Below are 72,089 nucleotides of genomic sequence, written 5' to 3' on the forward strand. Positions count from 1 at the left end.
AGCTACGTCCTCCAAGGGTTTTCACAAGCTCCTCTTGTTACTCTGCCCTTCACTACGACTGCTACGCACAAAGCTACACTCAACCAGGGTTTTTCGCTCTCTCTAGTTACTCCGCCCTGTTTCTACACTCAGTAGAGAATATTACAAAGAAATAAAATTTCTCTCTCACTCAGACTTGAATTTTATTCTATGAAGCTCTGTTTCCCCCTTTTTCGGCTAATAAAAAATATAGCTTGTATCTTTTGCTTGTATGTTTTAGCCGTTGTTCAAGATGTTGAACTGCTCAATCTCTTGGGGTTTTTCTTGCTTAACTGCTCTCTTCTTCTCTTCTCTTCTTGTCTTCAAGTCTACTTGGACAATTTATAGCTAGTGAAAGCTATTTGCCCGTTGATCAACTTTCGATCTCAATCGTCCATTTTGAATTGTAGTTGATCAAAAGATATTGTCAACTTGATCTGAAATATTAGGTAGATGTCTTTTCTCCTTTTGTCAGATGATTTGAATAATTTGCCCGTTGTTGTGTCTTGAATTTTGTAGCCTCCAAAATTTTAATAAGTTCGGCGCGGCAATCTTTGACATTTCTGGTCCTTCATAAATACTCTGACATGTCAAGTTGATCAAATAATTTATCTGCTGATTCTTGCTTGAGTATAAAATAATTTCTCCGCGAATCAGCCTTCTTCGAACGTCTCTGGTTCCACCGTAAAAACTTGATGTTCAGATGAAAATATATTAGATATTTTCTCCTTCATGATCCTTGTAAAATAATATATTGGAACCTCTGTAAAAACTTCACAGTTGTTCATGGTGAGATGCTCTGTTTCGAATTTAAGGCTGGGTTCACCATACTTGGTGTGTTTTTCCATATAGTGCATGGCTTTTGTGAGACTTGTGCATTTTACTTAGTCTCCATATTGGAGAGTTTCCATTCCAAGCTAGTCTCTCATACGGTTTGGTATACTTTGAGCTAGTCTCCCATACGGTATACGGTCCAATATACTTTGAGCTAGTCTCCCATACGGTATACGGTCCAATATACTTGACCTTGAGCTAGTCTCCCATACTGTCCAAGCTAGTCTCCCATACGGTTATACGGTCCAAGCTAGTCTCCCATACGGTCCAAGCTAGTCTCCCAAGCTTAAAAATGCTTCACTTGAGATTCAAACTTAAGATCATTTGGCATAGCTCACACGCATTTCTTCCAACTCCTCTAGCATGGTTCTTGGTGACTTATCCGTAACATAATTGTGTTAAGCTATAATCCCGCTTAACTTCTTCAAATAAATCATGATCTTCCAGACTTGTACATGGGTTGAATGATATGGGTGCACCATACTCCGTAGACTCTAACTGACTCAAATAGAATAAAAATGGGGACTACTTGATTTTTCAAAAATACATTCTGCTCATCAAAATTTACAATATATTCCTAACAACATTTAATGGAGAAACAATGCATATTAAGTAGTATTATGACGCATTCAAATGTGTGGATTCATTTCATAACCATAACCACCTGTAATTCAATATAAATACACATTTAAACAAATACCAAGATATAATAATAATAATAATAATAATAATAATAATAATAATAATAATAATAATAATAATAATAATAATAATAATAATAATAATAATAATAATAACAATAATAATAATAATAACAATAATAGTAATAATAATAATAAAAACAATAATAATGTGCATTGGTTTCCACATAATACATCTATTGCCCATTTTTCCAGCCGTCCTCCTTCTCATAGCCACTGTCTTCACCTTCTTTTTCACCACCAACACAGGATACATGGTTGCCTCTGAAAATATTTCTTCTAGTTAAGCCTTCATTAAAGGCTTATGTTGCTACACGTGGTTGAAGGACGGACGGCCTATCCCGAGGTTTATTCCTTCAGAACAGGCCCTTTTTGCCAAATATTATCAACCAATGCACCAAGAAGCAAAAAGCATGCCAAATGCCTCTTTGCCATTGGTTTGACAATATTTGGCAATTGCAGTTGACGAGGACAAAGCATTTGGAAACGGTTTAAGAGTTCATCAGAGGGAAAAAACCGTCACCTGGGCTTCTTTGTCTAGGTCAATTGTTTCAGGTTTAGAATGTGTTGCTTTAGTAATTAATTATGTTGAAAACAAGAAGGAAGATGGGGAATATGAGCAGGATAAAGATTTTGAAGAATAAGAAGGAGATGAAGAAATGATGAGGGATCTAGCGTGGGTGTGAAAATGTCACCTGACGCCATTTTTTTTATCCATATATTGCAAAGAAAGCAAGAACGAGTAATAAAATGTGATGTTCAATTGTTGCATGTTCCCTCCCTTTTATAGGCGAATAACATGGTCCGGGGGGTGTGTGTGGGGGGAGGGAGGGCATTTACTTTCTTGTTTGTAAATCATCTCTTAATATGCCTTTACTTAGTTGCTTATGCGCGTTTCTAAGTAATACAGTGTGCGTTGTTTAAGCGTTTTATGACAATTGTTTGATAAAGTTATGACAACGAATTGGACATGTCAAAAATAAGTGACCAGTCTATGTCGCTGTCAACAATTTATCTATTTCCCATAAAGGAAACTTGTCAACTTTGATGGTCATTCAGTGCTTTAAAAAACGCACCCATCAAAGTAAATCTTGAAAAATCTAACGCATTTGACACTCATGCAATTTTAAGATAAAAGGCCTATATTTTTTTTACATCTCATTGATTTTAGAAAATGACGCACATTAAGAATTAACTGTACGCATACTATTGTATGCATAAGCCGATATTAAGTAATAATTAAACGCATGTTCGTAAAAATATGTGTACAACATACATTGAAATATTATATATCTATATATATATATATATATATATATATATATATATATATATATATATATATATATATATATATTGAATTCATCCTTTGGGCATATTAAGTTATAAGCAGACGCACATTGTACTGTTAATAACTAAGCGTACACCTAACACGTATAATTATCAAATTAATATCCGTAATTAATAAGGAGATTAATATTATTTGAATTGCTTTTTATATTTATGTTTTATTAACATGTAGTTTTGATTGTTTAAGGCATTTGGATTGGACATAAGATTAAGCTATCATTAAAATATTCATCGAAGCACATTGAAGTATTCATATACGCATGTTAAAGTATTTGATCACGCACGTTAAATGTGGACATAAGGTTAGTTAGATATAGACTTGTTTTGTACTTACAAATCCACCACCACCACACACCCATACGCTGGGGTTGTGTGGGTAAGTGACAAGACTAATCGTTGTCAGTAATTTATCTATTTCCCATAAAGGAAATCTTTCAACATTGAACTGTCATTCAAAACTATTAACTACGCATGTGTAGTTGGGGAAACAGACAGTATTTTAGTGGTCGTTCACTGCTTTAAAAAATGCACCCATTAAGGAAATCTTGAAAAAATCTAACGCGTTTGCTATTCTCCCTCATTATAAATTGTCAACCATCTCTCCCTATAGTAGATACACACGCACATTGTAATGTTTTATTGCGCACATTACAGAGGGAACTAAAGCACATTAAACTGTCATTCAAAGTGATCACCCAACGACTAAAAAAACGTACCTCTTTTTCGTTTGTTTTGTTTTTTTTTGTAATAAAATAACGTATCTATTATATTAAGTCTTGATAAATCTAAGGCATTTGTCATTTACGCACACTGTACTAGTATTTCGCGCACGTTATATATCAATCCAAAGCACATTAAACGTGTGAACCCAATTTCATTTCAAAGTTTATGAAACGTCAACATTAAATTTCTCAAATCACCAAGTATTTCGCCTATAAAAAGGAAGGAACACCCAACGATCGAGTATCAAGGGTTTTCTTGGTATTATATGTTGAAATGGCATCAATTGAGTTATCCACTCCATCTCAGCAACAAACATCATTTCTTCCTCGTCGTGTTCTTCATGTTCTTCATCTTCATTCTCGCCCCCTTCTTCTGGTTGTCATTGTAATTAATTACAATAACAACACATTCTAAACCTGAAAATAAACATCCCCTTCATCAAATACAACACCACAATACTTCTGTCCTTCCCCCCTTCTTTCCCCACCTCCATCCTGAGCGGGAAGTCGCCATGCTAAGAGGGGCAAAGGAGATAGGACCCGAGTGGTTACTGCTATGCTACGAGGGGCAAATGAGCTATGAGCAAAGCCGACATCCTTTGAGTAGAGCTTGGTTGATAGCCATAGGTGGATCTTGTGGTTCTCAACTAAGACGGCGTAGTCTAAACCTGAGAAGGTCTTCTTCTATGGATCTAAACCGTAACTAATCCTGATGTGTTAGATTGCCCAATGTGTTGTTTTGTAAGTTGCATATAATAGATGTGGCAATTTAACACTTCTGGATTAGTTAGGGTTTACATTCATTGAATTTAATCTTCTCAGGTTTAGAATGTGTTGTTTTAGCCTAGACATATGGCAGGATCCTCTACTCCTTGTGGAGATATATCCTTTGGTACCTTAATGCAGGCTTAACCAAAAGAAATATCTCCAAAAGGTGTAGACATATCCTTTCGTTTGCCTGGGGTTTTTAATTAAAAAAATAAGCTCTTATGTGCGCTTGCTTGAATTGTTGTGTTGGTTGGTGTTGATTTAGATCATTAGTGGGATGATCTTTATTATTATTTTTATTATATTAGTAGTAGTAGCAGTTCAACGTATAAATTAGTTCATTGTAAATAATAAATCTTTTTTTGGCAATTATATATATATATTTTTTATTTACTTGATAATCATTAAATAAACAAACAAAGACCAAACGCGCATTATTATTGTTATATTATTATTATTATCAACACAGTAGGACTAATACCTTTTTAATGTGAGTGGTGTAAAATCTATAAGATGCGTTGATTTGGTCTTTTAAATGTGTGCAATAAGAATACAATTTGCATGAATGTTTACTTTATAGTACTTATGAATTTATAGTTTCAAACAAAATAAAAATAAAAATGTCCAAGATATGTCAGCCAGTGAGTCAAGGCTGAGCAAGAAGATGATGAGAAAGGAGAAAATAAAATGTATTGTTTATCCTTTGTGTTAAATTGTGTTTGTCATCACGAGTACGCTTTTGGTCATTTGAATTGAATAAGGATTGTTATACGTAGTAGTTTTATATGTAAGTTAAACGTTAAAATATTACTGTTCGCATATTAAAGAGTAATCTCACGCATATTCGTTAAAATATTACACTCGCACAGTGAAGCATTCATACACACATGTTAAAGTGTTTGGAGACGCACGTTAAGTGTGTCTCTAACACACCTAAAGACCACAATGTGTGTTACATACACACTTTTTAAATTTGTGATCAGTTAGAAGGTTACATATCTTTTGGTATACAATAAATGAATGGTTGAGCCCACTGGTGAAATGGTAGAAGTCTTTGTACATATCAAATCCCCCCCCCCCCCCCCCCCCCCCTTCCCCCCTCAAGACTTAAATTTTTTTATTCGAATAAAGAACGGCAGAGTATTAACCAACACCGCAATATCTCCACACTTTCAAGGTGCAAGTCATACTCAATCTCGCCCATAATACCACGAGCCACATGGATCCCAAGATTCTGTTCGAAACGGCGAGCTATTGTAAAAGCCTTTTTGCACTCAGCAGTCAAAGAATCTAGAATAATACTATTGTCCATGGTATTGTCTTTTAACTGTGAATTATAATACAAGTAAGAATTATTATTTTAAAAAGTAAATTATTTAATATTTTAAAATAGAAATATTATCAGTATACATACCGCATTAGCTTCAGTACATAACTCTACCAGGTTCTTTGGCCAAACGATAAAGTGTTGAATTGCATCACTTACAAGCTTAACCTCACCAGTGGGGAATGGTACATGTGCAGTTGGATCACCAACTTCAATTACACTCACTTTCACATTGTTTACATCCAGTACAACCCCATGAACTTGTCCACCACTGTAAGCTGTCTCATATGCCACTGGACGTCTAATTGGATCTTCTAAAAACAATTGACATCGTGCCCCTAACTACAATAATTTTTAATTAAAAATCATATAAAGCTGTATTGATAAATAATAATAAGATAACTATAAACGAATACTTACAGCCGGTAAATTACTAAAAGGGTCTGGGGAACTAGCTTTGTCACTGGGAGGTGGTGGCACAACATCCACACATACGGCTGCCACTTGATTTGGCTGTAAAGGAGTCTGCATAGCACTAAATTGCAACATCATACTAGCTATTCTTGCCTCAAATTGCTCGGTTATACGTTGACCAAATTCCTCCCGCTCAGAAAGATTTTCCTGCTTTTGTTTTTCTAACGCTTCTGCAACGGCAGCACCAACAGCAGCATCAACCAGTTGTTGAACATCTTCAGGAGTCTTTTGGCGACGTTTTGCATGGCCAAACACACTTTTGATGCCATGTCCTCTTCCCATGGCTCTAACAAGTCCACAATGCTCATCGGTACCCAACGCAACAGTCAATGAATCCTTTCTTCCATCCTCAACAAATTCTCCTTGAGAAATTTGCAACTCAAGAGCATCCTAACATATATAAAAATTATTCAATAATAATAATTACTATTACTGTAGTAAATGACAAGATATGTACTTACAATTTTTTCCGCCACCACTCTAGTTGAATCAGTGCGATAATTTCCTGACTTGTCCATTCTTGGTTTCTTCCATTTTTCGGCTCTACGTATGGGACTTGGAGGACTCATTGTATACGACGGATTTGCATCAGCACATGCTTGTTGTTCTTTTAACTTCTCGTCCATCATCATCTTCTCTAACCTTTTATAACCTCCTCGAGCTAAAAGATGTGGATGAATATTCTTAGCTTGTATGTCTTGATATTTTTTCCTTGTTGCCTACATACATACCAAATATTAATCATATGATAAATTTCATATCCCTTGTTCAAAATATTAATAGAATAATAATGATACCTCATATGATTCACCCGTATGCGACTGATAAAACTCATTCCATGTCTCTTGTTCAATGAAGTCGTATGTTTGACAAGGGTTCTGACCTGCATAGCAACCGTATATATACTAGTAAGAAAACAAGATTATTTATTAGTAATAAATGTAATTATAAGTACAAGGGTTCTGACCTGCATAAATACCATATATATACTTGTTCACCAATTTTGTTTTAAAATCTCTCAACCTATCACTCACATAGCTTAACCAATGTCTCTTCATATCAATGGTGTCGAGAATATCAAAAGTACTCTATAAAACAAGATTATTTATTAGTAAGAAATGTAATTATATTAACTTTTTAAATAAATCAAAATCTAGCTTACCAGGATTTCTTTCCAAATAGTAGCTTTAGTATCTTCTGGGACATCTGACCATTCTTTTATTGTTATAGGAGTATTGATTCCTGCCACTGATCCAACATAACTTTTAAATTCATTGCCAGCTCTCCCGTAGACAGGCTCGAATCCATCAAGCACAACTTGTAGTTTCCCAAAAGCATTATGTTGCCTAATGATTTTTTGCATACGAGTGGCACCCCTCTTCTTAGTAGTTTGAGTACTACTTTGAGTATTATGAGTACCTTCTGTAGTACCACCATCATCTGTGGAATCTATACGCCTATTTAGAAAGAAAAATTATTAGAATATATATAGAAATATTAGAATAAGAAAATATAAAAACAAAATAAATACCTAATTAAAGAATTACATATATAATAAATCAATTCTCCCATATCCCTTCACGATGATCATCTCGTGATGCATGCACTTCATCTATCTCATTATCAATAACGGGAGGCAATACACTTGACAAAAATGGTGGTATTTCCTCAATATCAAAACTAACAACTTCATTCTCATCTACAACAATTTGTCTCTTTCCATGAAGAACAATGGACCATTTTTTGTCACAAGGATCACTAATATAAAAGACTTGTTTTGCTTGGGATGCCATTATAAACTGCTCATTTTTGTGTCCTTCCCGATTAAAATCTACAAGGGTAAATCCTAACTCATCAACTTTTACACCATGTTTATTATCTACCCATCTACATCGAAACACCGGGACCCTAAACGAAACATAATCAACTTCCCATATTTCTTCAATCACACCATAATATGACAACTCTGCAAACACGGGATTTGGATCTTTCAAACTACTGAAATGCATTGAATTTGCAACCAAAGTAACTCCACTGTTTTGCATAGTGCTCTTTTCATCTTGAGCTTTTGTATAAAAAGAAAACCCATTAATGTCATATCCATTATGACATAAAACATCCAAACCAGGACCATGTGCTAACCATGAAACAGTTTCAGAAACATTATTCTCTTTAAGAACTTTATTTTTGAACCAACTAATAAAAGTTCGATTATGTTCGCCCACAATCCACATGTCTGTCCTTCTTGGATTTTGCTCCCTAATCAACGCCTTTTGTTCATCTAAATACGGTTCGACTTCACTTGTATTATGCAAGATGTACAAGTGTGCCTGCTCAACATCTTCACGAGGCATAACATTCACTTTGACTCCTCGAGTACCCTTTCCAGTAATTCTTCCTTCATGCCGATTTTTAGAAACTCCAATAGACTCAACTCCTGCCAAATATTCAGTACAAAACTCAGTGACCTCCTCAGCAACATAGCTTTCAACAATAGATGCTTCCGGCCTATATCGGTTCCTAACATAACCTTTTAATACTTTCATGTACCGTTCAAATGGGTACATCCACCTCAAATAAGCTGGACCGCAATGTTTGATCTCTCTAACCAAATGCACAAGCAAATGAACCATGATATCAAAAAATGAAGGTGGAAAGTGCATCTCTAGCTGACACAGTGTAACAATAATTTCATTTTGCAATTCATCTAATTTGTCTGGATCAATAACTTTTCCACAAATTGCATTGAAAAAGAAACAAAGTCTTATGATGGTGTATCTCAACTTTTTAGGCAATATGTCTCTAACAGCCACTGGCAATAGTTGCATTAAGACATGACAATCATGAGACTTCAACCCCACCAACTTTAAATCTTGCATATTAACAAGTCTACTGATATTTGATGAATACCACTGTGGTACCTTTACTCCACGTAAACACTCACAAAAACTTATTTTCTCCTTTCTTGATAAAGTATGAGCAGCGGGAGGCAAATATGTTTTCTTACCCTCGGAACGTGGTGCTAATGTAGGTCGTATACACATTTCAACCAAATCCAATCTAGCATTGAGTCCATCTTTAGACTTACCTTTTATGTCTAAAAGAGTTCCAACCAGACTATCACATACATTTTTCTCCACATGCATCACATCAATACTATGTCTCACATCTAGTGTTTTCCAATATGGAAGATCAAAGAATATAGATTTCTTTTTCCACAGACTCTTCTCATTTGTAGATTTTGACCTCTTTCCTCTTTGAGATTTAAGCTTCTGAGTCTTACCAAAAGTAACATTGATGCATTCAACTCATTCATATACTTGATTCCCAGTCAATGGTTGTGGAGCATCTGTATAGTCTTGCACCCCATTGAATGCCTTTTTTAATTTTCGATAAGGGTGAAATTTATCAAGAAATCTCTGATGCCCCATATATACCGTCTTTCTACCATGAACAAGTTGATGATAACATGTATTATCTTCACATATGGGGCATGCCTTATGACCTTTGACACTATATCCAGACAGATTTCCGTACGCTGGAAAGTCATTGATTGTGCAAAAAAGCATTGCATGCACCTTAAAAGTCTCCTTTTGGTATGCGTCAAACACTAACACACCTTCATCCCATAATTGCTTCAAGTCATCAATTAAAGGCGCCAAATAAACACCTATATCATGACCTGGTTGTTTTGGCCCAGAAATCATCAAACATAATAATATGTATTTTCGTTTCATACACAACCAAGGGGGTAGATTATAAATTATCAACATAACTGGCCACGAGCTATGCATGCTACTTAGATTCCCGTGGGGGTTAATACCATCAGTACAAAGTCCATGTCTAAGATTTCTCGCCTCGTGACCAAATTCAGGAAATGCATTATCAAATGTTATCCATTGAGAAGAATCAGCCGGGTGTCGAAGCTTGCCATCAGAAATCCTTTGATCTGCATGCCATGTTAAGTTCTTCGTATCACTTGGATTTGCAAACAGACGCTTAAATCTTGGAAGAATTGGGAGATACCACAAAACTTTAGCCGGTGGCCTTTTCAAACGTACTTTACCAGCAACATTCTCGCTTGTTTTATAACGAGATGCCCCACATATTGGACATGCATGCAAGTCTTTGTAATCATTCCTAAACAATATGCAATCGTTAGGGCAAGCATGAATCTTTGTATATCCCATACCCATTGGACACAAAATCTTTTTGGCATCATACGTACTATTGGGAAGTTCATTACCATCTGGAAGCATGTCCTTTACTATTTCAAGTAACGCAGTAAAGCTCTTGTCGCTCCACCCATTCCCAGCTTTCAAGTTGAATAATTTTAATATAGTAGATAATCGGGAATATTTACTACACCCCGGCCATAACGGTTGTTTTGAATCATTCAATAATTCATCTAACTCATTTAACCGATTGGTAAACTCTTCTCCAACATCGCGAAACATTTCATCCAACCGATCTTCAGACTCATTATCTTCATTGTCAACATACACATTAGATGTCGTAGACACATCGCGTTCACCGTGCCAAATCCATTGTGTATAATATGGATTAATCCTATTAACGATTAGATCATCATATATGTCCTCTTCACCTAACTTTTTCTGATTACAACATTTCTTACAAGCACACAACCACCTGTTATTACTATTCGGAAGGTTACTCTTTGCAAAGTCTAAAAATTTTCTAACTCCATCTTCGTATTCCATACTAAGTCGATTAGTTATCATCCAACTTTTATCCATCGCGTACAAGCCAATCTAGATAATAATAACTCTAATTAAACATTTGTTAACACTATTTTAACAAATTTTGATAATAATAACTACTACAACAACTACAATAATTTTAGCATTTACATAGTGCAAACAAGTAGCATTTAATGAACGCAAACAAGGAGCATTTATTCATCACGTACAAGCCAATCTAAGTAAAATAATAATAACCATTTGTCAATTCTAGATGCTTTCTTATGCATCCTAACTAACCATAGAACATGTCAAACACAATGTGAATTGAATCTTGCTAAACACAATAGACAAATTGCGTACCCGAGACCGGCGGAGAACAGTGGAGGAGGAGCACAACAAGGACTAAACTTAGTCAAACCCGATTGACGCCTGACAAAAAATAAACCAATCAAATATTTTCACCTAAAAAAGTGAAATCAAACGAGAAATAGAACATTTACTCGTTAATATATTATCATAAAAACATACTCTAGTGTACTAAAATGTTGTAATATATTATCATAAAAAATCATAAAAACTAAAGCTAATATTATTAATATATATATTATTAATTAATTTATTATATTACTTGCATTATTTATCCATAAACTAATGGTCACAAATAAATATATTTACACCAGTTTGATGCTTGAACTAAAAACTTTTACTATAAAATAGCGAAGTACAATAATCTAAAATTAGTCATTTATGTTGGTTAACTAACCCAAATTAAAATTAAACTATACGAAGTAACAATTAGAAAAGGAAATAACAAATTATAAACAGATTGCTTACTATAATGGAAAAACACTCACATATGGGAGCATTTGAGTTGTCAACATCACAAAAAAGGGGATTTAATATAGGACTGTGGTCGATGGCAGTAATACGTACACTGGACTGGCCTTGTGGAATAGGTTTGGTGTATTAAGGTCAGAATAAATGGGTGCAAAGGGTACAAGTGGTCCTAGCACAGAATAATGGTTTTAGCTTAGCTGGTTGGTACACCAAATTCCTCTAATAATATCAATTCTTATCATCAATCTTATGCGATTTGTATTAGTCATCATATTATTTATGCTTTAGTTTTATCTATGAATATATCTATGATGGAAATAATTAAAATGGTTTCTATATTAATTAGTCCCAGATGAAATTAAAGAATAAGAACAAGATAATGCTAAACTGTAATATCTTAATAATTTATTATTATACTTATAATAAAAGAGATTTTTGCAAACCCATTCTGATTAGTTGAAACGAAGGGTTGTGAAAATTTTGAAATTATTTTAAATTTTAATAAATTATTCTCCCTTTAAATTCTTTAATTGAGGGGTAATTAGCAAATAAAATAATATACTATATAGTTGAATCTGACCTTAATAGCAAATAGCAATTAAATTGAATCTAGTTTTAATAAATTAAAAAACAAATTTTTAGTGACTCTACTAATGCAAGTAATATAATAAATTAATGGACAAATAATGCAAGTAATATAATAAATTAATTAACAATATATATATTATAATATAGGGTATATAAATTAAAAAAATTATTATATATATATTATAATAATATAGGGTATATTATAATATAGGATGGCGACGGCGGATAGCGACGACGGTGTACCTGCCGTGTATGCGTCGATCGACGACGTCCGGCGTCGTCCGGCGGCGTGGCAGCGCGGGCGAGCGGCAAGCAGCGAGGCAACGACCGGCGAGGGGCAAGCGGCGAGGCAGCGAACGGCGAGGCGGCGAGTGGCGAGCGGCGAGCGGTGAACGTCGAGAGACCTGATCTGTCTACGGTGGCGGTGGTGAAGCTGAATTTACGGTGGCTGCGGTGGAGATAAGTATACGGTGGCGGTGGTGGAGGGTTTTGGCGGTGGCGGTGAGGCGATGAGATGATGAGAAGATGAGGGTCGTTGATCTGAACTAATTTGATGTGTCTTCGATTTTGTGTATTAAATGAAATGAGTATACGGCGTCGGCTATATACGTAGCCAACGCCGTATACTATATTAATTATTATTATTATTTTTTTATTTCAGATACGGCGTCGGCTATATACGTAGCCGACGCCGTATACTATATATATATATATATATATATATATATTAATTCGAGTATACGGCGTCGGATTTATACTCGCCGATGCCGTATACTATATTTTTTTTTTTATTGGATATACGGCGTCGGCTTTATAAATAGCCAACGCCGTATAATATATTTATTATTATTTTTTTTATATTATAGATACGGCGTCAGCTGTTTAAAAAAGCCGACGTTGTATGTGTTTTTTAAAAAATAAAAATTAAATTTAAATATTTAACGATGGTTTTTCAAAAAACCGACGTTATAATGGCGACGTTAAATCCTTTTTCTGTAGTAGTGCCACTTCAAGAACATACCAAAAGATCATAAAGATCCTATCTTTAAGAAAAGACACCTTAGATAAAACCAAAAACACAAGATGAACTTAGATCTTACCCTCCTATATGCCCAAATATATGAAAGGTTGAATCTTGGAAGCAACTCTTGAAGTTTTGGCAAAGTTTCAACTTAGCTTGGAAGAAAAGCTACTCACATTTTAGAGAGAGGGTGGAACTAAATTTTAGAAAAGTGTAAGGAGAGAATGAAGGTGATCTACTAGGTTAGGTTACAATGCCAACAATAAGTGAAAGGTCAAGAATACCCTTACTAACATAAGGAAGTGTAAGGAACAAGGGAACTCCTTACAAAGCTCAATGTACAACTTTGACTTTGGGGTTGACTAGTCAATTACTAGTCCCCAACTATTAAAATTCAGGAATTTAAGGAATTAAATTACAAATTGAAATAGGATTAATTGCTTAATTAATCCCTTAATTGAATTTGGATTTCGGGGTGTCACATCCTCTCCCCCTTCAAATAAGCTTCGTCCCCGAAGTTTGGGTACGACGAATTAGAACAAACGGTAAAAAGAACAACAATGTGACAAAGAGTGTCAAGAACAATTTCTTTTGGTGAAAAACTCCAAAAGATTCCACAAGGTTTCAAGGCAAAAAGAGTTCAAAACGAGAATTGGCAAGAATTAAGCAAACGGATAAATTGAGCATAAAGAACTCTAGCCCAACACAAACACCAACTTCTAGACAACAACTAAGAACTAAGCAGCTAACTCCAAACACCAACTACTAAGCTAGCTAATGAACAAAGCAACAAGCAAAACAAGCACAAAGGCGAACACAAACAACCTACAAACGGCAACAACGGCTAAGAAGAATACAACAACAAAGAAAAGGCAAACGGGATTACCACAACACAAGGTAGAACTCCTACTCTCCGACTCCTCGGCCTCCTCAGATTCTTCTTCATCTTCTCTTTTGCGGCTTGAACTAGCTTCAATCTGGTCTAGCCTCTGGTTCACAGTGACAAATTGTGTCTTCATGTAGGCAAAACCCTCCTCGATCACGCGGTTCTGCTAACGAAGCAAGGCGACAACACGCTCCCCATGCGTCTTGGAGTCGTGCTCCCTCTTGGTGCGGGCTTCTCTTCTTCGTTGGTTCTCTTCACTATCCGAGTCACTTTCCTCGGCCTCAACAGCTTCCGGTGCTTCCACCTCATCCTCACGATCGGCCTCATCTTCAACTTCTTCATCGCCTCCCAAACACTAGACTGTGAGGCTCAACTTCCCAGCATGAATCCCAAGCTCCGTTGCCAACACGGCCCTTTCCTCCGGTTTTTTCCTTGCCACTTCTTCCAGCATGATGTAATCACCATCTTCCAACTGAAACAAATTACAACTCCGAAGATTGGTGGTATCCAACACCAACTTTCCCACGGCCTTTGGAAGACAACCATCCACGCTTACACCCTTTCTAACCAAAATCCAGCTCAACACCATCCCGTACGATAGACTTTTCCGGTTATGATCCCGACAGAAAACCATATGCTGTAACATCAAAGCTGGCAAGTTGAACTTAACCATATTCTTGAGGCAGAAGGCAAAGGTGCACTCCAACTTTCCCAACAACTTGCTTTTGTTGTTATTAGGCAACAAACAATCCGATACCAACATAACCAAAATCCGTTGCTCCGCGAACAACCACTTTTTCTCCGGCCTTGAAGCTTGAGTGAAACCACTCGTACGGCCCAACAGATAACTCAAATAGTCCCAGTACCCCATGGTATCCGTACTAATCCATGAATGACCACTATACTGAGCAACTCCTGAAGTAGTTAAACTCAAAAGCTGAGCCAGCCTCTTTTCAGAAAGCACAACCTTCACACCTCTCACTTTAGAAGTGATCTCAAGCTTATCACCCTCCTTTGTCACAACCATGTGACGATAAAATTCCTTTTCTAAACTCGGGTAAGTCTCGGCCCTTATGGCGAGAAACCCATCCAACAAACCTTGGAATCTAATCATATCCAACAAAGAATCAGGAAAAGATTCTGGATCAAAAGCTTTACATTCTAGAACGAGGTAATGGGTATCCACCCATTCCGCTTTTCTTGCCAAACATGACCTTCTAGGCATGATTGATGATGACCCAAAGCTCAACAAAAAGGACCCAAGACTTCTCCTCTTTTTCTTCTTCTTCTCTCTCTCTTCTCGCTGCTCTCCTCCTCGCGACTCTCTCTCTCTCTCTCTCTCTCGGCGAAGCAGCTCCGGTGGGCGGCGAACATCGACGACGGACGGCGAGGCGGTAGTGGCTGGCTGTTACGCCAGCGGTGGGGTGGCGGGTTGGGGAAGGGGTGGTCTCGGCTGCACACACGGGTAGGGAGAGGGGAGGGAGAAAGGGAAAGAAATTGGGATTTAGGGATTTTGGAGAAAGAAATTGGGGAAAAGATGATTTAATTTGGGGATTTGGGTAAAGTGAGGATTTTATAGTTTAAATGGGATTAAAATTGAATAGGGTTCAAGAAAGACAATTAGCTCAAGTGGTTTAGAGGTTGGGTTGGCAAAGAATAGGCTTGGGTTTGAAACTCAAGGGTTATAATTAAACATTTTGGCTTGATTACTTTTAAGTTACTTAAGGAAGGATTTTTGGTATGGATCTGCTAATTTCAACTTTCAAAGAATACTTGGGAAAGATTTAGAGGATTTCTCAAAAGGATAGTTGCAAGAATGACAAAATATAAGGATTGTAGGATTAACCCAAGCACAATTCATTCCAAAGATGGATAGCTAACTTCACAACGAAACTTATATACCAAATTAAAGAAGTCACTTAACAAGAAGAGTTCACACCTAACTCCAAAGGAAAACATACCAAGGATTGCCAAGTAACTCATATAGACAACAACGAAACACAAGGTAACACTTCAAAACAACAAAGAACACGATATTCGCGAAAAACAAGGATAGGCTAGGATAGGATTACTTGCCAACTCCTCCTCCACCAAACCCTCAGACTTTGCTTGCGAACGCCCCATCACGAAGACCCTCCCCGGTGGCCTAGCTCCAACTGCTCCACCACCCGAACTACCTCCCATGCTCGTCCGGCTCCCGGGGGTGGTGGCAACGCTCCTTGACCGGCTTGCTGGGGACACTCCGCGACCTTGTGACCTCTATCACCACAACGAAAACATCGCAACGCGAAGCCGTTGCAGTTCTGACCAGCATGCAACTTCCCACACCTAAGACAAAGAGGTGTCTTGACTTGATTCCCTTGCTCCATCCGGTTAGGTCCTTGAGACGAGGATGGCACGTTCTTGGCTTAAAAACCCGGTCGTGGCTTCTTGAAGGTAGAAGAACCTCCGCTCTCAACCCTCTTCCTAGCTAGCTCATAAGATCCTTTCTGAAGCTGCTGAACGCGATACAGATCCGCGGCACTCAGATACGCATCCTTAAGGGAACTTGGCCTACTCACCGTCAACGCTTTTCGTGCCTCATAATTCAGACCGGCAACGAATCTCTCGACCTTAGCAAGCTCCGTAGGCACAAGCACCCGAGCAAAGCGCGCCAACTCCAAAAACTTCTTGTGGTACTCGACCACAGACAGGGATCCTTGCTGCAGGTGAAGGAACTCATCAAACAAGGCGGCTCGCACATGTGCTGGGTAAAACCTCTTGCGCGTCCTATCCTTAAGCGCGGCCCAACCAAACTCAGGTTCTTCAAGGAAGGTCGGACCCTCATGGACCCACTACAGATCAGCTTCTTGGCAGAAGTAGAATGTTGCCAGTTCTACTCTTCTCTCTTCGGGGCAACCCACAACTGCGAAGATCTTGTCGAACACCCTCGTCCATTCTTCCAAGACCACCGGGTCTTCTTCACCCGCGAAGGTTGGCGACCTATGTCCCGACACCAAGCGACCTATATTGCGGTGCCCAGCAGGTTGAGGAGGCGGCACAGCGTGGTTGTTGTTCAACAAGGCTTCACTGAGCGTCTGCATCGTCTGCGTCAACTGGTGGAGATTCTGAGCGAGCTGCTCGTTTGTTGGGGTATCCGGGGTGCGAGCTCGGGAACGAGGAGGCATCGCAAACTTCTACAACAACAACACGGTTACCAAAAGATAGCAAACAGGCAAAGAACAGAAAGCGACACTCAGCTCACCGTGCAACCTAGAGTCCTAAGCCTAACAATTGATTCTTAAGGTCGCTTAAAGGTCTCAAATCACACTTAGCCACTTAGTAGGTCTAGACTTAACTCCTTCCTACGCTCAAACCTAGGCTCTGATACCAACTGTAACACCCCCTAAAAACAAGCTATTTAAAAGACTTAAACATGCAGATAACTGAGCTAAATAACAAACACAGCGGAAGACTGAAAGATAACTAGATAACATAAATACAAAACACGGGGTGTTACGCCATGTTCACCAAAAGGATGAATGCTACGGCAACATCTGCAATGTTTACATCTAATCCATAGTCTCAAAGGGCTACAACTAAACTGGCACACAGGCCACAAAACAGGAGGGAGAAGCTACACTATACCACAACACAAGGATAAAGACAAGGCTGATGGCAACACATGCCTAGGCAACACATTCCCTTGTGACTACACACGTCACAAGAAGAGAACTCACAACAACGGCTACACAAGCCCTCGTGACATCACTCATCACGAGTTGATATGCCTTCCTTATGCCCGGTTCCAACCTTATGGCTACCCCCAACCTTATGTCTAGTTCCAACCTTTACCTCCAGGACCCCTATACACCAAGTCCAACCTTTTCCCTCCAAGGACTGTCGTCCCCTCTCCAACAGATCTCTAACAGAACCACCGATTTCATAGTACACGAGGGTACCGTTCACACACACGGAAACACATGCCACCCAAGAATCACGTGAACCTAACACAAAGGTCACAAACTCCATAATCACGTCACAGCCACCACGAGGACCGCTGCAATACCTTGGTGACTAGTGTCCCATACCACTAATCGTGCAACCCAGGTAAAGCCACGCACACATCACACCACAACAGGAATAAATCAACGGATCACAACGAAGATATGAAACCATACCCAATCAAGGAATGGATCACAGTCCAACAACAACAACGATGAATAACACAAGTTATCATCAACCATTAGGAAGGTACAAACAACACACATGCTAGCATTTAAACGCCGAACTAGCATGCTTATCAAACGGGTAAACCGAAAGTAGTTCCGAAGAACACACAAGACTCATCACGGTTCAACGAAACACAATGTTGAACATTTAGCACGATTCAAGACACCAAAATCTACATGGATTCCTACCATATGGTTCTAGACATACGAAACATCAAGAAGACACTCAAATAGTTCCACAAAAGAACATCGGGAAGTCAAAAGACCAAATACCGAGTTAAAAGAATCACGGGGAACAAATCCCAATCAAACACTACAGTGTTCCCCGCGGGTAGACCCACGGGTGGTGCCCCGCCCGTGGTTCCGCCCGCGGGAACATCTCCCACGAGGCCTTGTACCTGCGGGTGGGGCGACGGGTGGTGCCCCGCCTGCCGTTCCGCCCGCGGGTACACGTCCTGTACCAAAACAATCCCTTAAGGGATTTTCAACTCCAAGCTCAATTTCAAGTCCAAAACATGCCAAATCTCACCAAATACAACAAAATGACTTGAATCAAAGGAAATGCCAAGCAATGGCACATAAGAACCCTAAACACAAGCTCTAGATATGCATTTTCACAAGACAATGCATAAACACTCACATTTCATAGCAAAACACATGTAGAATCCAAGAATCATCAAATAGGTAAGCAAAAATAGATTTTGTAGAGCATGGGTTACCTCTTGTAAACTAAAGACTTCACTTTACACCTCAACAAGCTCCTCACTAGGCTCACCTTCCAAACCCACTTCAAGAACATACCAAAAGATCATAAAGATCATAGACACCTTAGATAAAACCAAAAACACAAGATGAACATAGATCTTACCCTCCTAGATGCCCAAATATATGAAAGGTTGAATCTTGGAAGCAACTCTTAAATTTTTGGCAAAGTTTCAACTTAGCTTGGAAGAAAAGCTACTCACATTTTAGAGAGAGGGTGGAGCTAGATTTTTAGAAAAGTGTAAGGAGAGAATGAAGGTGGTCTACTAGGTTAGGTTACAATGCCAACAATAAGTGAAAGGTCAAGAATACCCTTACTAACATAAGGAAGTGTAAGGAACAAGGGAACTCCTTACAAAGCTCAATGTACAACTTTGACTTTGGGGTTGACTAGTCAATTACTAGTCCCCAACTATTAAATTTTAGGAATTTAAGGAATTAAATTACAAATTGAAATAGGATTAATTACTTAATTAATCCCTTAATTGAATTTGGATTTCGGGTCGTCACATTTATGTTTTTTCCTTTTCTTAGGAAGTTACAATACTTTTATCTTATCTTCATTATATATATGTTGAGGTTACTGGTGATCTTTGTAACAAAAGAACATAACAATAAACTATTCTTTTCCTTCTTTTCTCCTTCTCGATTCTGCATGTGAAGCTTCCAATATGGTATTAGAGCCATGGCGCAATTACGCAGCCGTTGTCACCGGCGATCCCAGTCACAACACTACGCCGGTTGATTAGCCTCGTGTCACAGCTTCTCAGGACGTTCCGCAGGGGAACACAACATCTCAGAATCAATGGAACTACAACAATGGGGATCTAGAGGATCCTCTCTTCCTCAACGCCAATGATAGTCCATCAGCGGTTCTTGTGACTCCTCCATTAACGATGAGCTCGAATTATGGTACTTGGAGTGTCTCTATGCAGATTGCATTAGAAGTCAAAAACAAATGGACACTGGTTGATGGAAGTACTGCACCACCAAGCAGAGAACATCCGCACTATGCGGCTTGGAGGAGATGCAACTTGATGATCTGTTCTTGGATCTTCAAGTCACTGCATCCATCCATAGTGCAGAGTGTGATGCACTTTGACAAACCGGGAGACATCTGGGAGGATCTACGAAGACGCTTCTCACAAAGAGATGCACAACGTATCTCTATCTTACAAAGTGTGATCCATAGCCTTAAACAGAGATCTCTCTCCATCAACGAATACTATACTAAGTGTAGAACCTTATGGGAGCAGATGAATAATCTAAGGCCGATTCCTCTTTGCAAATGCACTCCAAAGTGCTCAAGTGATCTCGCTGAAGTCATCAGAAGTGAGAGAGAAGTGGATCAGATAATTCTTTTTTTTGCAAGGTCTAAATGAGGATTATGATAGCTTGAAATCAAACGTGATTCTTTTAGATCCTTTGCCAGAAGTTTACAAAGTTTTTGTTATGGCTGAGAAACTAGATAGACAAATTGCTTTGAGAAATTTGACTCTAGGAAACCTTGATCTCAATCAATCCAATGCGGTTCACAGCAATGCGAGTGAGGAAACTGTTGCAGCATCCTCATATAATGGCAGAAAATTTAATGGTGGTGCAAAGGAAAAATGTGCGTATTGTGGTATGACCGGACACACAGTAGTTAGATGCTATAAAAAACACGGATTCCCTCCCAGTTCGGTTCAGGGCTATAAATCCAGGAGTAAACAGCCGGTCACCGCATCAGTTTTGAATAACTCAGACCTGGGGATAACATCTGAACAGTTACAAAAGCTCATCTTAGTCCTGCAGAATCAACCAACTCAGCCGTCGGGATCGTCTAGTTCGAATTTGGCTGCTGCAATTGCTTTAACTCCTAAATTTGATGAACTACACACAGATAATGAAGGCAAGTTTTCTATTAACTCCCTTTCCCTAAATTCTTCAACTTGGATCCTTGACTCGGGAGCCACAAATCACATAGTGTGCTCCCTTGATTCTCTTACCACTTGTCATATGGTGAATGGGTTAAAGTGCACTGGCCAATGTATAATAGTTGAGCATATAGGGGATGTCAAGCTTAATAACTGTTTGTATCTAAAGGAAGCACTGCATATTCCATCTTTCAAATTTAATATTATTTATGTGAGTAAGTTGATTGAAGATACTGCCCATAGACTGGTTTTCATGTCTAAACAGTGCATAATACAAGGGATTCATGGATAGATAGCTGGTTTAGCTAGAGAAGAAAAAGGCTTATACATAATGGTGGAATCAAAGTCACATAATATGCATTATGTGATGCAGTGCATTAGCCCGGAGCTCTGGCACCAAAGGCTGGGTCATTTTCTAACCAACAAGATCCATCTCCTTTGTGACATTGATACCTTAAAAATTAAGAGTGTAGCATGTGATGTGTGCCATTTAGCTAAGCACAAACGCTCTCCCTTTCCATTAAGCACTACTAGTTTGAAAGCTTGTTTTGATTTGGTTCATGTTGATATATGGGGACCTTTCCCGTTCGTCATCCGAAGCAGAGTATCGTGCCTTGGCTGCCACTATCTGCGAGGTGTAGTGGGTCCACTCCTTACTCCATGATTTGCAAATCAAACGAAACAAGCCTGCCGTTGTATTCTGTGATAGCAAATCAGCTATTGCTATCGCTGAGAATCACGTATTTCATGAACGTACAAAGCATATCGATATAGACTGTCACATTGTTCGTGAAAGACTCAGCCAAGGTCTCATCAAGTTATTGTCTGTTTCTTCTTCTACGCAGATTACAGATGGTTTGACCAAGGCGTTGCCCTCTCCAACATTTCATATCTTCAAGTCTAAAATGGGCATTGAGGACCTCCATGCTCCATGCTCCAGTTTATGGGGGGGGGGGTATTAGACTCCAAAAATCATGCCGCAATTCATTCCTAAATATTAGACTCCAAAAATCATGCATCAATTCATTCCTAAATTCTAGCAGTATAGAATAAAGGACTTTTATGTTCTTTCCTTATCTTAGGAAGTTACAATACTTTTATCTTCATTATATATATGTTGAGGTTACCGGTGATCTTTGTAACAAAAGAACATAACAATAAACTATTCTTTTCCTTCTTTTCTCCTTCTCGATTCTGCATGTGAAGCTTCCAATAAATGACTAAAAGTTTTCAAAAAAACAATAGTGTGGTATGTTAAATGACAAAAAGAATAATCTGAGTCTAAATTTGGAATTGACACCAAAGACAATGGATGACCTATGGTGGAATCACGTATTTCATGAACGTACAAAGCATATCGATATAGACTGTCACATTGTTGGTGAAAGACTCAGCCAAGGTCTCATCAAGTTATTGTCTGTTTCTTCTTCTACGTAGATTGCAGATGGTCTGACCAAGGCGTTGCCCTCTCCAGCATTTCATATCTTCAAGTCTAAAATGGCCATTGAGGACCTCCATGCTCCAGTTTATGGGGGGGGGGGGGAGGGGGTATTAGACTCCAAAAATCATGCCGCAATTCATTCCTAAATATTAGACTCCAAAAATCATGCATCAATTCATTCCTAAATTCTAGCAGTATAGAATAAAGGACTTTTATGTTCTTTCCTTATCTTAGGCAGTTACAATACTTTTATCTTCATTATATATATGTTGAGGTTACCAGTGATCTTTGTAACAAAAGAACATAACAATAAACTATTCTTTTCCTTCTTTTCTCCTTCTCGATTCTGCATGTGAAGCTTCCAATAAATCACTAAAAGTTTTCAAAAAAACAATAGTGTGGTACGTTAAATGACAAAAAGAATAACCTGAGACTAAATTTGGAATTGACACCAAAGACAATGGATGACCTATGGTGGAATCACGTATTTCATGAACATACAAAGCATATCGATATAGACTGTCACATTGTTCGTGAAAGACTCAGCCAAGGTCTCATCAAGTTATTGTCTGTTTCTTCTTCTACGCAGATTGTAGATGGTCTGACCAAGGTGTTGCCCTCTCCAGCATTTCATATCTTCAAGTCTAAAATGGGCATTGAGGACCTCCATGCTCCAGTTTATGTGGGGGGGGGGGGTATTAGATACCGAAAATCATGCCACAATTCATTCCTAAATATTAGACTCCAAAAATCATGCATCAATTCATTCCTAAATTCTAGCAGTATAGAATAAAGGACTTTTATGTTCTTTCCTTATCTTAGGCAGTTACAATACTTTTATCTTCATTATATATATGTTGAGGTTACCGGTGATCTTTGTAACAAAAGGACATAACAATAAACTATTCTTTTCCTTCTTTTCTCCTTCTCGATTCTGCATGTGAAGCTTCCAATAAATGACTAAAAGTTTTCAAAAAAACAATAGTGTGGGATGTTAAATGACAAAAAGAATAATCTGGGACTAAATTTGGAATTGACACCAAAGACAATGGATGACCTATGGTGGAATTAACTCATTCAAAAAGTTTTGTATTTTGTACTAAAACTTCTTATCCAAAATGTATCGGTAATCTACATAATATTTTCTTTAAATTGTCTTCTTGTATTGTATAAATTTTTAGAAATTTGAAGTATACCATGATAACTTATAAAAACAAATTATTAAGTACAAATTTTGGTATAGTTGGTTAATTATGTCTATAATTCTTCCAAAAGGTTAAACCTCAACCCTAAGGACCCCCCACACTCCGACCCGACAGAGCATTTGGGAGGATGTAAATCATGGTAACTCAACTGAACATGAACCACAGAGGCTAGACCTTTGCTCATTGCGCACAAGGAACCCCCCGCACATTAAGAGGTAGCTCCCACACTGTCGCTGGTGAGACTCGACCCCTAGTCATCATTCTTCTAAAGTTTTACCCCTGTGACCAATTGAGTTGCCCATGCAGGTTAATTATGTCTATAATTGTTTTTGCATTTAGTGGTTGAATCCCTTAAGCGACATCATTGCAAGTGTATAAATGATACACCATTTTGTACTTTTTTATTGGCTAATTATTTGTTAAATATACTTTAGTTTGGATAGGAGTATTTTATTGTTTTCGTCTGTCATTCGTGCTGCAACAAAGGGGGTCTGGGACAGTGCATTAAGAGTATTTCTCTAACAGCAGTTTGTTAAAAACCAAATTCTTCAGGAAGCTGTCAATTATTGAGTGTCTCTCCTTATTCCTAAGAGTCTTCATCCAACAAATTAAACTTCAAAAGATCAAGAGTTTTATTTTTCCTCATATACTGTCGCGTGAATAGACAAGGAAACATCAATTATACACGTCATTCCTTCTGTAAATTCTAATCAGATTAATTTCTTGAATTAATACATGTGTTTATCTATCTATTACAAGTGCTGATATCGAGAGCTGCGATTTGGAAGGATTTTATTCCGTAGAGACGTGGAGTCTTTCTATTGGCTTAGAAAAGTGAAGACCTATTGGAACGTTGATTCCGAGGATTGGGAGATGATGAAGATTGCGTTTGGTGTGAATGATTAGACCATAGAGGTAGGAGTGCGTTTCTCCGAACTGCGTAAACATATCGTGTGTCCCTGGTTCTTTCATTTTTCTGCGTTTTATTTGTTTTCATATTCTTTGTTCATTTCTGTGTCTGACATAGGTCTTAATAAAGATAATTAATTGGGCTAAAATTGAGTAAGAATCATCTAAGTTTCTTGCATTCAAGACTCACGATTTAACAATAATATTGTTGTAATTTGACCTATCAATTTGTTAGTTCTCGCGTGATGATTACACGGTAATTGTCCGGAGATTATATATAAGATTATAAAGTGTAGAGATGTAAGAAGAGAAGAATGACACAAGATGTAGAGCACAAACATGAGCACTTTATTTCATTAAGCCTTCACATGTATTTATACTAATCCATACAACCCTTCATATGCTTAACATAAACAATATATTAAGTAGAAGGAAAATGGAGAGTCTCAAGATTAATGGCCACTACTAAAATATTTATAACACTCCCCCTTGGCCATTAAATAACTATACTCAGCCTCGTTAAAAACCTCGCTAGAAAAACCCTGGGAAAAACTTAGACGAGGAAAAGAGTACACAAAGTATGTTGATCCATGTGTTGCACCGGTTGCCTCATTAAAAACCTTAGCCTAAGAAAACCCAGTGGGAAAAAACTTAGCCAAGGAAAAGAGTACAACTATAAGCCTTCTGGGCATAGTCTTCAAGATTTCAAGGGTCTTCAGGACTATCCACTCAAGTGCACCAACATCGGTTGCCTCATTAAAAATCTTAGCTTAAGAAAACCCTGTGGGAAAAACTTAGATAAGGGAAAAAGAGTACAACCATATGCTTTCGTAGCATAATCTTTAGGATATCAAAAGTCCTCTAAATTGTCCATTCTAGCACAGCTAGGGGTTGTCCTCCCCCTAAAGATAACAATCTTCTAAGCCTATGCATCCCAATTTTATAAACATATTATTCAAAAGTGGATCTAGGCAAAGACTTAGTGAACATATCTACAAGATTGTTCAGTGGGGCAAACATTCTCAACAAGAATTTTACAACTCTTCTGGAGTTCATGTGTGTAGAAGGACTTAGGTGCAACATGTTTTGTAAGGTTCCCCTTAACAAAACTATTACTTGCTTGTGCAACACAATCTTATTTGTCCTCATATGGGACATTGGGGGTAAAAATATAACATAACCAGTTTTGGACTTAGCATCATAGGGATCAAATAAAAGAGCCAGTGCCCAAATAGCCCATCAAAACCACATATTGGTTTCTTACATAAACGTCAAAATATTTGTACCTCGAAGGTGCTGGAGGATATGTTAAATACCATTCCAACTTTCATTGTAGGGGGAAACACTAAATGTTGCTAGCAATTTCATCGCAAATTCAATATCAGGCCTGATGCGATTATGGAACTTCTAGTTCAATAATAGTGCTCCAATAGGAATGAAGTAATAGACTTCTGGTCCTAAAATATCCTCATTATCATCTTCGAGTCTAAATGCTCTTTTATCTACTTCAAGAGATTATTGGACAACCATTGGTGTGATAAGTAAATAATACTTATCCATATAAAACATCTTCAAGATATTTTTCAAGTAGGCTAACTTGTGTATAAAACTTCTTCAAGGAGAAGCTCGATCTTCAGGTCGAGACAATACTTGGGTTTCCCAAGTCTTTTATTTCAAAACTCCGTCTTTTGGCATGAGCTAATATCACCAAGCTCTCTTTATGTTTCAATAACATTTAAACCATCAATATCGACTGAGCAGATAAATAAATAACTCCATTAGCAATTCGTTAACGAACACATAATGGTACATATTATTTGCATATTCCTTCTTCAGGAGGAAAACACTCCGTCAATAATATTCAAGTCATACAAAGATTTGGCAATTTAATGCTACACGTCGCGATTTTCACTTTCCTTATTTCAAAAGTGTTCAATCCATCAGGGATTTAGAAATAAATATTAGCGTCTAATGACCCCTAAGTTTGTTGGTCATGACGTTCATCAACTGCATATCTAAATTTATAATTCACTGCCAATAATGTTAATTTGCGGAACGTAATGCCATATGTTGTGGGAGAGAATATTTGATCAAAATTAATTCAGGGTCTCTGCGTAAACCCTTAAGCTACCAGTCTCGCTTTATATTATACCACCATATTGTTTGTATTTCTCTTTCGTACAAACACCCATTTGTAACCTACAGGGTTAACATTAAATGGTGTACGTGTTATAAAGAGAATACAGTTTTAGCGAGCTGAGTTGTACATGCCTTAATTGCTCCGTTATACATAAAAAATACCAAGGCACAGCTGGTGCCTAGCTCTGGATCCAGATTATCATATAACGAGAACAATTTGTAAAGACAATTCTGTTGTCGACAACTATAACATTTTTCATAAATCTCTCCCATATATATAAAATAATGACAATTTCTAATTCAACCAGACTCTAGCCATTTCCCAAAGATATTTTTATCTGGTCGTTCCGCATCCCCAGTATTATGATTTTGGATGCACCTATAATTTTACTGGGGTTTTTCGCCTTCCGGACGAATGTCTTCTGGACGAATATCTGCAGGACATACTTCTTTAAGCGATTTCAAGAGTGACGAAATTTTCTACTAGCTTTAGTTCTCTGCGGATTCTTTTCTTTTATACCAACATGTCTCCACGCTTCTGGCGTCAAGGAGCATTGGTAAATACATACGGTCTAAGTTCGGGAAGATACATGAGACCAAGTCACTCTTTTTATCAGTATATATACTGGCAGATTAATTATCTTCTGAACTTCTAGTCCAGTTTACTTCTTATGAACTTCTAGTTCAGTCTACCTAGTACGTGGATTTAAAATATTGAAGATCAATCATTCATAGAATTTCTCGGCATTCTATAAAATTTGAGCTCTTATCTCCCCCTAATGCCGTGAAATGATCTTCATAAAGTGTGCAGTCAGCGTACATAATTATATATTGATCCCTTATCATGGCTCTAAAGATTTAAATAATAGACGGAGGTTTATAATCAACATATACATGCCCACAATATGATGGTGATATAGGAAAAAGACTGCACATTGTGAATAAAATGCAGATGGGAAATGTTTGATTTAATACCACGTACTAGGTGTTAGGGGGAATACTTAATGATATGCAGCAGGCCAGATTGTGATAACAACAATAACATATAAAACTGATGTCCCCAACAAGAAAATATATAATTGCCCAAGGTGATGCACTAACTCATGCTATACTATAAAATCATGTGGGTCTATAAAGCTTTTAAAAGTGTATCGCAATATATGAAGTACCCAAAACATATATGCAATCATCTAAGAGAAACATATATAATCAGATATGAAAGCATACATATCAAATGATATTATAAGGGTACACAACAATCATAAGGAAGCTGTGAAACTTGTCAAATAAAATAGATCTTCAAGATCTCCCAAAAAATCCTTATTCTCAACTTTACATTAGCTCACTCACTGGTTTGGGAATTTCTTCGTGCAAATCCACATGATATAATTCACTCCCTCATTTGCTTCGGGTAAACTAACATGAAATGATTTATTCCTTCGTTTGCTTCGGGCAAACTGATATGATATCATTTTCTCCTATCTTTCAAATTAATAACATATAAATCAATCATATCATGTAAGGCATAAGTCAAAGATCATTCTTATAAAGGGGTATAGTATACTACCCCTTAAATAACACAGAATTGCACTAAGCCATACTCGGAGAGGGATTCGACATTTTGACATCTTAAATTTAGTCAAAAGATTATTATCATAATTTATTGACAATAGCAATCCTTCTGGGATTGATAATAATTCAATTTTGAATTAGCAACCAATCAATTTCATACGAGAATCATGTTGCATGAATGAGAAAAAATTTTCATGAGTAAGCATGCAAACTAAGAGGAGTAACTCCGAGAAGTAAACTTCCTCCGGAAAATAAAGTTCCAGAAAGTAAAAAACATTCGAAAAGTAAAATTCAAGAAGTAAGATTAGAAAGTTAAGCTTATAGAAGTAAACTTTCCGAATAGTCACTTCGAATAGTAAAATTAGCAGGGAAAAAGTGAAAAACAGCAAAGTAAAATCACTTTGCATTCATAACAATTTGCGTCCAAAAATAACTTAACTTTTCGAATATTGCTGTCATGAATTAACTTTTCGGATGCTTCAGGCATAAACTAACTTCTCGGATGCTTCAAGCATAAGCTAACTTCTCGGATGCTTGAAGCATGAGCTAACTACTCGGATACTTCATGCTTCAGGCATGAACTAACTCTTTTTTTTTTTTTTGGCCATGAATATATTTTCATGCATTGTTCAAAACATTATCATGACACCAATCATTTCTTCATCAATACCTCGTTATTTCATTATCAGCATTTATCACAATATTTGTTTCAGGCAAATTAGCTAGAATCATCAAGATGAGGTTCATTCTCCAATGACCAAATGCTTTGGTGCGCAGCACGTAGGGATCAATGCCCTTCACACCCACATTGATATCAAACCTGCTTCTGGCTAGAATTTTGCCTCGATGAGTTTTGGTCGTCCTTGAATATCTTGATCACTTTGTTTCTTATTCTGAGCTCGAAACTCATACCACACCGGTTATAATCTCGACTGCAACCCCTTACAAAGTTACTCAACTAGGTAACATTATGTGCTTCAGGCACCTGTGCAAAATCAACCAGACATGCATTTTGATTCTTCATCAACAACTAGTTATGTTTCTTAGCCACAAGAAGTGTTAAAATCAGCTTAGGATGCTTCTCATAATTTGTTGTCTTGTACTACTGCTGGAGTACAAATTACTCACACGAAAAGTTGGCAATGTCTTTTCAATTAAATGTTTATCTAAAACTTCTTGTTTAGAGTTTCACTTCTGAGACTATTTTGTGCAGAGCTGAATTATAGTCAGTTACTGACTTATAATCTTAAAACTTAAAATTAATCTAGTCAAATTGTGTCTGAGGAACGACAATAGATGACTACTATCCTTTAGCCTCCCATAAACAACTGATAAAGAAAAGTCACATCATTAAGGGAATTAAAACTAATTAAAGTAAATGTAATCATGCTATATTTATTTGTAACTATATATTAATTTCATTTTGAAATTATTGGTTCACATATTTGAATTATTTTTTTCTTTAATTATTATAAACATAAATGATATTGTATTAATTAATTTATGATATTTATCAAATTGTATTTTTTAAAATATAGTGTTTTTTTACTCGAGAGTTTTTTTTTTTTTTTTGTTATTATGAATTTAAAATTAAATTAGAAAAATAAAAAGATATTAAAATGTACAATATAATATAATAATATATTTAGACTTTTATATATTTGGTCAAGTATCTATTTTCATAACATACAAAATTAAAAATAAAATATTGTATGGTTAGTATAATCTCTAATCATGTACATATTTAGATAAGTTTATAGAAAAAATTTATAAAATTAAATTGATTTATTCCAAATTCTATTTCATATATATTATAATTTCAAAAATATGAATAATAATAACTAAGAAAATTGTACTTAGAAATCAATAAAAATGTAAATTCTAAATTTTGTATGAATAAATATAAACTCTAATCGGACGCATATCCTTATATGATTGAATAATACATTTTATATACACATAATATTTATTAATATGTATATATAAAAATTCTATAATATAATTTCATTCATTATAATTTGTATTAATAGATTTATATTTAAAAATTTAAAAAGCTGTGTTATATTTTCAGTAAAATATAAACATATTCATTCGTTTTTCTTAATATTTCATTTCCTTTTGAATATATTCATTTCTCTTTTTTTTTCCTTCATAAAAAGAATTGATATTGATTTCTATTCATTTTTTCTAATAATTGTCGATTAATTGGTCTGATTTCCATGTCGATTAGGATATTAATAACGGATTTCTGTGTGAAATATTCATTTCCTTTCTGATTAAAAAATAATATAATTATAAAAATATAATTACTGATTATATTTCCAATAAAATATTAATATATTCATTTCATTTTTCCTTCATAAATAATTAATATAAGTATAATAATTATAATCATATAATTACTGATTATATTTTAAGTGAAATATGAGTATATTCATTTCTTTTTTCACTCATAGAAAGAGTTAATATTCATTTCCATTTCTTTTTCCTTCATACTTTTTTCCTAATATTTCATGTGGTTGTTACTAATTTTTTCGTAGGAAAAGTGGTGTTATATTTTCAATAAATTTTTAATATTAAATCTTTTTTTCATTTGGCCTGATTCCTGTGTCTATTATCAAGTAACAAAATATTAATAATAGATTCTCGTGTGTAAAATTCATTTTTTTCTGTTCATATTCATTTCCTTTTTCCTTCATAAATAATTAATATAATTATAATACTATAATTACTGATTATATTTTAAGTGAAATATGGATATATTCATTTCCTTTTTCATTCATAGAAAGAGTTAATATTTGTTTCCATTTCTTTTTTCCTTCATAATTTTTCCTAATATTTCATTTGGTGGTTACTAATTTTTTTGTAGGAAAAATTGTGTTATATTTCCAATAAATTTTTAATATTAAATCCTTTTTTCATTTGGCATGATTCCTATGCCTATTAGTAACATAATATTAATAATAGATTTTTGTGTGTAAAATTCATTCCTATTTCTAGTCATAAAAACAATCTGGTACGTTTGTAATATTCATTTTCAATCACAAAAACAATTTGGTACGTGTTTAATAATCATTTCCTTTTTCCTTTACCCTAATTTTCTATGTAGCAAATTAGTTATTTACTTATTAAGCACATATTTTTTTTTTAATTCGAGTCCATTTTTAATATTAATTTCCTTTTTCTTTTGGTCTCATTTCTGTGCCAAAAGCTGTGTTATATTTTCAGTGAAATATAAACATATTCATTCGTTTTTCTTCATATTTCATTTCCTTTTGAATATATTTTTTTTTCCTTCATAAAAAGAATTAATATTGATTTTTATTCATTTTTCCTAAAAATTGTCGATTAATTGGCCTGATTTCCATGTCGATTAGTAACATGATATTAATAACAGATTTCTTTGTGAAATATTCATTTCCTTTCTCGTTCATAAAAAGAATTAATATTCATTTCCACATAATTAAAAAGTAATATAATTATAAAAATATAATTACTGATTATATTTTCAGTAAACTATTAATATATTCATTTCATTTTTCCTTCATAAATAATTAATATAATTATAATAATTATTATAATCATATAATTACTGATTATATTTTAAGTGAAATATGAATATATTCATTTCGTTTTTCACTCATAGAAAGAGTTAATATTCATTTCCATTTTTTTTCCCTCACAATTTTTTCTAATATTTTACGTGGTGGTTACTAATTTTTTCGTAGGGAAAGCGGTGTTATATTTTCAATTAATTTTTAATATTAAATCTTTTTTTTTTCATTTGGTATAATTTCCGTGTCTATTAGTAACAGAATATTAATAATAGATTTTCGTGTCTAAATTTTATTTTTTTTTCCTTTCATATTCATTTCCTTTTTTCTTCATAAATAATTAATATAATTATAATAATATAATTACTGATTATATTTTAAGTGAAAAATGGATATATTCATTTCCTTTTTTCATTCATAGAAAGAGTTAATATTTGTTTCCATTTCTTTTTTCCTTCATAATTTTTTTTTAATATTTCATTTGGTGGTTACTAATTTTTTCGTAGGAAAACTGTGTTATATTTCCAATAAATTTTTAATATTAAATCCTTTTTTCATTTAACATGATTCCCATGCCTATTAGTATAACAGAATATTAATAATAGATTCTCGTGTGTAAAATTCATTCTTATTTCTAGTCATAAAAACAATCTGGTATGTTTGTAATATTCATTTTCAATCATAAAAACAATCTGGTACAATGTTTAATAATCATTTTCTTTTTCCTTTACCCTAATTTTCTGTCTAGCAAATTAGTTATTTACTTATTAAGCAAATTTTTTTAATTTGAGTCCATTTTTAATATTAATTTCATTTTTCTTTTGGTCTGATTTCTGTGTCAATTAGTAACAGAATAATAATAACAAATTTCATTATTACAATTAATTCTTTAGTTTTTTTTTGAATTAGAATAATCATAATTGTAATTATATTAATTAATTAATTCTATGGATATTTTTTTGCAATGAGATACATATCCACTAATATGCAATGTACCCAGATGTGTTCTCCTGCCTCAAAGCCTAATGAATCATACACTTGTTGCATCTTAAATGCACGTAGATACAGACATTCAATTTTTTTTTTTTTTTTTTAATTTTAGAATGCTAATCGATTCACTGATAGTTGAAGGTAGATAACAATACTTATAATATGAAATTAAACCTTTTGGAAGAATAATATGAAATTAAACTCAAATCCAAGTTACTTTACATCTATTAACCCCTAATTGAGATTATATAAAAAGGAAACATAGATTTAAATGATTTCATCTAAGAGCTTGTAAATATGGTGACTGCTTTAGTGTTTTTAGAGAGACAACGTGCTTTACCAATTCGCCAAGAAGAACCAATCTCATGCCAGTCTGGATCTCGCGGGAAGTGATTATCGGCTTCTTGTTGTAGTGGGCCAAGCGAGTCACCTCTTGGGCGAGCTTCAAGAAGATATCGTTGATGAAGCTATTCATGATGTCCAAACTGCAAAACATATTGAAGTATGTGAGAATATAGTTAGAAAAATGTAGAAAATTCATACAAAAAGAAAGCAGAGAGATGAGTCTGAGATTCTTTAATTGAAGAAACACTTGTATTTATAGGTAGAAAATACTAATTCAAAAGGAAAGTATAATAATTTATTTATTTAAGGGAAAATATAATAATTTATTTATTTAAGGTAATAACATTATTATTATTATTACTATTATTATTATTATTTATTTATTTATTTAATTTCCATTTGACATTTACTTACCAAATAAGTTTTACTATAAAAGTTTTGGAGGGAAAATTTGTTAGGAGGATTTTACTTTTATATATATATAGATAGATTATTTTGGGTTACATTTTAAATTAATTCGACACCAAAATTTATTTGATTCGAAATTCCTAAATTTGCGGATACTTCGTGTACCATTTTTTAACTCAAGAAATTTATCTGAGTGAGACCGGGAGAATTCAAAAAGACTTTAAACAAGGGTTCATCTAAATACATTTTTGAGTAAGTTCATTTTCAACCCCAAAGTATTTAAAGTTAGCATTTCTAGTCCTTGGTTCATGATACAAGGTGAACCACAAGGCCATGTCTGATATTTTAAAGATGTAAGCCAAAAGACCACTTTGCCCTGGCCAACAATAAAAAATGCTAGGCCACTCAAAGTAATCATAGCCTCCCAAGTAATTTTTTATAATGCTATTTGTTCCAGTACACACTACAATTTCTAGTATAATTCAATAATTCATTGTTAGTTTGCATATTGTTAGTTTGCATATTATGCTTACTTTCCAGTATATTATTTTGCATATTGTTAGTTTGCATATTATGCTTACTTTCCAGTATATTATTTTGCATATTATAATGCTATTTGTTCCAGTATATTTGTTCCAATACACACTACATTACTATTGAATTAAGTTTATTGTTGAATTTTAGAATTTTAGTATTATATTTGATTAACTTTTGAATGCAAGTAAGCAGGTCTAAAATCTGAAATGTTGATATTTTGCTGATGAATGAAGATTGAAGATTGAAGATTGAAGCATGATCAATAATGACTTGATTATGATGAATTGAATGTTGATGAACTTTGGTTGTTGGAAACTTGGATTGTGTTATCACTTTGATTTTTTATTTTTATTTTTATTTTTATATTTTATTTTTTGTTTTTTGTTTTTTTTCTCATTGAATGTGTTATGGCTTAATGAACCAACTAGGGGGGCATTGGCAGCTTGACCAATCGTTATGATGTGGAACCGTATCCACCTTGCTAGGTGGACACCGTTCTATGTTCATAATTACTTAACTATATGTTCATAATTATAAAATTATATATTCATAATTTTTGAATTTCATTTTCATAATTATTGAACTCTATATTCACAATTACAGAACTCTATGTTCGTAATTACTGAAATATATGTTCATAATTATAAAGCTATATATTCATAATTTTTGAACTTCATATTCACAATTATTGAATCAATATATTCATAATTACATAATTATATGTTCATAATTATGTTCACAACTCTATGTTCATAATTATAGAACTATATGTTCATAATTTTTAAACTATATATATATTCCTAATTATGAACAGTTTTGGAACCGTGTTCACCATGCAAGGTGAACACGGTTCCACAGCATAATTTGCCTAGTTTGACAGTATGGGCTTTATGGCTATTTAGTATAGTATCAACAAATATAATAAGAGTCAATAATGTTAAGCCCTTAATTGGAACAAAAACAATGTAAGTAGTAGTTGTTTCTTAAAATGAATGGTTCATACTATTTTGATTTTAGTATTTTTTTTAATGATTTTTCTTATTTACCCTCTATTATATTATTTTATTCTCTTAAATAACCCTAAATTCCGTTCGTATAAACTTTAGTAACGGAATATTCCTCTAACTATTTATATATTATTCTTAACATACTCACGACTGGAAATCAACAAATTTCCGACCACCCGAAAGTGGTCGAAAATGGCCTAAATCGGGTCGAAAACACCATTTCCGATCACTTTTCCGATCAATTTGGGTATTCGGAAAAGGCCCCGTCGCTATTTCCGACCACCCGAGTAAGTTGTCGGGAATAGCGACCATATTTTTATAGTCGTCGGAAAAAAATGACGAACTTAACAATTAGACTGAACCGGATTTTCCGACCACCAGTGGTCAGAAATCTAGAACAAGAAACGTTCTTGGCCCTAGATTTCCAACCACTGGTGGTCGGAAATTAATAATTAAATTTCATTTTTTGTATATAAATTACAGTTTTTTTTTTTTGAAGATACAAAATTACAGTTTCTATTGCACTACTTTAACAATTTTAAAACTAGTAATTATTATACATTTCAATAGCAAATTTAGTTATACATAATGTTGCAATTGTAATATCCACTTTCAAAAAACTAACTTCCCATTCTAAAATGCTACTATACAGTCAAAATACTTCGTACATCACAAAAAAGTTTGAATCTTGGTTCTATTGCTCCAGGCATAGGAGATTGTGTGCCATCATTGAATCCTAGATCATCTAAACCCACACCACTACTTTCATGGCTATCAACTGGATTTGTACCTTCATCTGCTTGTTCTCTTCCTTTATGGCCCGTTTGGTTCACGGAATAGGCCGGGAATGGCATAGCATTCCCAGTAATAGGCCTATTCCTTTGTTTGGTAACCATCTCTATTATCAGGAATAGTATTCCTGGTAATAGCCTATTACCTCAAATAAGGTAATAGCTATTACTAGGCCCCCCCTGGTATTAGCCTATTACTGAACGCTTAGGAATAGATTTTATAATCTATTTTCTTTTTTACTCATTTCTTTAACCTATTTTTTTATCCTATATATAAATTTATCCTATTTCACCACTGTCGTCGCGCCGCTACCACCACCCCCATCGCTACAACCGTCGCCGCCCCCACCACCACCGCCACCACCACCCCAGCACCATCACCGCCACCACCACCATCACCACCACCGCCACCACCATCGCCTCCGCCGCCGCTGCCACCACCACTACCGCCACCAGAACCACCACCCAGCAGCACCACCGCCACAATTGTCGCCGCCCCCACCACCACTGCCACAACCGTCACCGTCACCACCACCACCGTCGCCCCCACCACTGCCGCCACCACCACCACCACTACCACCCCACCACCACCACCACCACCGCCACCGCCACCACCACCATCGCCCCCACCACTGCCACCGCCACCACCACCGCTACCACCCCAGCACCGCCACCACCACCATCATCACCATCACCACCATCACATATTTTTTAAGGGTATTTATTTCTTTTAAAACATATTTCATTTCTATTCCTTAAATCAACCAAACACTGTAATATAATTCCTAAAGTCTATTCCTTCCGCGAACCAAACAATAGAATACAATTCCTATTCTATTCCTTGCCTATTCCATTCCTTATGGAATAGCATTCCTATTACCTCAAAATTCTTTCTGTGAACCAAACGTGCTGTTAGTTCGTTAATTTGTTCCTCACAAGCCGCATGTGCAGATGATTGTCCAAATTTTTAATTCCTTTGCCCCACAACATACCCTCCTTTCTAAAGGCCACCGGCTGCCTCGTACCATGCATTTGAGTCTCCAGGCTAAGGTTTTCTTTGAATGTCAAAACTGGCTTATCTTTAGTGACCACAAATCCGGCAATAAGAATGCTCTCCAAAGATTCCACATCCCAAATAGCTCGAGCTTGCAACAAAGTCTGGAATGGACATACTATGATTGGACAATATACAAAATGTTGAATGTTAGACTATGAGTGGAAAACCGTGTATTTTTAAGATCTGGAATCTAAAGGATATCAAGTTTTTCTGAACCTGAAAAAGAGATGCCTATTTATTATCTCTCAACAAAGTTTATGCAAGGGATTAAAGAGCACTCATCATAATACTATGAGCAGAAAAATATAAGAATCAACGCCTTTTGTAACGAAAAAGGTTGGAAAAGTTTTACTATGCATGAGACACAACGTTTAACCATAGGCTAGCTAGTACAGAGTAGTAAACTGTCATCAAGAATTATTTCAAGTATAATTAAGGACTGCCAGCAAACTGCCTCTGTACCTATTTCCATGAACCAGTGATGTGAGATTCAATCTGGTGTTAGAAGTACCCCATGAGATTCCATTCATAAGAACTAATCTTGTGATTTGAGAGTATGAATTGAGCACTGTTGCTGCACAACAAGGACATAATCCAAGATTCTTACCACACAAGCACCAGCACTTAACATGTCATCCTCAACATATTGGCTAAGAATTTGATAAACTTTCAAGCACAAGGACAGTACACAAAAAGTGTGAGAAAATACATATACCCAACAAATTTAGGCTACTACCAAGATCAATAGGAACCAGTGATGACATTCTTATTGCCTAATCTCAATCAAATATTTTCTTTGAAGTTCATTACATAATAACCATAAATTTAGAGCAAAGGGAAACAGAGAATAGAGGATCTACCACTGCAATAATTACTCTACAAAATTGCCAATTAGAACCAGCAAACTATGGTTAGATAGGTAGAGATTATGCTTAATGCTCTTCAGAGAATAGATTATGCTTAATGCTCTTCTATGGCATCTAAATATCTGTGTGAGCCATTCATGAAAAATGTCATATACTTAGCAATACAAGACCACACACACAAAAAGAGTAAAACAACTTAGCTAGATACTTAAGTAGTTTAAATATAACTTTAAACTTATCAATATGTTGAAATATAACTTTAAACTATCAATGTGCATTTAGTATTTAGACTTTGTGACGAAAAATCCAAAGATTCTTCTTAATTAAACTTCCAGTACAGAAAACAAGAAAAAGATAAACAGTATATATAGAGAAATTGACAAATGCCTTACTTGAATGCAGGCTTCAATTAGGTCAAAAAGATCGTCCACTATTTCCTAAAGCCAACCATACAGTGAGTGCATCTCACTAATTGTGACACTTAATTCAACTCAAGGAACCTGTCACATGTAGTTGCAAGAATTTCCCTTTGCAGTCTAGGCACCAACAAGCAATTCACAGAGATGGTTATCAGTTATATATATGCAGATTAGAGTCTTTTCACTCCATCAGATCATTTCCAATTACATAGCAGTATTTCTGATATATTATCTGATACAAAAACCAAAATTTACTTCTTTTTCTACTTAAGGTGTGTTGTTTTAAAACCTTAGGTGCGTGGTTTGTGTACTTAAGGTGTGTGTGGTTTGTGTGCTTTTGGTGCTTTGTTTGTGTGTTTACGGTGTATGATTTGTGTACTTAAGCTGCACCGTTTTAATGCTTAAGGTGCGTCAACCACACAACCGCATAGGAAGCCTATATCCGCACCTGATCACTTATATATATATACATACATACATACATATATATATATATATATATATATATATATATATATATATATATATATATATATATATATATATATATTATCAAAAAAATTAACATTAATAATTTAAAAAAAATCCAACGACGCACTAAAGACAACGGTTCAGTAAAAATTGTTATCTTTCTGCATTTTGATTGTAGTGTATATTAAAATAATGTTAAAGAATATGCTCTGACGAGTCACGATCCAAATATAAATTGGAGCTGTTTAATTGAATATAATGTCTAAAATTGTATAACGGAACTGTCACGGTAGACAAAATCTCTTAAAACGACATTGAAGAGTATGCTTGTTATTGAAGATGTTGAAGACTATATGTCTATAGGTCATATGTGCTTATCACCTTTATATTTTTTCAAAGGGCAATCATGGCTACTGGGATAGGAGACACCGTAGCAGCGTTAGAGATGGTTTGCTGAGACGAAACAACCGTAAAGCAATCAGGTTGGAATGGACGCAATGAGAAAACCTAGACTATTGATACGATATGAATGTTTGTATTATGTGATAAAAATAAAACACAGTACAATACACGATGATATATAATACATTATGTAGGATTATGAAACTCAAAATAATTATGATTGTAGAGTCCCAACAAGAATAAAAAAATTTAAAGAGTTGAGGTTAGAAAATGATTTCATGTATCTACATGGAAAGTGCATCACAGACTTATTTTTCATAACAAGAATGGCGAGATGGTATCTATTAGTAAAATCTCTGCGTAATGGTCGGTTGAAATTGAAAAAAAAAAAGTATGAGTGAAATAATCAATGATAAAAAGATAAATCATATAGCTTTCATACCAGTGAACCACAACAAGAAAAGGAAAAAAAAAAAAAAAAAAAAAAAAACGGAATTTCCGATCACATTTACTCAGTGGTCGGAAATACCGACCACAAAGGTGGTGGTCGGAAACAAGATTAGTTATAAAAGTTAAAATTACTGAAAAATATTTCCGACCACTTTCCGACGACTCTAGTACTTGACGGAAAATGGAAAAAAATTCACCTTTTGCGACCATATTTGGAGGTGGTCGGAAATTTGGTCGGAAAATCGCTAATTTCCAGCAGTGACTCATTGATTTTGTATAAGAAATGTCTTAGATTCGAACCTCATCCCAATTAGAGTTGTCATAATTGTTAAACATATATTACGAATATGTTAAAATGTATTAAATAAATAAATAAATATAAATAAATAAATAAATAAATAAATATATATATATATATATATATATATATATATATATATATATATATATATATATATATATATATATATATATAATTTAACTCAAACTTTGGTCAAATAATTAGCACGATTAAATACATAGCATTCAAAGATTATAAATCAAGATTAAGGACCTTGTGGTCCAATGGTATTCGGTTGCTCCCTTAAGTGGGAGGTGATAGGTTTGAGCCTTAGTGGTGGTGATTAGTAGTTTGGGTGTCCCTCTTCCCTTGTAATAAAATTAAAAAATATTATAAATTAGGAAATTTAAAAATCATTTGATTTTCTTGAATTTTTTTTTTTAAATTTAGGTTAAGTTTTTTTTTTAAAGATTAATTAATTTTCTTTTTATTTTTTAGAACAAAACTTAATATTTCAATTATGCTTTTGCATTATTAGACTGATTTAGGTCATTATGATATTAATATTTTTTTGTATTTTTTAATAATGGTACAATTGTACATTACTTTACAAATATTATACTATTATTTTTTTTATCGAACAAAATTGTTCTTACATCATTGTCAGACCTGCGTGGCTTAACTACAAAGTTTTTGATCATAAATACAATTACAAATGGACTCTAAAACGGTAGCATCATTTTCCAAATAATTGACAATGTTAACATCCTCCTTGATCCAATTGAACAAGTTTACACATCAGAATTTTATCTATGCATTAAAACTTCTAAAGAAATTTGTAAGTTAATTTTTACTATATCATTATAACAATATCTATTGTAACCATATATTTTGAATTATATATTATCATCCTCTATTGACAGCAATTGTCATTGGTAAACTCTCAAAACAATTTATCTCAACAAGGAATAGAAATTTAAAAAAATCGTTGATTTCATTATTGTTGATGAAAATTATGTACGACACTTTATTATTCTTATCAAATTAAATGAATTAGTAGTTACAAAAAAAATAATACATATGTATTTAATTAATTTAATTAGAATTAGATGTCTATAATGCTTTATTTAAAAAAAGTTATTCATTATAAAAAAAATTAAAAGAAATATAATTTCATTAGTTATATTATCTTTATTTTCTACAATTCAAAGAATCCTTACCGTCAAATTTATTAATTTATTATATTCACTACATTGCCCATTGTATTATTTTTACATTATCTTGTAATTAAATATCAAAGTTATAATACAAAACATGTTATATATATTTATTTACCAAGTATTTTATACAAATATAATAAATATTAATATTTTGTTCAATACTTTCACATGATAACCTACGACACACATCTCACAACACCTGAAACATGTAGGAGAAAAACTACCACTACTAAATCAATAGGTGTTTGTAAGATAAAGAGTTCATATTACAACTAAAATCTTAGTCGTATACACCGCAAGGCAAATCTAAAGCTTCCTACACCATAATCTCATTGCATGATTAACCTCTCTATGCTGCCACCAGTAACCTAATTACAATGACACACTACCAATAAAAAAAATAAAGAGGACATGCAATGTACTGAAGATGAAAACAATGACAATGCTACCTAAAAGAGAATTAAGAAGAATTAGAGAAATTTAAACCAAAAGTAGTATTTATTTAGACTATCACATTAAGACCAAGTATTTGGACTAACGTTATTATAAAGTTGGAAACATTTATTTTAGTGACAATTACAATCAATCTCTCATATATTATCTTGATTTTATATACTTTAAATTATCGATTTAAATAAACAAATTCAACATTTAATTACCTATTCATAAACATTTCCTATATAATATTGCATTCATATACTTTAAAATACTTATTTAAAAATAATCATTGGGTCTTCAAAAATAAAATAATCATTTGGCATTATCCTATTCGCGCAAAGCGCGTAAAAAAACTATGTTGGGAACAAGTGTAATTAGATTTTGATGATACCAAACACTTAGGAAGTTAGACCCCTATTTTCTTTCAATTCGTTCAGCATTCGTGTATTATTGAAGAGGGTCTGAAACTTAGAGAAATATTCGTGTACAGTCAAAAGACAACACGAATCTAGCTTTTGAAGAAGAAGAGAAGATCAAGGCAAGGCCGATAGAACATCTTAGACCGAAAGATGGAAGGGTCTAACTCTCGTGTAAACGTCAAATGATAAGGAAGATCATTTGACTAGAAGGAAAAACGAAAGATAAGGACAATATCTCGTTAGGCAATCCCAAGACTAAACGTCTAAGCCAGACTTGAATAGACATCTTCTACATGTGAACAAGATGAATGTTCATCTATGTCTTAAAGCAGGGAAATCATCCTAGACAAAAGGAGTCCTAGGATTGATATTTTCAAAAACCAATGAGCATTAAAAAATTAGTACTGTTGTCAGTGAAAAAGATAAACAACTTTTGCTACCAACGGCTACACAGTACAACCGCATTTAATGCTCTATGCCTAGTGGATATTACACACTGGTTAATAGGTTTGAATCTCCATTTCCCTCCAACGGATGGATTTTCTTCTCCTATAAATACCTCTCTTCACCACTGAAGAAGGTGCTAGTTTTTCATTCATTCATTATCTACAAAGAGCTTTATTAACAAGTATTATCCAAAAGCTTTCAAAACCAGTGTGTTGTTGTGAAGTATTCTTTCAGAAAGATCCTTTAGACATCAAGTCTTCACAAGACAAGGAAATCTTGTAATTTATATTTGAAGATTCAAACTTATCAAGTCAAGATTCCTCAAGTTGGAGAACGTCATCGATTCCTTCCAACCCTCAACTCTGAAGAAGACGTTGATAGATGCGGAGTAAACTCTAGGAGTTGAAAAACCTACATATGTAGCTGTCCGGCTCAGTGATCAAGGAAGCTAGCTTGTTTAGTTTGTACTAGGAGTGATAGTGCAAAGCCTTTCACGAGTTGTGAAAGAAGAGTGGAGTAGGCTTTGTTAATAGCCGAACCACTATAAAAATCCTTCTCTCACTCTCTCCTTACTTTCGTTTATCTATCTATCTGGCATTGCATTCACACTGATCAAATCCTAAGATTTTCCATAACGAAATCGTGCAAAGAATATCCTAAAACAAATTCACATTTTTCTATTGTGCATAACTTCCGAAAGGAGTTGTTTTTAAAATTCGAGTAGAGTCTATTCACCCCCTCTCCTCCCCCCCCCCCCCCCCCTCCGCAACTCTAGACTCTCTTTCGATCATACCAGGACAAACAAACTAGTTTAGTATAGTATGTCTCTATGTTAAACACTATGTTTATTAACATTGGCACTTGGAAGTTTTGAAACTTGGAACGGTAATTTAGCATTGGATGTTTACTATAAAATTATTTATTTGTTCATTGTTCAATTCATTAACTCCTCCTCGGTCCTAAGTAGTTATTTTGATCTGGTTATGCTCGTAATGCTATTTAAATTTTAATAGATGTGTTAATCATCAAATTGGTTTTGATTTCTACTGCATTTTGGTCTAATTCGTACTGTAATTTGGCATGTCGTAGACTACCTTGTGGCAACATTAGGTTTCTTGCTCTATGGGGGAAGGTAAATAACAGGACAGTATCTATTGTCAAAATTGTTATTTTATTCCGTGTTTAAATATTAGTCATTACAAATACGGAGTAAAATAGATTTTGACATGTGAAAAATGGTTTATTGTGTTTGTTTCTCTATGTTAGTAATATGCTCTGATCTCTATCCTTTTCTTCTACAAGACTTGCTGGCACGTTTTTAAAACTTTAGAAAATTATTATCTTTGTATACTAATTAGGTACTACTATATAAGTACATTATAAATGAATATAAGTTGATGGTCGATATTACTATAGGATGGAGCTTATTATTGGGTGTTTATGGCATCTATGTATGAAGTGTAATATATATATATATATATATATATATATATATATATATATATATATATATATATATATATATATATATATATATAATGATTAAAGTAGTTGTCAAGACCTTGTGGTCTAATGGCACTAAGGTTGGACTCTTATATGGGAGGTTATGAGTTTGAGCCTCAAAATGTGGTTGAAAAAAGGTAGTGATAATTTTTGGTCTTTATATTGTTGTTTTAATTAAGAGCTATGTACAACGAAACATTTTAGATGTGGACTATGTAAAAGTGATGCAATTTAAATATTTTCAGTTATTACTATTTTTTATAGTATACTCGTTAATCTAGATACAACGTTCTGGGATAGAATATTTTGTGAATGACTGCGCAAGGATTAGTATTTATTGTTGTAGGCACAGGTAAAGACGCCTATTGTTATTTTTTTTAGGGATAAGGGTCTATAGGTAAAAGTGCAATTAAGCCTTTTAACTTTATAAAAGTACAATTAGACTCTTCAACTTGTTATTTTGAGTCAAATAAACTAAATTACAGATTATTCATATGCAATAATCGGTTAAACACAAAACGCGTTTTTACTTAGCAAGTAAAGACGCGCACGCATTAGTCTACATTTAGCAAGATAACTAACACATATAACCAACTTGGTTGGCGTGAGTGACCGAACACTTTCATATCTTAAGAGAAGTCGGGAACATTTTACCCCTTAATTGGGAGTATGGTACGTACTTAAATGAGCATTCTACAGTTTGATCAGTTATCCTATAATTACACCTCCAAATTGATTATTTTCTTTTAGACTCAAAATTAATTAAGTCACCAATTATTTCTTTCCTTTTTTACATATTTCTAAATTGAAATACTAATTATCATTGAAAAAATATATAAATATAATTAGATAGCACGCAAGTTACCCAAAGACGAATTAATTTTTTTTTCTATTACAATGTAGTATTTGTTCATATACTTTCTCAACCTACTAAAACACAAAGAACCAATAACATCTCCACTAAGGCTCAAACTCACAACCTTCCACTCGAAGTCCAACCTGGGTACCATTAAACCACATAGTACGTCTTGGTGAATTAATTTCTTTTTTTTTTTTTAATTAGGAAAAATTTTAAATTTAAAGTCCAACATTGGTTTGTTGCATAGCAATTCGCAATCAGGATGAGAGGGAGAATACAATTTTACCTTAAATACAATTCTACCTTTTTTTTTTTTTTTTTTTTTTTTTTTTTTTTTTTTTTTTTTTCAAAACAATTCTATCTTGAAAACCCCTAAAACTCCCGCAAACCCAGGATCAGCTCGTAGGATACAATGGGCGCATCGGAGAAGAATGCGACGGCGCGTGTTTCAACGCTACCCAGGGCCGGCCCTGGAGCATGGGCAGGCTGGGCCCCTGCCCAGGGCCCATCACTAGAGGGGGCCCATAAACTAAGATATAATAATATATTGTATATTGTATATATTACTTAGTATATATTAGAAAAAAATTATTTAATTATTTTTGACTTAATGAATTCTTATGGAAGTCGAATATATGGAAGATTCAGGAAGAATCGAAGAAAAGAGGCATCAGCGCATCGCAAGTTGCAACCATTCAATACCTCTCCGCCACAGCAATCGTTCAATTCCTCTCAAGCTAAATAAGAATGGAAAATTGAGGGGTGGAGTGGGGTGGGGTGGGGTGGGGGGCTTTAGGGATGAGGATTCAACCTTTTAGAAGGAGAATAATGGGCAACTGAGTGAATCGACAATCTACTTTCGTAATCCACAAATATAAAATCTTCTCTGCGGTCAGCCGGTCCTGACTCTGTTCGTCGCGCCTTCACCACTCCGGTCTACAATTGTAATTTGCAAAGATATTTTAATTTTTATGATTTGAGATTTTTTTTGAAAGCTATGATTTAGGAATTAGACCGTATTGTATTGTTAACTGTATTGTTGAAAAGTCTATGATTTGGCCATTTAGGAATTGAGATTTGCAGAATTGTAGAATTGCACTGCATTAGGAATTTGTAGAATTCTTATTTCTGAAAGCTCTATAATTTATTTAAGAATAATAATTTTTAATTGGAATTTTCATGGCTTAGTTTGCAGATTAAATAATTATCCATTTATCCAGAATTCTAAATTCTTAATTGTTAATTGAAATATTGAATAAGCAGTATTGTTGTATCTATTCCTTCTCAAAGTAAAATGGCATTTTTCAGATGCCAAAGTAATTTTTTGGTTTAATTTACTAATTACTTTGCTGTAGTGATTCATATTGCCTCCTTTTAATCTTTGTGGATTTCTCCTGTTGAATGTTGATGTCCAAATATTAATGGGGATTTATTCGGAATTAATTGACTTATATGTTATAATTTCATTTATTTATGCAAAATATTAATCTTTATTTTTGCAGAGATTGAATGATATGAATGTTTTTGTATTTAAAAAAATTGTTGAAAATTTTCTAATCATATTCATATTATTTGACATCATGATTTTATTAGTATTATTAAATTAAATTTAAAATTTTCATATAGGGGCTCTTTTTTTCAATTTCGCCCCGGGCCTATAAAATGTTTGGACCGGCCCTGACGCTACCTCTTCTTCTTCATCTTCTTCCCCAAGACATTCTCTTCGAGATCCTCTCCAAGCTCCCTGCTAAATTGCTAGTACGATTCAGGTGCGTTTCTAAACTCTTTTACGCTCTCATAGCTGATCATGGCTTTGGTGCTCTTCATCGCAGCTCGTCCCTGACACTTCCCAGTAGGGCGGGCATCCTCATCGCTATAAAGCCGCACTCCTCCGGTTCCTCCCGTGCGTTTTACACCATAAATTTCAGCGAACAAAACCCCCAGTGGCCGGGAATGCTCCAAGCCAACCGTCTCGGCTACTTGGACGCTGAACCATTTCTGAAATGCTGTCTACACTCCTCCTCGGACGGCCTGATTTGTCTGTCCAGACTCAATGGAGACGTAGTTGTTTGCAACGTTAGTACGGGACAGCGTATTTCCCTTCCAACAATCCAATTCCCTTCAGCCTGTGCACTGTTGGGGTTCGATTCACAATCTAAAAGATACAAGATTTTGATGATCGATTGGAGGATGAGCAGCTTCGGGTATAAGCATTGGGTTTTGACTGTAGGAGTGGATAAATCATGGAGGGAGATCAACTACTCTTCCCACCCCATTGTTCACCCCATTGCTGGCTATGGCTGCCCTAGCTATTCCAATACTAGTGTCTACATTGGTGGTGTTATCTATTCCTATAATTGGCTGACTAAATCTGACCTTCCAAACTTCAACATCGTAGCATTTGAAGTTGGGTCTGAGAGTTTTTCTTTGATACCATTTCCAGCTGAAGTTTCATCATCATCGCGGCATTATTCAGTTTATTCTTCAGCTTCATTTACAAAAGAATTTCACGTTCTCAGAAATGTTGAATTGCTACAAGTTGATGGAGGTCGACTGGCTATTGTTGTTGTTCGCCGGATAGACCGCCAATTCTACATGGATGTTTGGACTTGGCTGAAATCTAAAGAATGTTGGGAGAAGACTATTATGACCATTCCATTAGAAGAGATTAGAACAATCTATGCAGCTACATACTTGCGCTATACTACGAATCATGTTGGGGAGATTGTGTCATTATGTATAAATAGTAAACAAAAACGATTTTCCATTTTGGTTTGTAACTTGAAAAGTGAGGTTTGGAGGCAATTTGATGTGGGTGGAGTTGAGCGATTTCCAAATCTTTGCCCTACGGATGTTAGAATGTACGGGACTATGGACAATGTGTTTTCTTTGGAGCAGTAAGATGTTTGAATTATCAGAGAACTTTGGGGTTTGAAAAGTAGGTTTAGGTTGTGGTTAACAAGGGAGGGATCCGAGGTCAGATTTGCTGTAAAGATTGGGCAAAATGACAGCTTCAATTCACAGCAAAACGCCCTGATGAGAGAGGGCTTAACTTCATTAATTTGAGAATGTTTCCTTTATTTATATATATATATATATATATATATATATATATATATATATATTAGTAAAGTTGTCCATTAATTTCAGTATGAGAAATTCTACTTCAATTTGTTAATTTGAGAATATTTTTTTTATTAGACCACGAGATGTCATATGAGCAAGTCCTAATGGTTAGATTGAGCAAGTCCTAATGGTTAGATTGATTTTTCAATATGAGAGGTGGTTTGAATTGAACTCCCGATCTCTCTTAAAAAAATTAGAATGCACGGCCAATATAATTTTAATTTTTAATAAATATGAATATGATTAGTATATGCACAGTACGGATATCCAACTTTGGAAGGGTTTGAGGCAAACCCCTAAGTTTATTCAAAGCTAAAGGTTTGAGAAAACAATGCCTATGCAAAATTTGATCTATTGGTGATTTTTTTTCTTTCTTCTGACAGATGAACATATTTTTGGGATTCTTGCTGAACTTCATGTGCAGAATATGATGAATTATTAGCTAACAATCGTTGGATTAGTATTACTCATATGTTAGGTATTGCTATACGTGTATGAGATTAGAACTCTGTATAGTTTTTTTTTTTTTTTTTTTTTTTTTTTTTTTTTTTTTTAACAAACTCTGTATAGCTAAGTTATAATTTATTAATTAACATATTTAATAATTTGAATAATAAAATTATTTTGTAGGCATTTCAACAAAATCTGTACTCTATTAACGAAATGCTTTTTATAAGAGTGCATGTAAATTATTTGTAGATTAAATGTCATCTTTTATCTTAATTAGTTAAGTATTGTACATTATTACTTGATACATTGTCATGTAGAACAATTATCGTGATTTCAATTTTAAATGTGTGTCAATTGTTATTATATATTGTGTTGATAATAACAAGTATTGTAATGATAATTGTATAGTTTAGAGTATATTTATGTGTTATTGTGAAGAGTATATAATTGTATAGTTTGTTGGGTTGGTTTTGCATAATTTTATACAAAATTTTTTTAAAAATTAATTAATTAGTTAATTTATTTTTAAAAATTATATTGTTCACAGCCTTTTCTAAAAAGAAAGGGGCGTTGAATTATTTTTAAAACTGGTATTCGCGACACTTTCCTCTTAGAAAAAGGGTCGCGGATACCCTTTTAATAGACAAGGAGCATGAACGGAAAGAGACAATGTAGAATAGAAAAGTTTTATTCATCAACCTCCTCAATACAATGATACAACAAGTGTGTGTGTGTGTGTATATATATATATATATATATATATATATATATATATATATATATATATATATATATATATATATATATATATAGATCTTGGTTCCTGTGAGGTCAGGTCTTTCCGTGCAGTCAGTGCGGCATACACCATTAGGTATGCATAAATGCACCATACAGTGTTCGAAAATACACCAAAATAAAATGCCAAAAAATACAGCACACAAAAAAAATACACCACATATAATGGTGTATTGTCGAACACTGTATGGTGCATTTATGCATACCTAATGGTGTATGCCGCACTGACCGCACAGGAAGACCTGGCCCTATGTATATGTATGTATGTATGTATGTATGTGTGTGTGTGTATATATATATATATATATATATATATATATATATATATATATATAAAGACAATAATAATGCTGACTGCTGACCATTACAGCTGTTACGTATCGATTGCCCATAATGTCCTTAATAATAATATATTTATAACACACCCCCTTGGACATTATCATGTCATGCATAACCATGCCTAGTTAAAAACTCGCTAGAAAAATTCTTTGGGAAAAACCTAGTCGAGTAAATAGTACATGATGTATGGGTAATTCATATGTTGTTTGGGTTGCGTCATTAAAAACCTTATACAAAGAAAATCATGTGGAAAAAAAATTAGTTAAGAAAAAGAGTACAACCATAAGTTTTCAGGGCATAATCTTCCAGATTTTGTCTATTTAAGTATTTATTTGTAGTTTTCCAAATTGACATTACTATATCATACTCATGCCTCGTTAAAAACCACAATAGAAAAATCCAATAGGAAAAAGCTAGTGAGGAAAAGAGTATTGATATGTATTCATTCATGTGTAGCAAAAAATTACAATTGTTAGTCTTTAAAATCCAAACTTCAGGATTATTTAAGTTCAATTTTCAGGATTGATTCTAGTAGATGTCACTCCCTCTGAAGATAACAATCTTCAAGGTTTATATGTTCTAAAATAAAACCATTGTTTCAAAAGAGTGTAGAGAGGAGATATGATACAATATTCAAGATTGTTACTAGAGTTATTCATTTTATACAATAATCTCGTGACTCTTATGGATCGGAGCTCACATGGATTGAATATTTTAGTTATATATTTAGTCTAATATTATTTAAACATACCACTTATTATATGTATAACACAAGCTTTAATGCCCTCATATAGGATAGTGAAGGTAAATCAAAACAGAACTAGTTTGGGATTTGGCATCATGGGATAATAAAGAGTCAATACTCAAATGGTCTATGAAAGTCACACATTGGTATATCGCATAAATTTCAAAATCGTTTATAAATTGAAGATACTGGAGGATATTTAATATGAATATCATTCCGACATTTAATTGTAGGAGGAGAACTTAGTAATTTCATCGCAAGAACAATGTCAGTCCTGATGCGATTACGGAATTTCTAGTTCTATATTAATGCTCCAAAAGCAATGAATTAATGGACTTTTAGTCCTAAAATTGTCCTCATTACCTTCTTCGGGTCTAAATGGTCTCTTATCTACTTCAAGAGATTATTGAACAACTGTTAGTGTGATAAGTCAGTGGTGCATATCCATATAGAACATCTTCAAGGCGTTTTTCAATGTAGTATAACTTGTGTATAAAGCTCCTTCAAGGATATGCTTGATATTAGGCTAACACAATACTTGGTATTTCTAAGTCTTTCATTTCAAACTCCGCCTTAAGACACAAGATAATATCATTAAGCTCTTATGTATTTCAATAACTCCATTAGTAACTCTTTAATAGCACATAATGTCACATAATCATTTTTACACTACTTCAGGAGGAAATTACTCAATCTATTGCTTATTTTCTCAAGTTAAGTAAATCTTTTGTACTTCAACAACAAACATGTTGTGATATTTATTTTCTTTTAGTCTAAGAATTATAAATCCATCAAGGATTTTCTCAAATAAATATTAGTGTCTAATGAACCATAATAATTATTATTATTACTATTATTAGTATGTAATTATTAATGGTATTATTATTATTATTATTATTATTATTATTATTATTATTATTATTATTTAGTTTTGGTGTTGCAATTATAATATGAAATAATATATTATTAGTTATTTATAGATATATCGAAATGCTGAGTCGCAGTACCGATTCTGAAAGCGAAGAGGAAGATGCTCATTGCAAGTTCTGATTGTGAAATGCAGTCAATGCATTTCAATTTTAAACAAATTCATCAAATGCATGATGACCAACCACAACGGAGATGCAAGACTCCAATGCGAGATGCATACATTATCTATGTATGTACTAAACTAGTGGTGAGCAACACTATTTTTAGTTGTTGTTTGCTTGCCAAATGAACATAGCACGAGGGGAATGGGTTATTAAAAAGTACGTATTGTGGTACACACATGTGCCGAATTGATTACAATCAGGGTTGTCAAGATTTCATCTACACTAGCATAGTCATAGGTGACCTGGTCAAAGAAAAATGGCTAAAGTGCCATTTTGCACCATGAACCACAAGTGATTCTTCATGCTGCACCCTGACCTTTCATAAGTGCTAATTCAATCCACAGACTAAAATTTTTTTGTCGCCTAGTCTTTTTTGCAGGCCTCCCGGTTAGCTGATGACATGGCACCGGTATTTACTGATGTGGCCTTATTAATTTTAATTAAAAAATAAAATATATGAGTGAGAATTTAAAAAAAAAAAACAAAACAAAAAAAAAAAAAAAACATAAACAAAAAAAAAGCTCAGAATTGGGTGGCGAGGAAGAAAAAGACGTTTTGACTTGTTTTCTTAGCCACAGATGAAGAAAAAGATGGAGATGTCCGGGAAGCTTCATCGGAAAGGGTCGTCGGGACTCGGTTCCGATCATCGCAGCCGCAGCTCATCTTCGCCAAGAGGACGCCAGATCTGCTGTGACACCAAACGAGGAAGTGCTACTGCGGCCGGAGGTCCAGCCAGCGTTGCTTCGCTCACCGGAAACAGACAGCTCGCCGGTAAGATCCAGACGTGTCTCGCCACTGCTGCTGCTTCCAGGTGCTGTCGTCGTTGTTGCTGACAACGCCGCCATCGCTCTACTGCTGCCCTCGTTCACGCCATGCCTGCCGGCGAGAGTGTAGACCAAAGGCCTCCGCCGCTTGCCTTCGAAGTGGAGGTGGTGGTGGCCGGAGAAGGGGAGAAAGGGGCGGCGGTGAGGAGGTTTAGCAGGGAGGAACTAGGGAAATCGTACAAATGTTTCACGAAGTTGTCCAGGTTGTTGAAGGAATCTCCACCGTCCTTGATAGCATCCATCTGGGCTTGCGATGGATACATCCTCCATCCCCTCTTCCATCTCTCTCAATAATTAGACGTACAAAAAGACAAAAAAAAAAAAAAAAAAAAAAAAAAAAAGAAGGAAAAACCATTTTTTGTTTCTTAGCTTTTGAAACAGAATATTCATTCCTGTGTTGTTATTTTTACCCTTAAAACTCCAATCTTGAACCTCTTCTTCTCTTTCTTTTTGTTTGGTTTCTGGTGCAGAAGAATCAGATAGATGACAGAATTGAAGCTTGATGGAGTCGAGTGGTGCTAGGGTTATGGAGAAACCAATGGGCGGCCAAGATCAACAACAGCAGCAAGCTTTGCCGCCGCGGAACCAACAACCTCTGAAATGCCCACGTTGTGATTAATCCAACACCAAGTTTTGTTACTACAATAATTACAGTTTATCTCAGCCCAGGCACTTCTGCAAGGCTTGTAAGAGGTACTGGACTAGAAGGGGGACCTTGAGGAATGTTCCGGTGGGGGAGGGTGCCGGAAGAACAAGCGAATCAAGAGGCCATCGGGAGAAGCAATTGACTGTGTTGATGGAAAAAAAAAAATAAAAAATCCATGTCAGCAAATTATAACCTGAAACTTATTGATAACCTGTGAAAAGTTCTAAATAGATAAAAAATTTGGTTTGTGGATCAAATTAGCACTTATGAAAGTTTAGGGTGCGGCATGAAGAATCGCTTATGGTTCATGGTGTGGAATGACACTTTAGCCAAGAAAAATTGACAATTGATTCGGGTAGAAAATCAAGCAAATCATAATATATGTTAAACAAAGGCACGAGATCGATATTAAGTACATAAAAGCTTGGTATGGACGCCTAAAAGGTATTGAGAGCCTTTATGGTAAATGGGATCAGCATTAGAATGACCTTCCAAAATTTTTGCATTCCGTCCGTTAAAGTAACCCAGACACTGTGATTGACCTTCAAATTATGCCCTCTACGAAGGGTGAAAACTACTGCGAGTTTCAGTACGCTTTTTTGGCATTTAAGCTAACTATTGACCGTTTTCGTTATTGCATTTCTGTTATTACCATAGATGGAAGGCATTTATATGGTAAGTAGAAAGGTCTTCTACTATTGGTTGTGTCTATAAATGCTAACAAAGAGATTTTCCCCTCACGTACTCAATAGTGCACTCTGAGAACTCCAACAGTTGGTGTTGGTTCTTATGTTTGGTAGCTACAACCTTCTTTGCCAATGGCGAGTCTATCTGCATAATCTCATATAGACATCGAGGCATTGATGCAACATTCAACAATCTAGCAGAGTTGCAACACGTCCATCGTTGTTCTTGCCTCTGTCATTTGTGAAGTAATGTGATGACACAATTCCGGAACAAGAGGTTGGAGTCATTTGTTACGGAAGCAGGTAGTTCTGTTAAACAAAGAGACTTCGACATGGCAATGTAGACTATACAAGAATTTTTTCCAGAGGCATATAAGTACTTGAAAGAAATATAACCGGAGTACTGGGCATTGTCTCATGACGGTGGACACAGATTTTGCATTTTAACAATTAATAGATCTGATTCTTTCAACAATAGAAGGGTTGTCAAATGTTACCTGTCACTGTATCTTATCGCCTGACTGACTTTAATTTCCAAAAATTAGTGGCTATTGTTAGTAATATGAATAATTGTATTTATTTTATTATGTCATATAGTTTATATCTGTGGTTGAGACTGTGTCTTATTATTGTTAGCCTACAGAATAGGACTTTAGTATATAGACTTGTAATTTCTTGTTACGGTTAATTTGAATTCATTATCCATATTCTAATCTGGTATCAAGAGCCGAAGGTTTGATCCTCTGGTTTTTCTTTTTTCTCTGTTCACCATACGTTTTTTTTTTCTTCCGAAACTATCGCATGGCTTCATCTTCCAGTGAACGGACAGTCGCCACCACCTCCGGCGTCACTCCGGTGGCCGTTAATTCTCTTACGGCATCTCACCACTTTGTCTCCACACGGCTGACAATGAGGAACTACCTCTTCTGGCGCACTCAATTGGTGCCGTTCCTCCGCGGCCAAGGTTTGTTAGGATACGTAGACGGTAGAATACCGTGTCCTCCGGAGACCGTGGTTGTCTCCTCCACCGCCGGCGACTCCACCACGACAACCACCACGGCGAATCCGGCTTACGGGGCATGGATCCAACAGGATCAGGCGATCCTCTCCACCATTGTTTCATCCCTATCCGACGAGGTTATGCACCTCGCGGTTGGCCGGCAGACGTCTCGGGAAGTCTGGGATGCAATCACGTCGACTTGTGCTTCATCCACCCGTGCGCGTTGCTTAAGCCTGCTCGGGCAATTTCAGACCCTCCGTCAAGGCCCGGGGTCTCCTGCAGAATACTTGGGGAAGTGTCAAATGATAGCCGAAGCATTATCCCTCGCCGGCAGGCCCCTCTCGCCGGACGAGCAGATCCTGTACGTTCTCCGGGGATTCAGACCGGAGTTCCGTACGATGGCGAATTCGCTCACCGCGACTGGAGCGTCGGTTTCCTTGGCGCAGCTCTTTGATTTCCTCCAGGCGCAAGAATTCATCCATGAGGATGATTTTTCCGTTGCAGATCATACGGCAGGCAGCGGCTCTCCGGCGGCGTTCTACGCTGGCAGAGGGCGGCATGGCAGCGATCAGGCTCCTGGGCGGCACTCCGGCGGACGTGGTGGCCGGCAGAATCGTGGCCGGGGCAATCAAGGCCGGCATGGCCGAGGTGGAGGTCCACGATGCCAAATCTGCAGAGCATATGGACACACGGCTTTGTATTGCAACAAACGCTACAATGATCGGCCGGCCGGTCACGCCCATGTAGCGGTCTCCGGCGATAATTCGGGTCCAGTCTCACCGGACGTGTGGTATCCGGATACCGGAGCAACCTCCCATGCAACGCCAGACGAACAGATGATGGGACACTCGGAAGCATATACTGGTGGTGATGTTCTAAAAATTGGAAATGGTAAAGGTTTGGGTGTTTCCCGTATAGGCCATACCGTAATCCCGTCTCAGTCTAAAAGTTTGTCAATGTCACAAATATTACATGTTCCAAATTTAACATTACCGTTATTGTCAGTTTATCGATTTACTAACGATAACGACGTTTATTTTGAATTTCACAAAAACTTGTTTCTTGTGAAGGATTGCAACACTCGGGCGGTTCTTTTTAAAGGTTTCACCTCCGGCGGCCTATACAAGTTATTGGTCCCACCATCTCCGTGTGCCTTTCTTACCGCTCGAGCATCCTCCGATGTGTGGCATCAACGTCTAGGTCACCCCCACAATCAAGCTCTACAGCGTGCCTTAAAATATTGTCCAGTCACTACAAATAAAGCCAGTTCGTCAAAATTGTGTGCTGCGTGTCAACTCGGGAAATCAGCTCGTTTTCCCTTAGATAGGGTTTCTAGCAATAGCAATAATTTTCTAGACTTGTTGTACACGGACATATGGGGTCCATCACCTGTAATTAGTGCAACTGGCTATCGTTATTTCGTCTTGTTTGTAGATGACCACTCCCGTTATTGCTGGTTTTACCCATTACGGTTAAAATCAGATATATATAAAATTTTTGATGTGTTCCGGGTGATGGTAGAACGGCGCTTTTCGCGTTCTATCAAAGCCATACAGTCTGATTTAGGGGGTGAGTATCAACGTCTTTATAAAGTCTTTGAAAATTTAGGCATTACACACAGATAATCGTGTGCCTATACCCACGAACAAAATGGCCGTGTCGAACGCCGGAACAGACACATAGTCGAAACCGGCTTGGCACTTCTAGCTGAAAGCTCAACCCCACAAATACATTGGGATTATGCTTTTGAAACAGCCACCTATTTAATCAACTGTCTACCGTCTTCTGCTATAAACTATGAGAGTCCGCATTATCGTGTCTATCAAACACAACCTCCGTACACTTTCTTTCGTGTCTTCGGGTGTCGCTGTTACCCATATCTTCGGCCTTATAATCGGCACAAGATAGAGTATCGGTCAACACCCTGTGTCTTCTTAGGTTACCCTGTCTCTTTTAGGGGATATCGCTGTATGGATCCTATATCGGGAAAGATCTTTATCTGCCGCCATGTTCGGTTTGATGAGACTGTTTTCCCATTTGCCCTACAGGCACTTGGCCAGGCTTCAGAGAGTACCACCTCAACACCCTGGGGAGCCGAGCCAGTTGTTGTTTCTACTCAGTCAACACCCCTAGCCATGGAACTACCAATGTCTCCAGAACCGGAGCCACCAACCATAACAGCACCTCCAGAAACAGGTGTCACCACGAGGCCACCTGAAACGGCCCGTAGGGGCCGGGGCCGGGGACGGGGCAAGCCTCACGTTCCACATACTATGCAGACTCGCCGTAAGACACAAGGTCGGGATGAAGAGTTTTTTGCTCTTACCGCAACTACTGATCCAACCTGCTATTCTCAGGCTGTAGGGCATCCGCAGTGGCGGGATGCTATGGATCAGGAATTCAATGCCCTTTTACATAACAACACCTGGGAACTCACTCCGGCTACACCACAAATGAACATCATTGGCTGCAAGTGGGTCTTTCGCACCAAACGCAAAGCCGACGGTACAGTGGAGCGCTATAAGGCGCGACTAGTAGCCAAAGGGTTCAACCAGGTAGCAGGGGAAGATTTTTTTGACACTTTTAGTCCGGTGGTCAAGCCAACCACCGTTCGCATTCTGTTTGCTCTTGCTATGACCAACAGGTGGACTCTACGGCAGCTAGATGTTCACAATGCGTTCTTAAATGGGCATCTTGCTGAAACCGTATATATGAAGCAACCGCCAGGTTATGAAGATCCAGCGAGACCGAATCATGTCTGTCATCTACAACGGTCTTTATACGGACTAAAGCAAGCACCGCGTGCGTGGTTTAAAAGGCTTCATGATTTTCTCATATCCGCGGGGTTCTTGGCATCTAAAACAGACGTCTCCCTATTTCATTACACTTCGGGGGATTCACGTGTCTTTTTGCTAGTCTACGTCGACGATATTATAATGATGGGGAATGATACAAGTTTGGTTACCGCCTTGCTGCACCGGTTAGCCACGACTTTTAAGATACGGGACTTGGGGCCACCAAGTTTTTTCTTAGGGATCGAAACTCTCACAGTTGGAGACAGTTTTCTTCTCTCTCAACGACGGTATATGCAGGATATCCTATCTCGCTCAGGCATGACGGATTGTAAAGCCTTGGCAACGCCAGCTTCGGTGACGCAGTCAGCTGTCCCCGCTTCCGATCCTTTTGAGAATCCCACGCAGTACCGCCGTATAGTAGGGGCTTTACAGTATCTCACTATAACTCGTCCCGATCTGGCTTTTTCAGTTAACAGGTTGTGTCAGTACATGCATTCTCCTACAGATAATCACTGGTGTCTTCTCAAGAGAGTTCTTCGGTATATTAAAGGCACACAGGACTATGGCCTACGCCTTCGACCGTCTACGACGTCTGATCTACACGCGTACTCTGATTTCGACTGGGCTGGCTGTCCAATTGACCGGAAGTCCACCAGCGGGTATGCGGTCTTTCTTGGGGACAATCTAGTGTCTTGGGTGTCTCGCAAGCAGCGCACGGTCACCCGATCATCGACTGAAGCTGAATACAAGGGTCTGGCGGATGTAGCAGCAGAAGTCACCTGGGTGGTCTCTTTGCTCCGTGAACTGGGGCTACACTCGGGCAAGCCGGCAACACTGTGGTGCGACAATCTTGGGGCTACATACCTCGCTGCCAATCCTGTTTTTCACGCTCGGACGAAGCATGTCGAGATCGATTATCACTTTGTTCGGGACAAGGTCGCATCTGGGGATTTTATTGTCAGTTTTGTTTCCACAAAGGAGTAGCTGGCAGACATCTTCACCAAGCCGTTACCGGGACCACGTTTTCGCTATCTTCGGGACAAGCTCAATGTTGACGCCCTTCAACCTTGCGCTTGAGGGGGTGTGTTAGTAATATGAATAATTGTATTTATTTTATTATGTCATATAGTTTATATCTGTGGTTGAGACTGAGTCTTATTATTGTTAGCCTACAGAATAGGACTTTAGTATATAGACTTGTAATCTCTTGTTACGGTTAATTTGAATTCATTATCCATATTCTAATCGCTATGTTTCAAAACAGGCGTTCTTGAGTTAATGCAACAAGCTGGATTGCATTGGCCAACCAATGTTGATAAGAAGATGTCCGCTCAAGAACAGTATAAGTACAATGCAACCACTCGCTCATATAACAACCCAAGAGGGATATATATATATATATATATATATATATATATATATATATATATATATATATATATATATATGAAATTTTGCATTTTCTCAATTTAATGATATTAATTAAACGATTGACGAATTAGTCTGACAGATTCAGCGATGATATCAGTCAGATAGTTGAAACACTAATTAGCTTGCGGAAAGAATAACCTAAGGCAGACAGCGAAAAAAACAACACACAAGATGTTTACCCAGTTCGATACAGGGTGTATCTACATCTGGGGGACGATCACATAGGCGTCCAATCCACTAACAAATAATCCAATGTACAAAGGTAGAGAACAGTAATCTCACCCAAGTGCCCCACACAAGGTACGTACCCAGTCTACACTGATTTAGTGGATTGTTGAAGATGGAGAGCCGTGCATACAGAAGTCCAATGAAATCCCTTCACTTGGAGAGCTAACTCTGATGCAGTCCACTTCAATGACGCAATCCAACGTTGTTCCCACAACTGTGTGATCTTAGCGTCCTTTTCGTTTAAGCAACGATATCTCTTCTCAAGTTTTTCATCATAATCAACAAGAACAAATTGTCTTGAGAAGAGTCATGATAATCAAAGATGTGATCTCTTAGTATATGTCGGAGTGTTTCTTTCTTCTCAAAAGCGTAACCCTAATTCTTGATCGAATAAGAGTACTTATAGTTCCATAATAAGAACACTCTCCATAGATATCTCTGACTGTAGATGGTAGGACGATATAAGAAGAATGTAATCTTAAAGATCCGGTCCATACCTTTCCAAGACAGATACGCTGATCTTCTTTCCAAATCTGACTTCTTAAACCACGTTCTGTATAAAGGAAACATCTTCTTAAAACAGATCTTCAGTGTCAGTCCCTCTGTTGCTGTATCTGATCATTTAGTCCTCTGTAGAACAAACCGACACCAAGGTAACCCTATCTTAGTTTGCCATAATAATATTGCCAATTATATGTTGGCGTTTTTTGAGCAATTAAAATACTAACAATATATATATATATATATATATATATATATATATATATATATATATATATATATATATATATATATATATATATATATGAGACTTCACTTGAATTAACGTCCAATTCTCTGGGCCAGCCACACAATGTTAGGTAAATTTGACTAACCTGACATGTAGTTGCGATTCTTGGGCTATAGATGGCTTACCTTATGGATGCCATTTTCGCATGCCATTATAGAGGAATTGACTCGGACTCGTTTGTGCCACGAGTTTCTCGTTAGAGTAGTACATTAAGGTATTTATAAATCTTTTTTTTATGTTATTATTAATATTTTTTAAAATAAAAAATTTTAAAAACAAATTCAAAGTAATAAAAATTTCCTATAATTTGCCTTCTTTTGAACTTTTAAAAAATTAGGAGTGAAAAGTGTTAAAAGAATATACGAATAGAAAAGGGAGAAAGGAAGATCATTTCTATTCATTCATCTGAGTATTCATCCTCTGCTCTTTTCATATTACAACCATACATATATGTAATATACATTTGTAACGGAAGGTAATAATGGTAGACATAAATGTAACCGTTACATTAGTTACATAATCAACTCATAATGTCCACACTTAATTATATTTATAACACTCCCCCCTTGTTGGACATTATAACACCAAGTTCTTGCCTCATTAAAAATATGCTAGGAAAACCCTGTGGGAAAAACCTAAACAAGAAAAGAGTACAAGGTATATGGATAGCATACATTCATGCCTCATTAAAAACTTCACTGGGAAAACCACGTGGGGAAAAAAAACCTAGTTGAAGAAAAGAGTACATGATATATGTAAAAACATATATTGTATTGGTCGCCTCATTAAAAACCTTAACTTAAGAAAACCCTGTGGGAAAAACTTAGTTAAGGGAAAAAGAGTACAACCATAAGCCTTTAGGGCGCAAACTGCATAATCTTCAGGATTTTCGGGTTTGTCCATTTAAGCAATTATTTTGCAACTTTTCCCCATTGTCATTACTATATCATACTCATGCCTCGTTAAAAACCACACTAGAAAACCCAATGGGAGAAAACTAGTGAGGAAAACAGTACATGATATTTATGTATATATGTGTTGCAAATATTGTGCAACTGTTAGTCTTTTATGACTTAATCTTCAGGATTTTACGTTCAATCTTCCGGATTGATTCAAGTAAATGTACTTCCCGTTGTGTTGCAAATAGTGCGCAACTGTTAGTCTTTTATGACTTAATCTTCAGGATTTTACGTCCAATCTTCCGAATTGATTCGAGTAAATGTACTTCCTGTCTCCCCCTGAAGATAACAATCTTCAAGTTCTACATATATTTCAAAATTTGAAGAGATGGATTGGACAAATCTTCTGGATTGTCACTAGAGTAGTGTACAATAATCTTATGGCCCTTCTAGAGCTCATATAACATTTGTGCAACACAAGTGTTATTGTACATTTAGGGAAATTCATTGTATAACCAGTTTGGGCTTGGCATTGCGGGGATCAAACAAAATAACCAGTACCCAAGTAGCCTATTAAAACTGTATCATGGTTTATTACATAAATGTCATGTCTTTGTATCTCGAAGATACCAGAGGATATGTTAATCATTATTCAAGTACTTCATTTGTAGGGGGAGCACTAGATTTAGCTAGCAATTTCATCGCAAATATCATGTCTGTTGCGATTATGGAACTTCTGGTTATAAAATAGTGCTCCCACGATAATGAAGTAAGGGACTTCGAGTCCAAAAAGGTTCCTTATCTGCTTCAAAAGATTATTAGGCAACCTTTAGTTTGATAAAAACATGACACTTATATGCATATAGACATGTGAAAAAAAACATTTTTAGATGTAGGCTGACTGGTGTATATAAAAAAATCTTCAAAGAAAAACTCGATCTTCAAGTCGAGATAATACTTATAGCTTTCACAAGCTTTTTATTTCAAAAGTCTCAGTCTTTAAACATGAACTGACATTATCAAGCTCTTTATATATTCATTGATGTTTACACCATCAATCTTGACTGAGATAATAAGTTCATTATCAACCCTTTATTGAGCACACAATGGTACATATTATTCCTTCAATGAGGATATTAACTCCATTCGCAACCCTTTAAAGAGTAAATAATGACACATAATAATACTTAAATAAATCATCATTTCGAGAATTATGAATCCATCCAGGATTTCTCAAAATAAATTTAACTGCATATCTAAATTTATTATTCTGTCAATTGTATTATGTAGCGGAACTTAATGCGATTTACCGTGGGAGAGTATATTTGATTAAAATCAATTAAGGGTCTCTGCGTGAACCCATAGGCTACAAACTCACTTCATATCTTATCACCTTGTTATTCTTACTTCTCTTTCATGCACACACCCATTTGTAACCTTCAGGGTTAACGCTTAATGGTGTATTGTTATAAAGAGAATTTATTCATTTTAGCGAGTCGAGTTATGCCTTAATTGCTCCTTTATATATCAAATAGTCATGGCACTTCTGGTGCCTAACTCTGGATCCAGATTATCATATAACGAGCAATTTGTAATGGCATTTGTGTTGTCGAAAACTATAACCTTTTGGTAAAACTCCCATATTTGTAAAAGTAAACCAATTTCTAAAACAACCAGATTCTAGACATTTCCCAAAGATATTTTGATCTGGTCGTTCCGCATCTCTAGTATTACGTTTGTTTGGTGCACCTATAAATTTTACTAGGGTTTTTCGTTATCTGGACGAACGTCTGCAGGACATAATTGTTCAATGCTATTTCAAGAGTGACAATATTTCTTTACTAGATCTAGTATTATGATCCATATCTCTTTCACCGATAGATCTCCTACACTTCTAGTGTCAAGGAGTATCGATATATATGTTTGGTCCAAGGATATAGGACCTAGTCACTCCTTTTATGATCATTATGATCAATAGATGTATTTGGCAGATTATTTGCTAAAATCGCAAATAGATTATATTTTGAACTTCCAGTTCAATCTAACTAGTACATGGATATAAATAATGAAGATGTTTTTATTCTTATGAAATTTCTTGGCATTCCAAAAAGCTACGGAGTAGTATATTATCTCCCCCTAATGCCGAGAAACAATCTTCATTAGGAATGCAATCAACGTACCCAATTATATGTATTGATCCCCTATCATGGGCTTTCGGTATTTAATCAATAGACGGAGGTTTCTTTGATAGCCCTTTTAGAGGTACGTTGTGGTGGTGATATAAAATAGACTGCACAAATAAAATAACGCAGATAGGGAAATGTTACTTCTGAAACCACGTACTAGGTGAAAAGGGGGTATAACAATCCTTGAGGGATTGATTTGTGATATGCATTGAGTTAGACTTGGATAAAAAGAACTTGACTCATAGTAACGTCATAGCAATCCTTCAGGGATTGATGGGATAGGTGGACCATTTTTGGTCAAGAATTTATCGTCAAGGTTTACCCTAAAGGGTGACTCATAGAATTAAAGTCCTTAATCTACCTTCTGGGCAAATAAATATAGAAAATGAGGGCTATAAACTTAAATATCATATGCCCAAATCTCATGTCAAAAAGTTTCTATAGCAGAAACTAGCACTGTAAATATGTCATAGCCTTTAATTGTTAATTATCACATGCAAGCAAAGGTTTAGCAACGACAGGTGCAACCTAACCATATTGAGAATTCATGATATTGCCTCACTTATTATAAGTTGTGTGATGAATTTCAATAGCTATGGCCTATAGCAAATGATAAATTTCCAACAAGAGAAATAACAAAATCTCTTATGTGAACATAATCAAGATATTATATGCTAAATGTTGTCAATTAAAGAGAAGCACATGCAATATGTGATATATTTCTCCCTTATGTCTTGGACACCAAAAACGCAATTTAGTCATGCACATCCATTAAATAAAGAGTATCATATTTGATACACACAAGGCATGACATGACAAGAGATATTCTTATTAATTCATAAATTAGAAAAATGAGAGAAGTACCGTTCGGCGAAGAATAATGAGCACATGTTTGCCTCCGGGCCCATTCATTCCTATTTCGGGGAGTCAAAAACAGTACTTTTCCAAGCAAGCTCTCATTTTATCTCATAGTTTCATACAAGCATGAAAACATCACAAAATAGCAAGATATACAAGATGAAAACGGCAGAAAATTTCCAGAATTTTGACCTGGATTGCAGAATTTTCTGGGGAAAAATGGTAACACATTTTGGCACAAAATTTTGCAGATATGTAGTTCATCAAGTCTAGAACGTAAACGAAAATTTTCATGTCAATCCAAGGTCTAAAAGTATTTTTCCCGAAATGTTTCCCAACATTGCTCCAGGCAGAAAAATAATTGGCCATGAATGATATTCAAAACACTTGTATAATTGCTCTTAGTTTACCTTCTGGGCAACACTATATTAAAAATTTGACACTATTATTTTGTCTAGATACAAAGATTTGATATCTTCAATGATCTAGACTCATGACAACATAACCGAGTACCAACACAATAAATAGACTTTTGAACTCGGATTATATAAATTATCATAGTGCAATTATCGTATAATTAGTACTAAGGATTTACCTTCCGGGCAAAGCTATATTAAAAATTAGGCACTATATAATCTTGTTTAGATAGCAAGTCAATAAGTGCTCTTTTGTGATGACTCATATCGCGGTAAAGCATGAGCTAGCAATTTGTGGCACAATCAATAAATTGTCACTTGACAACTAGTGCATCGACTATACAATGTATGTATTGGTCACATCAAGAAAGTGTCAAATTATTTTTAATTAAGCTCTCTAATTCTATGCATGCGCATCAACGGGATGCAAAAGCATAATATTTTATAGAAAGATATGGCATTAGACATACATAGGTATATCTAAAAAAACTTAATATCATGCGAATTTTATAAAGCTATATAAAGCTATGAGGCTGCAACTGGAAATGACGTATAAGGTCCACAGCCAAACAATGATAATCATGTGGGTTTTGTAATTCACATATTTGCAAGGAAAAGGAGCTTTAAGAAACCCAAGCAGCATAGAAAACAAGTAAATAGAAAGATAATTCTGCATCCATCTATTTGCATCACATAAATGAAAAGATAATTCTTTTCAAAATAAATAAGTTTACCGGATTGGAGCGAGAGTTCCACGCAGACAATGTACGCACTTCTCCACACTAACGAAACGCGTTGAAACTCAGCCTCGGAACCCCAATCGCCATTTCTTGATTTCAGGGAAACTCTCATCTTAGTCTGTCATCACGACGGAAGGCCGGACATCACGACCACCCTCCCTAATCGCATCATGAGGACCAAAAACAGAAGGCACAGTAGGCAAGCTAGAAGCCGTCGCTACACCAAAGCTATCTAACTCCACCCTCTATATTTAGAGCACCAACCTCCAAACGCCGAGAAAACGTCGGCCGCGACAAAAATCCCAGAATTTCCGTCGATCTCCGATCAACATACGGGCCATCAGATGACAAATTTGAATATTTGGCCCTTATGTCATTCGCCGTTCGTTTAATCGCTCGGAGACATCAATTTAATTCCAACGGTGGTAGCCGCAATGCAGCAGCCAGCCATGATTGCCTCCGGCGGAAATTATGACGGTGGTCGTGGCGGAAAACGATACTGTTTCTAATTACAGTTTCGCTTGGGATACGAGACATTGATGTGAAGATGTTGGTTTTTGGGCTCTACATTTTGGGCAATAATCGAGTAATTTGATCATCGCAACAGCCAACCGAAAGTTCATTTGCGGGAGCCTCAACACCAGAAGGATCGGATCGGAGGATCAGATGGTGCGTAAGTAGGCACAGGGATGCCACCACCGCATGCCGTCTTCGATGTCTCCGTCTCTGATTTGTCTCCACCGCTGGTCTGATCGCACAAGGCTGACGTCGATCCTCAATTGGCAAACAACCTCAGATGATTGCAAATGACCCAGAATATCCTTCGATTGCCCTTGAATAGCCTCCATTGTCGAAGTCAACGCCAAAGACGAGGACTGGTCTCGTTCGATCGAGTCTGAAGGCGAATAGATCGCCGGAAAAAGGAGCGATCCAAAAGAGATGGGCGAGGAAGAGATGCGGCTCGCAACCGGAACCCAGACGGCGACAGGAGGTATGGTTAATCCATTGGTAAAGCATCAGGTGCTGATAACGTGTTAAAAGAATATACGAATAGACAAGGGAGAAAGGAGGATCATTTCTATTCATTCATCTGAGTATTCATCCTCTGCTCTTTTCGTATTACAACCATACATATATGTAATATACATTTGTAATATACATTTATAACGGAATACATATATGTAATATACATTTGTAATATACTTTGGAAGAATGTAATATACATTTGTAACGGAAGGTAATAATGGTAGACATAAATGTGACCGTTACATCAGTTACATAATCAACTCATAATATCCACACTTAATTATATTTATAACAAAAAGAACGCAACATTATTGCCTTCTTTAATTTTAAAAAATGAGAGTGAAAAGAAGGTAATTCACTAATTGCATTAGTAATTTTCAAAAAATTATCCATGATTTTGAATCTACACAGTTTTGTCTCATCTTTGTTCAAATCTATAAATTATTGGCAATGATTCAACTTTAGATAAATGTGTTAGATGAAATTAGAAGATAAAATAACATTGTGCATTAATCTAGATTGAATCGTGTTAGAATACATTTCTACGAATACATTGAATGTGTCAATATCATTTACATTATAGGATATACTATGCGGTCTATGCCTTTTTAATTTTTTTCTTTTTAAAGACAGTTTTTCGGCTTCTTACCGACCAACTCCGAATAAAATATTTCCAAATAAGTTGTAAGTTTGGAAAATACATGATAGGTGACTTGTAAGTTGTAACCACCTTTTATAATATGAAAGCATAATATAAGAAGAAGTTAATACCTCCAATGGTCCTCCGAGTATTAGGGTATTACCAGGTGTGGTCCTCCGAGTTTAAAACGACCACGAGACGTCCTCTGAGTTCAAAAAATAACCACCTGTGGTCCTCCATTAGGTTTGGTGTCAAATGGACGTTAAGTGTGAGGGAAAACTTGTCATTTCTACTATGATAAAGAGTTAGGGGTCGTTTACTTCGTTTCTCTGTTTTTCCATTTCCAGTTTCCCATTTCTCCATTTCTCCAGTTTTCTTTCTCCATTCTTCCAGTTTTCCATTTCTCCAATTTTTCAATTTTCATTCCCCATTCCTCTAATTCTTCATTTCTCTAATTTTCTGATTTTATTAAATACAATCATTCCATATAGCATTTTTATATTTCTACAACAAAGATAATAACAACAACAACAACAACAACAACAACAATAATAATAATAATAATAATAATAATAATAATAATAATAATAATAATAATAAAAATAAATATGTGTGCATAAGGATAAAGTAAAGGGAAAATTTTAAAAAAAATAATAATAATAATTAATATTGATATTATTATTATTATTATTATGTGTGCATAAGGATAAAGAAAGGGGAAAATTTGAAAAAAAAAAGATAATAATGCAAATGCGCAGTACAGGATTCGAAAGCAACAATTGAAGCAAAGGCGAAGGCGCAATGAAGGATTCGAACCCGCAACCTCTTAGATAAGTTACTGTTCACGCGTGTTTTCTCCATCTCTCCATTTGGAGAAGTCCAAATTTTCTTTCTCCAAAAATGTAGATGAAGTTGGAAAATGGAGATGGAGTAAGTATTTGGAAGAAGATATTTGGTAAACAACTTCTCCAATTTTTATTTTTTTTCACTTCTCAATTTCTCCATTTTTTGAAAAATTCTCCATTTTTCCAAGTTAGTAAACGACCCCTTAATACCTCTATGGTCCTCCGAGTATTAGGGTATTACCAGGTGTGGTCCTCCAACTTTAAAACAACCACTAGACATCCTACTAGTTTAAAAAAATTACCACCCGCGGTCCTCTGTTAGGTTTGCTGTCAAAGACGTGTTAAGTATGAGGGAAAAGATGTCCTTTCACCTATATTTCTTCCTCACAAGTTTTGCGGGTCCCTCCCCCCACAGAATGCCATCTCTAGAGGTCACTCAACTTCGGCGAGAATGGCAACGAAGGAAGCTTTGGCCTGTGGCCGTCAATGGCGAAAGCCATGGGTTTCAGAAAACGGGTAGCTATGATGATTGGCGAACCTGTGGATTATACCATTAACTCCTCTCTCTCTCTCCTCAAAGATGGAGTTTTTGGACGACCCTTCCTCCATTGTTTCTTGTTCCAGGGTAGTGATGTTGTAGTTTTGTATGTGATGGAATGTGAAGATGGTGAAGTGTAAACGAAGGTTGTGACACCCCCGAGTGTCGAACTCAAGGATGGAAATCGGAGTGATTAGAATTAATGGCACCTACACTAGGTTGCGTAGAACATAGACTCTATTTTCCTACGTCGTGGAGGCATTTAATCAAACATAAGGTAGGCGGTCAACCTTCTTCTCTCGGGCCTAGCCCTCTCGGATCGTAGGGCGGAGATTGGGACAAGTAGGACTAAAGGAAATGCAATCTCTTGCCAATTCATCAATCCAATACCTAGATGCAATCAAACCTAAGTAATCATCCAATCCCTACAACAATCTAGCTATACATTATGCAATCTAGATCACAAATAAGAAATGAAAATAAGAACAAGCAATTGAACAAGTAATTGAAATAGAATTGCTGAATTGAAGAAGGAAATGGAAAGTACACCCAATTGTATATTTTCCTTTAGCAATCCTTACACCAATTGAGCTTAGACAATGAAGAAAATCGAAGATCTAATCTAACCTAGCAATCTAACCTAACCTACAAGCTCTGCAAAAGCAGAGAGAAAGCTCTGGAAAATGTAAAGTGGTCTCCAAATGAAATCCCCACAAGGCTATTAAACTGAACTTTGGATCTAGCCTGTGTACGTGGCACGTACGCCATCCAACGTCCTCCCAACGCGCGTTGCTCGTTGAGTGGATCTTTCTGGAATTTAACACCTTCGACTTGGGTCCACGTACGAGGCACGTACATGTGTACGAGGTGCGTACGCTGTCCATCTTCGCGACAACGTGCGCTGGGCCTTCGTTGTTGGCTTTCGGTCGCCTTACTCCCTCGCGCTAACTTCCGGGTTTTCCCGGTTTGATTCATCACATGCCACTTTGCCTCATTTTCGTCCAATTTAACCTGTAAAACCATAAAATACAAAGTGCGGTGGCAATTTATAGCACAATGCATAATATTAGCTTAAATGGCCTAAGAATGGTACACAAAGGATTGTTTATAGCTTAAAACTCACCCTTAATGGACCTTGAAAACGTGTGTTTTTTACACTTATCAGGTAAGCATCTGGGGGGGAAATGTTGCAGACATACCATTGCTGTGAACGAATGAGGAAGAAATATAGGTGAAAAAAAACTGTCCTCAGACTTAACGCCCCTTTGACAGCAAACCTAACTGAGGACCACGGGTGGTAATTTTTTTAAACTAGTAGGATGTCTAGTGGTCATTTTAAGGTCGGAGGACCACACCTGGTAATACCCTAATACTCGGAGGATCATTGGAGGTATTAACTCATACGAGAAATGACCGATTTTCCCTCACACTTAACGGCCATTTGAGACAAATCCTAACGGAGGACCACTGGTGGTTATTTTTTAAAACTCGGAGGACGTCTCGTGATCGTTTTAAACTCGGAGGACCACACCTGGTAATACCCTAATACTCGGAGGACCATTGAAGGAATTAACTCATATAAGAAGTATTGGGATTAATTCTGTGTACGGGTGGAAATAAAATTAATTTCATGACCTATAATATATTGGTATGATATTTTTGGAGAAGGGGACCAAGTAGTTTCTAGCTACTAAATTTAAGTTTTCCTTCATTATCATAGCAAGAAATATTTCACTGGAACTGGAACTTGGTGGTTCTTTCCTGGTGCCTTGTGTTCAAGAATTGGTCAAAGAATCACTGGAAATCATATATCCCTCTGATCTACCTTCGTGATGATATAGAACCTGCTGCTCCAGCACAAAACCAAATTCCAGTGATTAGCATGGCAAACTTGTTGAAAGGAGATAACGAGGAGCTGAAGAAGCTGGATACTACAAGATAAGAGTGGGATTTTTTCAGGTTTGTGTTGATCTTTGTTCTGTTTTCAGTAGAATATAGCTTTTAAAGGTCATATCAACCATTCCCCAGGAAGAATTTGGTGTGGTCAATCTTTGTACAACAATAGATCTGTCGGGCAGAGGCCGGTGAAAGGCTACAAGTTCACCAATAAGTGGTGTTCTGGATTCAAATCATGAACAATATATCTAAATAGTATCGTATAATAGAATAATACCGGGCTTGTGAATTTACCAATATTTATTCTAATATAAACGATACAAAAAGATATATCTATTAACCAACCTGAGGCTCTGATACCACTTTTTAGGATCGAAACGGATTCACAACACCAAATTTACAATAGCAACTTAAACTGGAAATATTGAGAATAATATCTAGTGTAAGATTTAAAATAAATCATACACAGAACAAGGCAATTTGAAGAAGAATTTTCTGTATTGGCAAAATGATAATACAATAGGAATTACAAATATAACTCTCTATTTTTTCTCTAAAGAATTTTGCTATACTCTCTGTATATTTCGAATGAGATGGGATGAGATGATCTGATGAATGAAGGATTTTGGATCGAGTCTCACTAGCGGTAGTGTGGGAGTAACCTCTCAAAGTGAGGGGGCTCCTTGTGCACAGTGAGCACCGGTCTAGCCTCTGTGGCTCATGTTCAGTTGAGTCACCATGATTTACATCCTCCCAAATGCTCTGTTGGGCCGGGGTGTGGGGGCCTTAGTATTCAACCTTTTGGAAGAATGAATGAAGGATGTTGCCTTATTTATAGCAATCCATGAGTCTAGAATTTTCCATGTTAGAACCCATGTGCCTAGAGATAATGTTATTTCTTTCCCTGCGAGTTTTCTCCAAAACATATGGCTAGAACTAGCCCCTTAAGCAAACCTCCTCTCAAGTCCCTTAGGAAACCTCCTCCCAAGTCCCTTAGGAAACCTCCTCCCATGTTCCTTAGGAAATCTCCTCGTAAATTCCTTAGAAAATCTCCTCCCAAATTCCTTATGAAATCTCCTCCCAAATTCATTTAGGAAATCTCCTCCCAAAATCATCCCAGGCAAAACTTCTGCCCATTCTACATTCTAACTTTCATATTTACAAATCTCTCACTTAAAGTCATAATGCGTATCTTCATCCTTTTTGCCAATCCCCTGGTGTTTGCATTCATGTTAGGCCAATTGAGGATCTACACCATATGAATTTATCATTGGTAGCAGGCTTTGTTAACATATCTGTCAGGTTATCTTTAGTATGGATTTTTTGTATATCCACACTTCCTTCTTCCACCTTCTCATGAACAAAGTGATACTGAACCCGTATGTGCTTCTTCTTGGAATGAAATGCTGGATTCTTTGTCAAGTACAAAGCGCTCTGAGTGTCACAAAATAGAGTCATTTTCTCTAACTTGTACCCGAGCTCCTCCAATAATAATAACATTTGCAACCATATTGCCTCTTTACTAGCTTGAGTAGCCGCTATATATTTTGCTTCTGTCGTTGAAGTTGCCACAACAGACTGAAACTTCGAGACCCAGCTTACTGCTCCGCTAGCAAGAGTAAACACATAACCCGTGGTGGATTTACTACAATCAAGATTACCTGCATAATCTGAATCAACATAGCCTTTAATGACGAAGTCTGATCCTCCATAACACAATGCAATATCTGAGTTACCCTTGATATATCTAAGGATCCTCTTCACAGCACTCCAATGCTCTCTACCAGGATTCGCCATGTATTGACTGACCGCTCCCACTGCCTGTGAAATGTCTGGTCTAGTGCAGATCATAGCAAACATCAAACAGCCCACTGCTGATGCATACGGTACTCAAGACATCTTCATCCTCTCTGGTTCGTTGCTATAACTCATACTTGAGGATAACTTGAAATTAATAGAAAGAGGGGTAGAAATTGACTTACAATCTTGCATGTTGAAGCGCCGCAAGATTTTCTTCTGATAATTCTGTTGAGAAAGCCAAATCTTCCAATTATTTATGTCTCGGTGAATTTGCATCCCTAGAATCTTGTTTGTTGGTCCCAAGTCCTTCATTTAAAATTCCCTAGCCAGTTGAGCCTTCATCTCCGTGATACGATCATTATTGGGACCTACTACCAACATGTCTTCAACATTCAAGAGCAAGATGATAAACTTATTATCATCAAATATCTTGTAATATGCGCAAGGAT

The 72,089-nt window shown here is 35.9% G+C and overlaps 2 protein-coding genes and 1 long non-coding RNA gene across 3 annotated transcripts; 2 read left to right on the forward strand and 1 right to left on the reverse strand.

The window, feature by feature from the left end:
- Window positions 1-6,848: 6,848 nt before the first annotated feature.
- LOC109158605 lies at window positions 6,849-7,211 on the reverse strand. The gene is made up of 3 exons (XR_002050417.1): window positions 7,174-7,211; window positions 6,992-7,077; window positions 6,849-6,913 (listed from the first exon to the last, which is right to left on the reverse strand). It is a non-coding gene; the product is annotated as an uncharacterized LOC109158605 (long non-coding RNA).
- A 12,887-nt stretch (window positions 7,212-20,098) lies between these two features.
- On the forward strand, window positions 20,099-21,410 carry LOC109158594. Its single transcript, XM_019306479.1, has 2 exons — window positions 20,099-20,534; window positions 20,623-21,410. The coding sequence occupies exons 1-2, from the start codon at window positions 20,099-20,101 to the stop codon at window positions 21,408-21,410; spliced, it is 1,224 nt and encodes a 407-aa protein (XP_019162024.1).
- A 25,099-nt stretch (window positions 21,411-46,509) lies between these two features.
- On the forward strand, window positions 46,510-47,748 carry LOC109158595 (putative F-box protein At3g52320). Its single transcript, XM_019306481.1, has one exon. The coding sequence runs from the start codon at window positions 46,510-46,512 to the stop codon at window positions 47,746-47,748; it is 1,239 nt and encodes a 412-aa protein (XP_019162026.1).
- The last annotated feature ends 24,341 nt before the right edge of the window (window positions 47,749-72,089 follow it).

Source organism: Ipomoea nil, unplaced genomic scaffold, assembly GCF_001879475.1.
Source record: "Ipomoea nil cultivar Tokyo-kokei standard unplaced genomic scaffold, Asagao_1.1 scaffold2823, whole genome shotgun sequence".
NCBI lineage: Eukaryota > Viridiplantae > Streptophyta > Magnoliopsida > Solanales > Convolvulaceae > Ipomoea > Ipomoea nil.

Excerpts from the sequence above, each read along its gene's own strand:
- LOC109158594 (XM_019306479.1), top strand. The coding sequence starts at position 20,099 with ATGAGCTCGAATTATGGTACTTGGAGTGTCTCTATGCAGATTGCATTA. Across the intron at positions 20,535-20,622 it reads TCTCGCTGAAGTCATCAGAA|ATCCTTTGCCAGAAGTTTAC; the intron begins GTGAGAGAGAAG and ends TGATTCTTTTAG.
- LOC109158595 (XM_019306481.1), top strand. The coding sequence starts at position 46,510 with ATGTTTGGACCGGCCCTGACGCTACCTCTTCTTCTTCATCTTCTTCCC.